Source organism: Gymnoscopelus braueri (assembly GCF_963280865.1).
Source record: "Gymnoscopelus braueri genome assembly, chromosome: 21".
Taxonomy (NCBI): Eukaryota; Metazoa; Chordata; class Actinopteri; order Myctophiformes; family Myctophidae; genus Gymnoscopelus; species Gymnoscopelus braueri.
In genome coordinates this window covers 37,299,502-37,371,590 of record NC_137623.1, presented here as the reverse complement: position 1 = coordinate 37,371,590, position 72,089 = coordinate 37,299,502, and the positions used below count along the sequence as shown (strand labels likewise).

At 41.4% G+C, this 72,089-nt stretch overlaps 2 protein-coding genes across 4 annotated transcripts; both read left to right on the top strand.

Annotated features, from left to right (window-relative positions):
- The first annotated feature begins 22,683 nt into the window (after positions 1 to 22,683).
- rnpc3 (RNA-binding region (RNP1, RRM) containing 3) lies at positions 22,684 to 45,782 on the top strand. 3 transcript variants are annotated; one of them, XM_080417241.1, is made up of 16 exons: positions 22,684 to 22,741; positions 28,149 to 28,348; positions 30,242 to 30,289; positions 30,717 to 30,826; positions 31,228 to 31,317; positions 34,369 to 34,480; positions 35,534 to 35,602; positions 36,141 to 36,280; positions 36,683 to 36,808; positions 37,492 to 37,640; positions 40,737 to 40,931; positions 41,542 to 41,636; positions 41,955 to 42,013; positions 43,124 to 43,256; positions 45,280 to 45,357; positions 45,710 to 45,782. In XM_080417241.1, the coding sequence occupies exons 2-15, from the start codon at positions 28,151 to 28,153 to the stop codon at positions 45,346 to 45,348; spliced, it is 1,593 nt and encodes a 530-aa protein (XP_080273367.1). In that variant the 5' UTR covers positions 22,684 to 22,741; positions 28,149 to 28,150; the 3' UTR covers positions 45,349 to 45,357; positions 45,710 to 45,782. The 3 variants fall into 3 exon arrangements, with proteins under 3 accessions (XP_080273367.1, XP_080273366.1, XP_080273365.1); XM_080417240.1 differs by lacking the exon at positions 45,710 to 45,782 and adding an exon at positions 45,496 to 45,703; XM_080417239.1 differs by lacking the exon at positions 45,710 to 45,782 and having other exon boundaries at positions 45,280 to 45,703.
- Positions 45,783 to 47,061: 1,279 nt separating this feature from the next.
- On the top strand, positions 47,062 to 58,423 carry LOC308077679 (pancreatic alpha-amylase-like). Its single transcript, XM_080418533.1, has 11 exons — positions 47,062 to 47,161; positions 49,216 to 49,395; positions 49,858 to 50,004; positions 51,635 to 51,835; positions 52,678 to 52,908; positions 53,966 to 54,099; positions 55,245 to 55,367; positions 55,974 to 56,073; positions 56,651 to 56,772; positions 57,509 to 57,634; positions 58,225 to 58,423. Exons 1-11 carry the CDS (start codon positions 47,156 to 47,158, stop codon positions 58,412 to 58,414), a joined length of 1,560 nt encoding a protein of 519 aa, XP_080274659.1. The 5' UTR covers positions 47,062 to 47,155; the 3' UTR covers positions 58,415 to 58,423.
- The last annotated feature ends 13,666 nt before the right edge of the window (positions 58,424 to 72,089 follow it).

Here is a 72,089-nt window from a genome sequence, read left to right as displayed (position 1 = left end):
TAGGAACCAAATGGACCCTTATGGGTCTGTAACTCTGAGAGTGCACATTTGTACTCAGAGTTGAATTAACATTGATTTCATAATATAAATTGGGGTCCCAGAGTTAGAGATGTCATTAAATGGGGGTCTGTAGCCTAATGCATGTCAAACTGGGGGTCCTTGAAATTAAAATGGTTGAGAATCACTGCTAGAGCCGTAAAGACTCTTCTCTTATGGGGGTCCCTGGCATATCTTTTCAAATGGGGGTCCGCGGGCTAATAAGTGTCAAGTTGGGGGTCCTTGACATGAAAAAGTTTGAGAACCACTGCTGTATAGCTTATGACAGCTGTCATTAGTAGCAGTTGACACTTTCTGAACTCACACCAGCTGCAGATGTATTCCGCTTTCACGTCCAGAGAGCGCAGCGAGGTTGTGGTATCTGCACTGTCTGTGGTGAGGAACGACCGCCACCTTCCCTGCTGTGGAAGGAGGCAGAACTAGCAAATATCAGTGAGGAGAAGTTGAGAAAAGTTCAACTTTTCCACTGCTGCTCTGTGGTGAAACAAAGCGGCAGCCAACGTGCTTTGGTCTGAAATAGGCATGAACTAGGTGTGCCGATGAAGGTGAAGTGGGTGTTTGAGACATTTTGTACACACCCATCCACCGGAAAAACACTTTATGGAACAACACTCGAGAATTCGGCGTTACTATAAGTAACTACAAGCTAGCAAACAAACACATATGCTAAGAATTCAACCAGTACAAAATAACCAACTGCATCTCAATTGGAGAGATAACCCATGCATAGAAATGTGTTAGCTTTTGAACGTGCCAGGCAGATCTACAAGCTCATAGCGCGGCACTCGGTGCCACGCTATGGTACTGTATCGTGCATCAAAAATAGCAGATCTACAAGCCCACAGTGAGTCGCAGCACAATGCTTGTAGATCTATTTTTGGCACGCAACCAAGTATAAATCAAGCATTACTGTCAGGGGTACGTTTCAAATAGGACAGGCCCTGTCCTATTTGAAACGTACGCCTGTCAAGGCATGATACCCTGTCCTATCATGCCTTCCTCCTCTGCTGGCATGGTGGTGCCCTTCTTGACCTTTGACACCCCGGGGTGACGGTGGAAACAGGGGGTGCAAGGGGTCACAGCATTGCCACAAGAAGAGTCATGTGACGCCTGCCTCCACTCGCTGTGACCCGCCTGGTTTGTGCGTTGCTCAGACCTGCTCTACCCTGTTGGGGGCTCTGGCAAGCTTTCCCTTGTAATGTACAGTATGTCAGCCCCAGGCTAACTTCCACCACAAACCCTCAGTGACTGGGGGTTTGCTGCCAAAAAGCACCTCCAGTAGGCAGGGAAAAGAGCCAGGGGCACTGGTATTTTCAGTGAAGACATGTATGCATATCTATGCATATTGATATGGATAAGTATTTCATTTTAGAATGACCATAATTTGAACCAAGAACATCCTGTACAATTCAGTACTGTAAAAATAAATAAAAAGGTTTTGATGACAGTTGATTTAACTGCCTTGCTTCCCCTTCCCTGCCCTCATAGAGCAAATACTGACGAAATATATTGTGACATCACCTCTGACGTGTAACCCATAGAAAACTATAGGCAGGCAGGCAGACAGATAGACAGACAGACAGGCAGGCAGGCAGGTATGCAGGTGGGCAGGTAGACAGCTGCTACAATGTCTGAGGAATTAGAAAAAAAATGTGAGTGTGCGTGCCTGGGCCACAAGACGTAACAATAAAAAATAACTTGAACCTTGGGTTTTTGGACATTTAAGACCTTAAAAAACTAAACTTAATTAACTAGCTTGAACATTGGACTTGCATGGACTGCAACTTTGCTTTGTTTAAATTCAATCAAACCTAAATAAAAGGAAGTTTGACAGTATGAACTTGAAGCCGCGAGGCTTGTTGATGTTGAGTGATGCCGTGTTAGAATACAGGCACTGGAAAGGTTACTGTTGGAGATTTGTAGTCAGTTGTGTCAGAGCTCACAATGGGTCAGCAGAGCAATTTCAGAAACAGCTGTTGACAATAGCCAGTAGCTGCTGCTGAAAAGAATAGACAGGCTGAGTGTGAAGTATAGAAAGTATTTCCTAATTTTAGTTAGTAACCTTATATCATGACATTATTATGTGTATGTATGGACTGTCCACACTTTTCACTGTGGCTCATGTACATAAAGTCTGGGGTTGTGTGTGAGTTCTGAATTGTTTTCTAAGTAGTACTGCCATCTATTCAAAAAATGACAAAATGGCCAATCTACTAGCTGACAGTGACAATGCATTGGGACACGTTGTAGATCGGCTATTTTAGAACACTTTATAACATTTGAAAATGTTACGTGAGAAGGTGCCATTTAGCGGCTGAAGTTAGTACAGAGGCCTTGATAGGGTGCAACGTATTTTTTTTGCACCTACAATACAAAAAGGCATGAACACAGGAAGCTCTCCACACAGGTGACATGGTGGTGTCTACCACCAACTCAATCTGTTTGTTACTGGTAGCGTTTTATACTCAGCTGGAGCAATTAGTTTGGACTCCACCATGTCAAGGGGTAGATTAACAAATAATACAATTACATAAATACATATAACATTAACCCTCACACAATATATTAAAACTCCATGAACTACACCACTCATGATTATACTACAACATTACACTACAACAATATCCTTAGCAACTATTACAACCCCCCCTCTGCCATCCTGACTTGGTCCAGCCCAATTCCATCCACTGGAAGACAGCAGCAACTTGAACAGGCACATTATATGTTAGGTTTTCAATCCTCCCTTAACAATACAAATTGCACTTCTCTATATATTGCACATACTGTATGTAAAGTGCCAATGTGCTGTGCAAAAATATAAAGTGTCAATGCTGTGCAAATAATCTATATTTCGATCAGATTATAATGTGCAAAAACATGGGTAAAAGAGGACCTCTCCGTTAAATTTTTAAAAAATGTTCACCTTAACTTATAAACCCAAAATAGGGACGCCAGGGTTAAAGTGGTTAATTCCCCCTCCTCCTGTGACATACTTGTGATTTCTGAAGTACCTTTGTGGGATTCATTCTATACAGCATCTGGACTGCAGCCTGTCATTGTTGATACAGTCTCTGAGCTCCTGTCTGAGCTGTTTCAAACTCTGAGGGTGGAAAGTGATCCCATTGAGTCGAAAACGGACAATGATCGTTCCGAGAATTTTCTCTCAAAGTATCACTGGTCTAGGGCATTGGTTCTCAAAGTGGGGTCCAGGGACCCCCAGGGGTCCTTGGAGGGGTACCATGGGTCCCCAGCAAAACTTAGTTAATATGGCGTCACAATCATTTGAACCACTTTAACCATAGTTTATACTTTGGCTATTCAAAAATAGCAGATCGACAAGCTCATAGCGCGTCACTTGGTGCCGCGCTATGAGCTTGTAGATCTGCTATTTTTTTAATTGTTAACATTTTTGAATTTTTTTTTAGCACAAATCTTCTCTTATGGGGGTCCCTGGCACAAAACAATTTCATATGCGGCCAAATATATATCAATTTGGGGGTCCTTGACACAAAAAAGTTTGAGAACCACTGGTCTAGGGGGTAGGCAGAGATTTGAAAAGTAAAAGTAGTGCATGTCTGTGATGAGAGTCACAGCTAAATCTTAGGTGTTAATTTAGCTCCGAGAGGGTGTAAATTAAAACAGGTCCCTCAGTGTTGAATTAACACTGAGGATTTTGCTGTGTACACACAGTGGCCATACAAGTGGAATTTACAACCCAGTCTCCCAGAGGTGTCGTTGTCTTGGTACACAACAAAGCACCAGTTTGACCAGAGGTGGTGATCACTGATCTTGACACACTGCTTGTCAACCTCTTTCCTGTAATATTCCAAACTCCAAGTCCAAGATCTCCATTGGAGCTTTGCCATATTCCCATTTGGATCGCAATATCTACATGATTGGATTTTTATATAAGACACTGGTTCTCAATTTAGGGGTCCAAATGGACGCTTACAACTCGTGTGTACACTGTAAGAGTAATATTAACACTGAGAACTTCACAATGTACATTGGGGTCCCAAAGGGTTTTTTTTTTTTTTAAAGGTCTGTAACTTACAGACCATTAAGGGTTAAGAGTCCCGGACTAGACGTTTATAAACAGTGACATAAAGCATTTACCATGGCCCAGGAAATAGTTCCTCATTATAGCAGAGTGGGTGTTCTGAAATGACCAGCGCCTGTCTGTCCATCACAGATTCACAGCCATAACCACTTATCCGTGTACGCTGTGAGCTTGTAGATTGGCTATTTTCTCGAAATTGGACACCATGGTGAACATGGTTAATTTGTTCAAATCGGTTCGTTCAAATCGGTCAAAGGTCAAGGCCACAGCCAGTGGTTGGCACCTATGCTTACACATACTGTACAGTAGCATGCGGCACGGGTGTAGCATCTCTGAACCCAAATATCCAGTTACTGTACATGGCTTGGACAAGTGGTCAAAGAAGAAAATGCTTATGTCTTTGGGCACAAGACTGAAAGAAATGAACACTTTAATTACCCCCCAAAAAAGAGATACATTTAACACACATCCCCCTATTTGGTGCTGAAGGAACTGCAATAAAAATGGAGTGAAATGGACCCAGATACATTGAAACAATTTGTGATCCAGATTAGCTTCGGTTCAACAGATGAAACCTTTTTTTCTGGACTCACTTAATACTGTGGATGGCCTCCGTATGTGGACTACTTAGTTACCTACAGTATTTACTGTACCATCTCGGTACAGTCGGTCAACGGTTTGTCCTTTTCAGATGATGCCAGAGGAATTTACTTTTTTATTGCATCCACAAAGTTCGTTCAATGTCTGATGAAAGATCAAGGCAGTTTGGATTCTCTGCAGTTCCAATAGGATCTACAGTCTGCTTTGAAGAAATGGGATGTAATAATGCAATATGCCATGGACAACAGATGTTCTTTGCTCTTGTCAGCTTTGAAGCGTGCAGGTTTTACGGAAGGAGGTATTCAGAACAGAAGTTGCGCTTTACTATTCAATGACATGGAAATTGGTCTCGCATCAAGTGCAAAAACACTCGGAACCACACGACCGAAAAAGGGGGCACTGTGAAGCACGAATCTCAGCCAGGAGGCACACTTCTTCCTCCCTCCATCATTGTGTGTGTGTGTGTGTGTGTGTGTGTGTGTGTGTGTGTGTGTGTGTGTGTGTGTGTGTGTGTGTGTGTGTGTGTGTGTGTGTGTGTGTGTGTGTGTGTGTGTGTGTGTGTGTGTGTGTGTGTGTGTGTGTGTGGTGTATGTCATTGGTTCTCAAAGTGGGGTCCGGGGTCCTTGAGGGAGTTCCAGGGGGTCCCCAGCTCAATGATAGATAGTTAGGAACTAAATGGACCCTTATGGGTCTGTAACTCTGAGAGTGTACAAATGGAACCAAATGGAACCTATATAAATTGGGGTCCCAGAGATAGAAATGCCTTTACATGGGGGTCCGTAGCCTAATGCATGTCAAACTGGGGGTCCTTGAAATTAAAATGGTTGAGAATCAAATCTAGAGCCGTAAAGATCTTCTCTTATGGGGGGTTCCTGCCATATCTTTTCAAATGGGGGTCCGCGGGATAATAGGTGTCAATTTGGGGGTCCTTGACATGAAAATGTTTGAGAACTACTGGTGTATATGATGACAATGTTTTGCGCATAAAAGCACAAGGCAATGGGGGAAAGGCTATAATAAATGATGCTGATTGTTAATGCCATGTGTCTACATTATGTTTTACAGGGACATACTGGGAACACAAATCACGGTAGGAATGTAAATGACAGCGACCTCTATCTGTCCAAACACAACTGACTTCCTTGGCTGGCAGCGAGTGCACAAGAAATCTGGCACTGATCGCTCAAGTAGTTTGTAAAATTAGCAGCGGACACACACACTGACACACACTGACACAGAGAGGCGTAAACCTACTGTAATCTCCAGTCCTGCCTTCAGCTTGGCTGAGATAAAAAAACAATGAATGAGCACACATGAAAGTCAACAATTCTCAGCTGACTGACAGTGTTTGAGTCGAGCAGATGTTTTTTGTTTAAGAAGATATGGCAGTTATTTCAAAGCAGACAACGCCATTCATTTATTTGAAACGGTTTGATTTATTTTTCAGTTTAGAGCAAATATCATTAACAAATCAGCAGGCTAATGCATTTGTCAGAAAGTATAATATGGTATACTGTAGGCCTACGCGGTTGTCCTAATAGATTTATTGATTTTAAATGCTCAAAAAACATTCCTATGACTCTGTTGCACTTAATGTTAATGTGGTCTAAATCAGCACTGAAACGTACTGTATGCCAGTGTACTGTTTTGCCAGAAAGTCCTGCAGACCTTTATTTAACCCATTAAGACCGGGAACGCGTCTGTGTCATTTAAAATGTCTTTGGCTATTCAAAAATAGCAGATATACAAGCTCATAGCTCGGCACAGAGTGCCGCGCTATGAGCTTGTAGATCTGCTATTTTTCAAAAAAGAAAAGATTTAAAAAAAAAATAATGTTTTTAGTTTCCAATCCAATCCAAAGTAGGAACATTCTGAGAAGGGAACAGATATAAAACCCAACATTATGTCTCTGTAAAGCCAACGATAAAAAAAAAAATCACACCCTGTGTGAAGTGGGCGGTGTCTTGCTAGCTAATCACAATACTGAATGGAGTCAACCAATCATGTACAAAAGATAAATACATTTATTGAAACACTCTTTATGATGGACGAAACCATAAATTGAAAAAAACAAATAAATGGTTTCTTATATAGGGCTATGCACATGTGTCATGTGACACTGGCCAATCACAGTCCTGAATAGATTGTGATTGGCCAATCACGGTGCAGGATAATTGTACAAATTTCCAAACCTCACTTATAGGGGCGGTTTCACAGCGCAGGATATTTGTAGATTTTTCCAAACCTCACTTATAGGGGCGGTTTCACCGCCCAAAAACAGATAAAAGCTCAAACTGTGACATTGTTCACACTACAGTACATCGTTGCTATCAAGACGTGCCCTTGTTCAGCTAATCGGTGCTGTGGTGCAGATGTGGTCCCCCAGCCACCATGTGGCCCATTCAAACCACAGGGAGGTGCCTTCACATCGGGCAGCTAGGGCAGCTCAGCTGAATTGTGATTAAGAGATCTTTGAGGTGAAATAGAATGTGCGTCTTTTGTGGTTTCTGTGAAGAAAGGTCAGTGTGTGCTATCACTGTAAGAGGGCATTGGGTTCATTTGAAAGCACATTGTCATGACTTTTTGATACTGTGATGGTGAATATAGGCCAAGTTGACATATGAAGAAAAATTGAAAACACTTGAATGTCTGACAATCCACAGACCCAGACAGGCCATTATGTCTATTTGTCTGGTGAAAAAAAGTAAATAAAAAAGTAACCCATTATTTTTTATGTTTTTATGCAGAGAGTATTCAATGTATTTGTAAACACTGAGTCAATGGGTTCCAATCTACATCACTTTAGGGGTAATGAGTCGCACCTGTGATTATGTGGGGGTGGCACACAGTGGGGGTGACAGACGGGGTACTTCATTATAAGGAATCAAGAAGTACCTTTTACCTGCTGTGGTGTGCGGGCTCTACCTTTTTGACCTGAAGCCTCTTTAGCCCAGCGCCCACCAGTCGATGTGCGTTAGCTAAGTTCCCTTTGAAGCTCATTTGAATGCTCTCACAGTTTTTGAGAATGGGTGTGACTGGTTGAGCTCTCATTTTCGCGGAGAGGAAGTCCAAATATACTGGGATACCAGCTGACGCGCTGAACGTGAGCAGAGCACCAAACAGTCGGGCCCTTCTTATGTGTGGAAATTCCTCCCCCACTCAAATGATTCATACTGTAGAAGTCATTTACAACTTTGTTGAAAGTTTCATGTGGATCTTGAGGTTGACCACAAAAAGACATTACACAATCTAGCCTTCATTGAGATTTTCAAGGTGGAAAGAAAAAGACAGGGAACCTCCCAGCCTCCAGGATACACATGAATTAAGTGAGTGTTGGAGTTCATTAGCTTACTCTCATCAGATTTTAATATTGAAGGAGATACACACAGTGAAATCCATTGTGTTCCGGGTCCATTTGGTTCCACTTGTACACTCTTGGAATTGAATGAACACTGAGGATTTTCTAGTGTATGTACATAAATGCAGGGTACTTAGTATGGTATTTACCCTTCATGACTTGATGTTTGTACTAGGTCAGAAAATAATTCTGCTCCATTGTGAGTCGATCTGGATAAATGACAGCTAAATGTCGAATATCTATTATACTAATAAAATACTAAAAAATAAATAAATAAATAAGCAAAAGAAAAAGCTCTAAATCCGATTAAGTTATTATTTGAAGGCTGCGAGTGAATATCAATAGAAAAAAAGAAGACATGAGTTCTCAAATTCCTAAAACAGAACCTTTGTCCAAGTGACTACGATTAGCACATGGTATCATAAAACCACAGGCCATAACTTTCCAGACCACTGTGGTTCTCCACAAACCATAGAATAAGGACATGTAATAGTCTATGGAATGTAAACATTGTTTCAAAAACATTTGGCTTGCGAGCGCTGACATTTTTTCCCCCTCAGGCTATCAGAGCTTTGAACAATGATCTAACTACCATCAACTGTCTTTGAAGGAGTAGTTCACCCAAAAAATTACTTATTTTCTAAGTTTTCTTGCACAACCTCCTTGCACAAATTGTATGTTTTTAGATTGTACCTATAGGTCAGAATGAGCAGCCCACTGACCTCCACTCATGGTACTCCCACGTACCTATAGGTACCTATAGGTCAGAATGAGCAGCCCACTGACCTCCACTCATGGTACTCCCACGTAGCTAAACTTGTAAAAGAAAGAAACAAGCTAAGAAACAAGGTTAATGGCATGCTCGAATTAGCAGAAAAAAGCTTCCTCGATGACAAAATTGAGGAAAATAAAAGCAAACCACGAGAGCTTTGGAAGCTATTCAACAACCTACTAGGCTGCAGCAAGAAATTGAAAACCAGGTTTACAAACATAAGCCTCAAGGTGAATGACACTCTCATCACATCCAAACATGAAGTGAGTAAAATCCTCAACATATTCTTCACGACCATAACCTCAGATTTGGTTGAAAAACTTCCCCCTCACTCTGGGTGCTATGGTGAAGAGCATGTTGACTCATTTTACAAAAAACAGGGTGTACGGAAAGATGATTTTAAACTCTCCCCTGTGAAAACAGAAGAGGTGTTTAAAAAATTTAGTGCTCTTCATCAACACAAAGCCACAGGCCTCGACAATATCCCCGCCAAATTTCTAAAAGACTCGGCCGCCTCCATTGCTCCAATCATTACCCACATAATAAACCTCTCCATCATACAGGGACGGGTCCCTAACGATTTCAAAAAAGCAAGGGTGACCCCTCTGTACAAAAAAGGAAACAAATTAGACCCTGGCAACTACCGCCCTATTTCTATTCTTAGCTCCATCTCGAAAGTCATGGAAAAAATAGTCTATGAACAGGTCGATAAGTATCTTGCCGAAAAAAATCTAATTTACAAATTCCAATCTGGTTTCAGAACAAACCACTCCACTGACACATGCCTTCTCTATTTGAACGACTCTATCAAACAAGATGTCGACAAGGGCAAATATTGCGGCATGGTCATGCTGGACCTCCAGAAGGCCTTTACACCGTCAATCACCCAATTATGATCAATAAGCTCAAAGCAATAGGTTTTGATGATACGTCAGTGAACTGGATGAGATCCTAAACGGCACCCAGTCCCCCCCCCTCCCTGTGACTTGTGGTGTCCCACAAGGAAGTATACTAGGACCTTTACTGTTCCTGATATATGTGAATGACATGTCATCGGCCTGCGACTGCAAGCTGTTCCTGTTCGCAGATGACTCGGCCCTGCTAGTCTCGGACAGGGACAGGCTGCAGGTTGAGAAAACTCTCAGCTCCGAACTCAACAAGATCTGCATCTGGCTCTCTGACAACAAACTTTCATTACACCTGGGTAAAACTGAATCCATCCTCTTTGGGTCCAGTCCTAACCTTAGCAAGGCAGAGAGTTTCACGATCAAAGTGGGTGATGATGTCATCAAAAGAAAGGATGAAATTACCTACCTGGGCTCCATCTTGGAGGCAAACCTCTCTGGTAACAAAAACGCCGAAAAAGTGATCAAAAATGTCAACCGAACAACACGCTATTTGTGGAGGATTGATCGCCTAGTCAGTAAGAATACTCTGAAGATTCTTGCAGGGGCCCTCATTCAAGGTCATTATGATTATGCATGCACTTCATGGTATCACAACACCTCCAAGGCCTTAAAAACAAGGCTCCAAACATCCCAAAACAAACTTGTAAGGCTACTTCTTGGCCTCAATCACAGAACCCATCTAACCCCTGCTCATTTTGCTAGGATTGGATGGCTTAGGGTTGAGGACAGAGTACAGCAACTTGCTATGGGCCTGGTCTTCAAGATACACCACAACATTGGGATCCCCCTGTATTTGTCAAAATACTTCAAAAATGTTAATGAAGTCCATGATCATAACACCAGAGGCAGCTCCACTGATCATGTTCAACCCATATTTGGCTCAACTAAGGGCATGAACTCGTTCTCATGCTATTCATCAAAAATGTGGAATGCCCTACCAAAAGGAGTAAAGGAGTGTAAAACCCTACTCACTTTCAAAACTGCCCTAAAGATACACCTTCAGGAGGCTGCAATTCGAAAATGGCCCCTGTCTAAGTCTTAACCTACCCCTCCCTACCCCCCCCCCCCCTCCTTCATTTTCCTCTTTTGTATATATATATATATATATATATATATATATATATATATATATATATATATATATATATATATATATATATATATATATATATATATTTTTTTTTTTTTTTTTTTTCTCTCGTCATACCAGTAACCTGAAAGCTGATTGTATGACATTCTGTATAGTAGTGTGTATATCTGCCTGCCTCTTATATTTCATCATGATTTGTGTGCATGGGGTTCTCATCTTAAACAAGCGTAATGCTTAATGAGGGTTTCCAGTTTAGTAGACCTTGTATTGTGAATTTGTACTTCCATGTACTGTTATGTACTGTCATGTACTATTCTCATGTCTTTCTAAATAAACTACATCAATCAATCAATCAATCAAGTATCCGGCCTTCGCCTGTCCGGCCTGGCGGAGATAATAATACTGTACATACATTAGCTGAATAGTATGACATATGGCGGTATAGTCGTTTTGAGTCGTTTACGTTGACCACTAATGGAAAGAATTTCTCATGGATATTCTTATCACTACACATGGCTCAGAGACCCTGCTTCAGTTTTACATACATAAACAATAAACAATATATATTAAAAGATTTGCACACATTTTCAAGATTTTTCAAAAAATAGCAGATCTGCTCATCCTCAGTGCAGCTTGTATATCTGCTATTTTTGAATAGCCAAAGTGTAATGCATTTGAGCTCAAATACAGTACAGTACAGTGGTGGAAAGTAACTAAGTAACATGTACTCAAGTATTGTACTTAAGTACAATTTTGAGGTACAGTACTTTTACCAATTTCCAATTTTCTATACTTTTACTTCTACTCCACTACACCTCAGAGACAAATATTGTACTTTTCCTCCACAACAGTTATTTGAAAACTGCGACGTGTTGTGAGCTTGTAGACCTGCTATTTTCAAAAGATTTGAATACATTTTAGACATAATGACACATTCTGCATAATGGGTACTTTTACTTTTGGTACTTTAATTATATTTTGATGTCAATACTTTTGTACTTTTACTCAAGTACATTTTGATCACTGGACTTTTACTTGTAACAGTGTGAGAGTGTTTCTACATTGCAGTATTGACACTTTTACCTGTAAAACAATGTCGTACTCTTACCACCACTGCATACATAGGTCTACATTTGTATTGTACACTTGGTCCATCCTGTAACATTGAACCTGACTGATTCCTCCGTGAATCCATCAGACAGCATCTCGCCTCGGCCGCTGTTCAGTTCAGTTCAGTTCTGCAGGCTGAACATTCCTAGCATTCTGCCCCAACACTGGATTCTTGACCTGCGCTCACTCCTGTCTGTGTGTGTCAGCCCCCGGAGTATAGGTGACCCTCCCCACATCCGATCTCCTACACCTCCACTGAGTCCTCTGCTACATGGTCAGGAAGAGCAAAGTGAATAAATAAACACATCAAATGGTCCAAGTCTGTCTGTCCATAGGGAGAGCTATAGGCTACGATAACAGAGCACCCTCATGATCATCAATCATGGAGAGTCAAAGCCACCAGCCCTGACATGTTGTAAACTGTCTGGGGTCCTGCATGGAAGTTGATTTACTTGCACTTGAATATGGAGGAGTCTCTTCAGGACTTTAAGTATCTATACTTAATAAGTTTCATTTTTAGAATGGACTGAAATATGTTTTTTAATTTGGTCGTTCTCAAGGTTCCTTGCGTTGTTTTTCTCAGACAGACTCATACAGTGAACAGACGTGACTGACGGCAGGCCATAAAATAATGACCAAGCAGTGGCCAGCAGCACTGACTATACGGAGGTAACAAAAAAATAACAATTCATAGCATTTAGGCCGGACCATGGGCCTACATTTTGTTCTGCTGTACAGAGTCAGACCCTTGATAATTAGTGGCTATTTCTCCACCATGTGTTATGATTATGTACCCTTGTCCTGGCTGTGCACCATTAAGCATAAGTGGGCATGGACATCACCTCCCTCACAGAAACAATGTTTAGATTTAACCACTTAAACCGATCCCCCCGGGGTCTATACTAGCTCCGCTCCTTTCCTCCCCTCTACCCCAAATCTATTCAGATCTGCAAGCTTTCTAAGTGCAGTGAGCTTGTAGAATGTAGATCTTCAATTTGCAATTCATGTTTGCCTATTATGACATGTCCAGAATAGGGATGGAAGGTTTCAAGTGGTTAATAATTAAACATATTTATTTTATTGCATTGATTAAGTATTTTTTATTTACTGATACTGTAAGTGGGCGAGTGCAAATGGTAGCCAGCCTACTGTTCCATTCTCACGCACACAACAAATGACAATAAATAAACAAATAAATACGTGTTGTTTCTCCTGAATCCACATTCAGCATGTGGCACATCTGTATGCCACATTGCTTTGGAACGCCCCAAACGACTCACATGCTACAGTATACGCGATGCGTTTCCCATTCACTATGGGATTAATCAGATACATAACACATGTGAGCCTCTAATAGCCTATCTCTGTGTACTGTAGGCCTAAACTGTATGCTATGATGTCAAGTTAATAGCCTACAGTACAGTACATCCATTAATATGATGAGTGAACATGAGCGTAATTTATGCTCCTTCGTATGATGGAGTATACATCGGGCTTAACAAAATGGGCTCCATTTTTGCCATATGAGATGTTTGTTATGTGGCTGTGTAGCTAACTCTGTGTAGAGTGTGCCACTACTGCTGGCAAGGATAGATGTTTGCGCCCTCCTGGAGCTTGACATACTAAGGATTTATGTACTCCAATGTACCATAATGCGTGCATACAACACAAGAGATCCAGCACCATCTTGAATGAATAATATAATTAGAAAGTAGCGCTCTGCGGAGCACATATCTCAAACAGGGCTGTGTAGGTCGTGGGTTGCAGCCACCAGGACCCGAGGAAGCGGCAGGGGGAAATAGTGTTTCTACAACCTACAGTTCCACTTTTCACATTTGTAGCATCCCTAGAAGTGAAAGTGCTTTTAGAGGCATGTGTATAAAGGCCCCATGTGACTCCAATTTGGTTGATTGTACATTGCGTTCATGATGTATGCTGTTTTTTTCTTCTTCCTGAGATTAGCTGTGTACAGACGGACAGTCAGGCGCACGCACACGCGTGCACAATCTCCGACTTCCGGCGTAATAGGGGATACAGATGTCAGATGCAACAATACAGATGTCACAACCAAATATGAACCCCCATAGCCATTTAAGGCCTACAGACTTTTGGCAAATAGCAGGGAAAAAAAGGCTAAATCTGAGCTTATAATGAAACTAGAGTCGCATCTAGAGTTCGGGGGGCGCTACGCAGCCCTCACACCTACGTCGCACCACAGATCCGACTGATATATATGGAGATTTCTGTCCTTGTCCCTTTTATGCCCATTTATGGAGATCCCTGATGTCATATATGTCCATATATGGGCATGCCCCCTTTTGTGCGCATATATGGAGATCCCTGATATCATCAGTATGTGCCCATATATGGGCACGCCCGCTTTTGTGCCGTTATATATGGAGCTGACTGATTTGTTAGACAACACACTCCATATTTGGGCGTAGCTGCATTGGCAACTCCTTACTGTACATGGTTATGGTATATGGCTGAGTCATGGTGACATGAATGTGACGTCAGAGGCCCCCCCCCCCCGCCAGCCGGCAGGCCAGCAAGCCCATCTTAAGCCAATTTTAATATAGAATGGCCAAAATAGGGATGCCAGGTTTAAAGTGGTTAACACCTGGGTGTTCCGAATGACTGAATCACATGACACAGACCTGGCAAATACTGTGTAGAATTAATCTAATGTCTGTTGAGAAACCTTTCAATTTGTGAAAAACACAGATCACAGCATTTTTTTTTTGTGTGTCAACATTATCAATACCGTGGTCAGTTAACTAAGGCTTGAACTGATATTGCATGTTACAATATAGCAGTTCAAGTCCAGGGTATTGATGCTGTGTGTTGGCAGTAACTATATGAAGAGCAGTGCTGAAGAATGCCCGATTCTGGGAGCAGAGTGAAGATTTGAAACCCAAGTCAATGAGTGTGCACTGGCATTCCACACCAATCTGAGAGAAGGGCTATATCAAACATACACTCCCTCTCTCTCTCTCTCTCTCTCTCTCTCTCCCCCCACCCTCTCTCTCTGTGACTCTCGCTCGCACGCAGACACACAGAGTACACACACACAGAGTACACACACACACACACACACACACACACACACACACACACACACACACACACACACACACACACACACACACACACACACACACACACACACACACACACACACACACACACACACAGTGGTGTAAAGTAACTAAGTACATTTACTCAAGTACTGTACTTAAGTAAAATGTTTAGGTACTTTTAGTTTACTGGAGTATTTCCAATTGTCTATACTTTTACTTCTACTACAATTATTTGAAAACTTTAGTTACTAGTTACTTTGCAGATATAATTGATTACATTATAAAACATACGTTAACCACTTTAGCCCTATTTTATACCTTGGCTATTTGAAAATAGCCAATCTACAAGCTGCAACGCTTTGTGAAGTAATTTTACTTTTGGTACTTCTTTGAGTACATTTTGATTTCTGGACTTTTACTTGTAACAGAGTACTTCTACATTGCAGTATTGATACTTTTACTTAAGTACTTTTTCCACCACTGCACACACATTAGATTGGGTTGATTCTCTCTAATAGAAATGGATATCGCTATAGGACTGCCTCTCTCTTAATAGAAACATGTGGATATCCCAAATTAACCCATGCTCTCTACCCTGCCGCAACTGCACAAAACTATCAAAACAAACACAAACAACAAAGTCTTGTGTTCGACTCATTCTCAGATTCATGATACGTTGGGGTGGAGGTCTGAGACTGTGCTTTCCATGCGGGATGCTAGAAATACACATTTTATCCCCACCGCTGAGGCCACGCTGCCCCCATTCAGAGCCCCTAGTCATGAAAGGGTCCATTTAAAGCACAGGAGGGTCGGACATGACCTGAGTTTACTGTCTACGGTGGGTGTTAGCCTCCCTCTGTGCCCTGCCAGCGGACTATATAGGCCATGGGGAGCTTGTTAGGACAGTAGGAACCTGTTGAGGCCACGTGGAGCCTTTTCCAGGAGGTTTGTAAAAACCTCTGTTTAGGCTGAGGCATCCATGTATCAATGGTCCTATAGAACATTGGTTCTCAAAGTGGGGTCCGGGGACCCCCAGGGGTCTTTGAGGGAGTTCCAGGGGGTCCCCAGCTAAATGATGGATAGTTAGGAACCAAAAGGACCCGTATGGGTCTGTAACTCTGAGAGTGTGCAAATGGAACCTAGCGGCTCCATTTGGTTCCATTTGTACACTCTCAGAGTTAAATGAACATTGATTTTGCAATATAAATTGGGGTCCCAGAGATGCCATTAAATGGGGGTCCGTAGCCTAATGCATGTCAAACTGGGAGTCCTTGAAATTAAAATGGTTGGGAATCACCGCCAGAGCCCTAAAAATCTTCTCTTATGGGGGTCCCTGCCATATCTTTTTAAATGGGGGTCTGCGGGCTAATAAGTGTCAATTTGGGGGTCCTTGACATGAAAAGGTTTGAGAACCACTGCTATAGAAATACTAGACGTGTTGCTTCTTAAAGTCAGACAACTGCAACTTGAGAACTGATGTGGGATTATACAGTATGATGATATATTATGCTCGTTGCTTATAACATGAAAGTCATTATCACTGAAATACCTCTGACAGTATAATGTTGGTGCTTTGTCACCCGTCACCATTACTTGAATTGAACTTAAAGTTTATTTTGTTGTTGCAGATATGTGCATAAGCACGATTAAAGGGACAGTTCACCCCAAAAAATACTTTTTTTCCTATCAATTAGTCACCCCACGGAGACTTGAATTCATGGGTATTTTTTTGTTTTTGTTGCATTCCTAAGTCAATAATTTGATGACCAGCGGACCGGTAGGCAGCGGTTCCGGTAGGAGACACTACCCGGAACCGCTGCTGGTCATCACATTATTGGCTTAGGAATTCAAGTCTCCATGGGGTGACTAATTGATAGAAATAAAGTCATTTTGGGGGTGAACTATCCCTTTAAGCACAAACAGATGTTTTCCATTCTGATATACAATATCAGACTGAAAACATGATACAGACATCATAGCAAATATTTGATACTTGTTCAAATGTATGGGATAACTAGTCGTGTTGAACCGAAATATTTGCCATGTGACGCCTCTCTCCGAGAAGCAGAACACTCCTGAGCTTGGCAATGAATTGCCTGAATTGCCAACAGGGTTGGAGGTGTGACCTCCAACCCTGTTGTCTATCTAGACCTAGGCCTGACACAATTATTACATAATCGTCTAATCACAATTATTTTATATAATCGCAATTATTTTTTGCATAATCGTCATAATCGTCATAATTAATTCCATATTAAAAAAATTCAAAAATAGTGGAAATAGCTGATCTATAAGCTCAAGCTTACTGATTGGCTATCTCCACTATTAATGTTTATTTTTAAGTATAAAGTAATTAAATATGTGTTATTTGTCATATCTGCCCTGTGCAACTTTTGTTTATGAAAGCTAAAAGCCAAACAGAAATGTAATTTGTATTCATAATTTTCCATACATTTTCAACGACAGAAACACAATTAAATCGTTCATCGCAATTATTTGAGTGATAATTAATCGTCAACTTAAATTTGTAATTGTGACAGCCCTATCTAGACCTAGTCACACACTTTTACTGCTAGTGCTTGGATAACAGTATTTCTAGTCCTCACACATGATGGGAATTGGTGTTTGCAGTCGCCAAACATCTCCATCTGGTGAAATTTGAACTGGGTCGAGCTCAATGAACAGACAAAGGTGTGAGTTGTAGTCAAAGTGCTGAGACTGTTCTCAAGACCAGAGCCTTGTCTACTGTAGCAACAGCAACAGGCAGTGGTGGAAAGTAACTAAGTACATTTACACAAGTACTGTATATTAGTACAACTAGTATAATTTAGAGGCACATTTACTTTACTAGAGTACTTCCATTTTGCGATACTTCTACTTCTACTACATCTCAGAGTCACATTTTTAGATTATTAATACAAAACATGCATTAACCACTTAAGCCCTATTTTAGACTTCGGCTATTTGAACGTATTGGGTTCAAACGTAAAGGTAAAGTTACAGAGGGTATCTTTAAGACATTTTAGCACTAACTCCCCAGAGGCAGATCAGCATTTATCAAGTGCGTCCATATAGATGGGTTTCCTGTTTGTAAACATGAGAGGATGATGCGCGCGCAGTGGCGGGATGAGCCTGTAGAGGGCGCTATTACCCGCAGCAGCTCTGGCCATTGTACACTCATAAAATAAATGGTCTTCACCAGGTTTAATGAAAGTAGATTAAATGATGCAGTTTGTAATATCTTCTTTACTCAATAAAAATGATTTGTCGGAAGTTGGATCTGTTTGTATATAATAGCAGCATTATGCCTATTATGCCTATAATAGCAGCATTATGCCTATCTAAATCCCGAAAATAACAATAGAGTGAATGGCACTTCCGGTTCGTTCTCCCCCGCGCATGCGCAGATTGCGCACTCTGCTCTGTGATGACGTCGCGCGGAAACCCATCTATATGTCATTACATCTGCTGCTATTTTTACTGCCTCATCCCACTGCTATTTTTTACCATTCACCTTATGAATATATTTAGCACTGCCTTGATGATATCTGCTATGTTTCTTGGTTTGTTTCGTCCTTGGGTTCCTCGTCCCCAATTTGCATTCATCTCATTTCGTTTCATCTCATTTCGTTTTAAATCAATAATTCACACCTAAGTAGAGGCACATAATCAGTCTCCTTCTCGACCTTAGCAATTTCACTGTGGGCTTGGTCTAAATCAGGGGTGGGTAACTTTGATGATGGAGAGGGCCACTATATTTCCACACTCACTCCATAGGGCCACATTGCATATAATGTCGGGTCATTCTATGTCACACAAAAAGTAGCAAAAATAGCAGATCGACAAGCTCAAAATGCGTCGCAAAGCGGTGCGTTTTGAGCTTGTATTCTTTTATTGGAATATTTTTGAATTGGAATCCTGATATTTTTTTTGCTATTTTTTAATTGGAATCCTGAAAAGTATAATGTTTATTTAATTTCAAGTAATTAAAGGGGGACATGTTTGCAATTGTAACAGCTGAAATCAATAATATATCAATATTCCGATATTAACCTGCGAGCCGCATTAAATGAAGATGGGGGCCACATGTGGCCCCCGGGCCGCCAGTTGCCCATGTATGGTCTAAATGCTCATAACGGTGATGTATATGTAGCTTATATAACATCCTGCTGACAGGGGTCACGTGTGCCTTTGGGTTTTTGTTTTCTTTGTATTCGATCGCCTCGACTTGCAAACAGAGGTGGCATCCACCCTCCAAATTGCCCCATCCCCCCTCCATCCCCCAAAACACTCAATGTCTTCCATTTTCACTCTGGCCTCTCCTTTCTTTGCCCTCTGCTCTGAGGCCCAACCCCTCTCTCTCTCTCTCTCTCTCTCTCTCTCCCGTCTCCTCAAGTCTCCCTCACCCCACCCACCTACGACACACACACACCACCATCTGCTTCTCACCACTGGACAGCATCTCACAGGCTCACTTTCTTCCCCTGTACACTCTCTCTTTCTGTCTGTCTGTCTGTGTGTCTGTCTGTCTTCTCCAGTGGTGTAAAGTAACTAAGTACATTTACTCAAGTACTGTACTTACTTGCAATTTTGAGGTACTTTTACATTATACTGGAGTATTTCCAATTTTCAGAACTTTTACTTTTACTCCACTACATCTCAGAGGCAAATATTGTACTATTATTATTTAAAAAAGAACTTTGGTTAAATACTTTGCAGATATAAATTATTACATTATAAAACATACATTAACCACTTTAGCCCTTTCTTATACCTAGGCTATTTGAAAATAGCCGATCTACAAGCTCACAGATGCGACGTGTTGTGAGCTTGTAGATCTGCTATTTTCAAACCTTTTTCTACTTTTACTTTTGGTTCTTTAAGTATAACTGCTCAAAGAAATGTAGGGAACACTTTGATCCCTTAATTATTTTTGAGCAGTGTATATTTTAATGCCAATACTTTTGTACAGTTACTCAAGTAACATTTTGAACACAGGCCTTTTACTTGTAACAGAGTATTTTTATATTGTGGTATTGCTACTTTTACTTATGTGGTATTGCTACTTTCTACTTTTAACATATCTGAGTAGCCTACTTCTTCGACCACTGGTCTTCTCTCCCTCTCTCTCTCTCTCTCTCTCTCTCTCTCTCTCTCTCTCTCTCTCTCTCTCTCTCTCTCTCTCTCTCTCTCTCTCTCTCTCTCTCTCTCTCTCTCTCTCTCTCTCTCTCTCTGGCTGTCCCTCCGTCAGGCCGGTGCTCATGCTGGTGATGGGGTGGGATCGAATGTCTGCCGTTCCTCCCCTCACCTGTGAAATTTCAGAGCCGGCCCTGCATGCTGAAAGGGGGCATTGTGTCCCCCGGTGAGGAATGCCCCTGCGTCCTCCTCAAAGAAAGGGCTTCATTTGCGCAGGAATTCGGAGGCATCCCGAGAAGTGTAGGGGAGCTTTTCTCTTAGGGATGGAGGGGTGAGACCCTTTGTAGACCCGGACAGGGACCACCAAGATATGTGTAGCTATACACACTGGGCCCCTAAAACTCCTAAAAAGTGCTAAATGTAACCCTGGGAGTGTACAAATTGGTTTCATTTGTACACTCTGAGTTTGGTTAACACTGTTATTTACAGTGGTGTAAAGTAACTAAGTACATTTAATCAAGTACTGTACTTAAGTACAATTTTGGATACTACAAATATTGTACTTTTACTCCACTACAATTATTTGAAAACTTTAGTTACTAGTTACTTTGTATATTCAGATTATTATTACTAAACATGCATTATCCACTTGAGCTCTACATATATTTCGGCTATTTGAAAATACAAGCTCACAACGCTTGTAGATCTGCTATTTTCAAAAGATTTGTAAACATTTTGAAAACTTGAAATGGGACATTCTGCATACTTTTACTTTTGATACTTATATATTTTGATGTCAATACTTTTGTACTTAAGTAAATTCTGAATACTGGACTTTTACTTGTAACAGAGTATTTCTACATTGTGGTGTTGATACTTAGTAAACACACAGTAAACTTCTCAAAGTGATTTCAGTGTATCAGAAATGTAAGCTCACACATAATTTTAAGTGCAATAATTCCTGGACACTGGGCATTAGACTATAAATGCCATATTTCTAGTCATTGCATCATTCTTTTTCGCTTGTTTACCCTGTAGTAATTATTCATTAAGCCTATTACACAACTTATGCAAATGAATCTAATATGACACACGTTTCACTGTTATAACTTTAACCTGACATTCACACACACACACACACACACACACACACGCACACGCACACGCACACGCACACGCACACGCACACACGCACACGCACACGCACACGCACACGCACACGCACACACACACACACTCACACACACACACACACACACACACACACACACACACAAAATAAACTCTAAACAAACAGACAGACAGACAGACAGACAGACAGACAGACAGACAGACAGACAGACAGACAGACAGACAGACAGACAGACAGACAGACAGACAGACAGACAGACAGACAGACAGACACACAGACACACACACAGACACACACACACACAGAGAAAGAGAGGACCTGAGCCAAAAGGTCAAATCTTTTGAAAATAGCAAATATACAAGCTTGACATGTTGTGAGCTTGTAGATCGGCTATTTTCAAATAGCCGAAGTATAAGGCTAAAGAGGTTGATGCATGTTTTGTAATAATGAAAAAAATCTACAAAGTAACTTGCAGTAACTAAAGTTTTCAAATAATTGTAGTGGAGTAAAAGTACACTATTTGCCTCTGAGATGTAGTGGAGTAGAAGTAAAAGTACTCAAAATTGGAAATACTCCAGTAATGTAAAAATACCTCAAAATTTTACTCAAGTACTGTAACTTGAGTACATGTACTTTACATCACTGCTATATCAGAAACGTTTTGTGAAGCAACTCTAAGGGAATAACATGAATAAGCCTGTTTTCATCTTCGTGCTGAGGGTGACATCTGCTGGTGAAAAGATAAAACTACAACATTGGTGACGTGGGGGAAAAAAGAACAAGAACAAACGCGGGGAATATTCAACCAATGACTGTAAAGCTTGTAGGCGGGGCACTGTCAAATAACCAATGACTGTAAAGCTTGTAGGCGGGAACTGTGTCGAACAACCAATGGTCGTTTGTTTTGTGCGGAAGTAAATATCATCCGTGGTGCTGCCAGTGTTGCCATGTCTGCTTATTATAAGCGACTTTGGGCTTATTTGCGGTCTTGGGCTTGTTTCTAAAGTGTAGTGTAGTTGTTTATTTGGACTTGGTTTCTAATGTTGTTTAAACCAGTGGTTCTCAAACTTTTCTATGTAAAGGACCCCCAAATTAATATGTATTTGTCTGCGGACCTCCATTATGCCAGGGAGTCAGGGACCCCCATACAAGATTTATGTTAAAATGTTTTTTTTTTTTTAATATTCAAAAGCTTTCACTTTTCCCCCAAGATTTTTTTTTTTAAATAGCCGATCTAAAAGCTCACAACGCGTCACAATGTGACTGCATATATAGCCACTGCATATTATAATTTAAAGTTTAAAGTGCTGATGCGGCCCAGTTGCTTCTTTTAGGCTTGTTTTCATAGACCCGGCTGCTTATTTCTTTCACAAAACCTGGCAACATCTTCTACCAGGCTAATTAATTTAGCTCAGGTAGCATGCGGCTGCACAGACCGGTAGGATGCTTACTTCATTATTGGTTTATTTTTGTATGAATTTAACGTTACGATAACGTAGTTTAACATGCTTTACTGTATAACGGTGTCCACTGGCTAGTAGCTTTCTCTACGTGCATTTGAGATACCAGGTGTCTCATAGTCATAAAGTAGAGCTAGCTTAGCCTCCCGGCGGGCTAACAACATAACACACAAAGCTTTAAACCCTACCGTTAGATCTCGCTTGGCAAACCTTCGTTAGCTTGTACTTGTAGATCTGTTCTTTTTTGGCAAGCGACACCGACCGCACTTGTATGCTTATATTATCACTATTAGGTTATGGGGTCTGACTTTTACTTTCGTATCTACGAGCGTCTTAGAGACAACCCCCCCAGTTTAACCTGGAATGTCACCAGTAAAGCCCGTATTTCTCCGAACATGTGCAAATGCAAACTATAAGGTACTTACCCGGTTCCCCCAAATGTTAACTAGGTATCCGGACTATTTGTGCAATGTAATAGTCCATATTATTCAATAAAGAAGTGGTTTAATTCCGTCTGTGACCGATTCTATCGGAAGTTCCCAATGGGTGGTGGTGACGGGGCGCATCCGGTGAAAGCCGGAATTACACTCAATGTAAACAGGAAGTAAACAAGGGGGGGGAAATGGCGTTCAGCCACAGACGGGATTAAAACACTTCTTTATTGAAAAATATGGATTAATACATTGCACAAATACTCCAGACCGCTAGTTTACATTTGGTGGAACCGGGTAAGCACCTTATATTTTGCATTTGTATATGTTTGGAGAAATACGGGCTTTACTGGTGACATTCCTGGGCAAACTGGGGGGGGGTGCTTGCTAAGACGCTCGTAGAGTTCGAGTTTTTGCAATTTTCAATACTTTTACTTCTACTCCATTACATCTCAGAGGCAAATAGTGTACTTTTACTCCATTACAATTATTTGACAACTTTAGTTACTTTGTAGATATTAATAATTATCACAAAACATACAGTACATTACCCAATATCCACTTCATTCCTATATACATTTGGGCCATTTGAAAATAGACTATCTACAAGCTAAGCAACAATATTATATATTATAATATAGAGGAATATCGCGAAGCGTTGTGCAATTGTAGATGTGAGTAAATCTACAAGCTCAAAGCGCGTCTCTTCGCGCCTCGTTTCGAGCTTGTAGATTTGCTACTTTTGATGCTTTGGTGTAGTAGAGGCCCTAGGAGGGGTCCACGCGCGACTGCTTATTTTTTTTTCTAGTTTTGATTTTTGGCATCCATAGGACCTCTAATATTGGGATTTTGATGATCCCAAGAAAAAAAGTGGTCCCAAGTGTGTTTTTTTCAATGTTTTATTACCCCTATGAGACCTGGGAGATGGCTGGCTGGAACGCCGGCGAGAGTGTCTTTCGGAGACTGTGGAACGCTCAAATTTAGACGTAGCCCAAAGATAGAGATACCCTTTGATTCCAGACAACCTCAGGTTATCAATGAGACCAACCTTTTCATGCTACGTTGTCGGGAAGGGGGCTAAATACCTAATGATTCAAAGTTAAGACAACATTTTGGCGAGGGAAAAACGACCATCACCATATTCCAAATGGTCCCTTGAGCTGTCACCTCAATATATGTGAATGGAAATGGGTTAAATGGATACCTACAAGCCTCCCCTGTACAGACATGTCAAATTTATGCCAATCTCATGCAGTTTTGGGCAAGAACCATGCAGTGTTTTGCATGCAGTACAAATATGTAATTTCCGCCTATTGTAAAAAGGAGACCACTTTACTGCATCTATAGCTGTATGAGACCACTTTACTGTATCTATAGCTGTATGAGACCACTGTACTGTATCTATAGCTGTATGAGACCACTGTACTGTATCTATAGCTGCATGAGACCACTGTACTGTATCTATAGCTGCATGAGACCACTCTACTGTATCAATAGCTGTATGAGACCACTGTACTGTATCTATAGCTGTATGAGACCACTGTACTGTATCTATAGCTGCATGAGACCACTCTACTGTATCAATAGCTGTATGAGACCACTGTACTGTATCTATAGCTGCATGAGACCACTGTACTGTATCTATAGCTGCATGAGACCACTGTACTGCATCTATAGCTGCATGAGACCACTGTACTGCATCTATCGCTACATGAGACCACTGTACTGTATCTATAGCTGTATGAGACCACTGTACTGCATCTATAGCTGCATGAGACCACTGTACTGCATCTATCGCTACATGAGACCACTAATGTATCTATAGCTGTATGAGACCACTGTACTGTATCTATAGCTGCATGAGACCACTGTACTGTATCTATAGCTGCATGAGACCACTGTACTGTATCTAGACCACTGTGCTGAATCTATAAACCACTGTACTGCATATATAGACCATTGTGCTGCATTTATAGACCACATACATTGACCACTGTACTGTATCTAATATAGACCACTATAGTGCAACTCAACACAACTTAAAACATTTATTTATAAAGCACATTTAACATGAACAGGTCACCCAAAGTGCTGCACAGGTCGCCACGAAGGCTCGGTAGATGCAGTACAGTGGTCCATAGATGCACTAGAGTAGTCTACAGATGCACTCGAGTGGTCTACAGATGCATTATAGGTGTCCACAGTGGTCTACAGATCACGACAGTGGTCTACAGATGCACTAAATGGGTCTACAGATCACAACAGTGGTCTACAGATGCACTAGAGGGGTCTACAGATCACAACAGTGGTCGACAGATGCAGTATAGGGGTCTAAAGATGCACTAGAGTGGTCTACAGATGCACTAGAGTGGTCTACAGACACACTAGACTGGTCTACAGATGCACTAGAGTGGTCTACAGACACACTAGAGTGGTCTACAGATGCACTAGAGTGGTCTACAGATGCACTAGAGTGGTCTAGAGTTGCACTAGAGTGGTCTACAGATGCAGTACATGGTCTATATATGCACTACAATGTGTCTGTAGACCACTCTAGTGTGTCTGTAGACCACTATCGTGCATCTGTAGACCACTTTAGTGTGTCTGTAGACCACTCTAGTGCGTCTGTAGATCACTCTAGTTCGTCTGTAGACCACTCTAGTGTGTCTGTAGACCACTGTTGTGCATCTGTAGACCACTGTAGTGCATCGTTAGACCACTGTAGTGCATCTGTAGACCACTCTAGTGCATCTGTAGACCACTCTAGTGCATCTGTAGACCACTCTAGTGCATCTGTAGACCAATCTAGTGCATCTGTACACCACTGTCGTGCATCTATAGACCACTCTAGTGCATCTATAGACCACTCTAGTGCATCTGTAGACCACTCTAGTGCATCTTTAGACCCCTGTACTGCATCTGTAGACCACTGTTGTGATCTGTAGACCCATTTAGTGCATCTGTAGACCACTGTCGTGATCTGTAGACCACTGTGGACACCTATAATGCATCTGTAGACCACTCGAGTGCATCTATAGACTACTCTAGTGCATCTATGGACCACTGTACTGCATCTACCGAGCCTTCGTGGCGACCTGTGCAGCGCTTTGGGTGACCTGGTCATGTTAAATGTGCTTTATAAATAAATGTTTTAAGTTGTGTTGAGTTGCAGTATAGTGGTCTATATTAGATACAGTACAGTGGTCAATGTATGTGGTCTATAAATGCAGCACAATGTTCTATATATGTAGTACAGTGGTTTATAGATTCAGCAGAGTGGTCTAGATACAGTACAGTGGTCTCATGCAGCTATACAGTACAGTGGTCTCATGCAGCTATAGATACAGTACAGTGGTCTCATGCAGCTATAGATGCAGTACAGTGGTCTCATGCAGCTATACAGTACAGTGGTCTCATGCAGCTATAGATACAGTACAGTGGTCTCATGCAGCTATAGATACAGTACAGTGGTCTCATGCAGCTATAGATACAGTACAGTGGTCTCATGCAGCTATAGATACAGTACAGTGGTCTCATGCAGCTATAGATACAGTACAGTGGTCTCATACAGCTATAGATACAGTACAGTGGTCTCATACAGCTATAGATACAGTACAGTGGTCTCATGCAGCTATAGATACAGTACAGTGGTCTCATTCAGCTATAGATACAGTACAGTGGTCTCATGCAGCTATAGATACAGTACAGTGGTCTCATACAGCTATAGATACAGTACAGTGGTCTCATACAGCTATAGATACAGTAAAGTGGTCTCATGCAGCTATAGATACAGTACAGTGGTCTCATGCAGCTATAGATACAGTACAGTGGTCTCATACAGCTATAGGTACAGTACAGTGGTCTCATGCAGCTATAGATACAGTACAGTGGTCTCATGCAGCTATAGATACAGTACAGTGGTCTCATGCAGCTATAGATACAGTACAGTGGTCTCATGCAGCTATAGATACAGTACAGTGGTCTCATGCAGCTATAGATACAGTACAGTGGTCTCATGCAGCTATAGATACAGTACAGTGGTCTCATGCAGCTATAGATACAGTACAGTGGTCTCATGCAGCTATAGATACAGTACAGTGGTCTCATGCAGCTATAGATACAGTACAGTGGTCTCATACAGCTATAGATACAGTACAGTGGTCTCATACAGCTATAGATACAGTAAAGTGGTCTCATACAGCTATAGATGCAGTAAAGTGGTCTCCTTTTTACAATAGGCGGAAATTACATATTTGTACTGCATGCAAAACACTGCATGGTTCTTGCCCAAAACTGCATGAGATTGGCATAAATTTGACATGTCTGTACAGGGGAGGCTTGTAGGTATCCATTTAACCCATTTCCATTCACATATATTGAGGTGACAGCTCAAGGGACCATTTGGAATATGGTGATGGTCGTTTTTCCCTCGCCAAAATGTTGTCTTAACTTTGAATCATTAGGTATTTAGCCCCCTTCCCGACAACGTAGCATGAAAAGGTTGGTCTCATTGGAAACCTGAGGTTGTCTGGAATCAAATGGTATCTCTATCTTTGGGTTACGTCTACATTTGAGCGTTCCACAGTCTCCGAAAGACACTCTCGCCGGCGTTCCAGCCAGCCATCTCCCAGGTCTCATAGGGGTAATAAAACATTGAAAAAAACACACTTGGGACCACTTTTTTTCTTGGGATCATCAAAATCCCAATATTAGAGGTCCTATGGATGCCAAAAATCTAAACTAGAAAAAAAAATAAGCAGTCGCGCGTGGACCCCTCCTAGGGCCTCTACTAGTGTGACGCTGTAGTATGATCAAGTTAAAAAATGTGGAGATAGACGGTTTCTGCCCGACAGCAACAATATAAAAAACACTGTTTACAACTAAAAGGCCTGTATTCTGATGACTTCTTCCACTCGCTGGCAATCAGTGACCACGTTGTTTTGTCCTCCTGCAGAAATGGAGCAGTATGAGCCAGCGTTCCGCTCTGGACCAGGATCCAGAGACGGTCAGAGCGAGCCAGCGGTCGGGTCCAGAGAGGCTAAGACTCTGCTGATCCGCCACCTGCCGGCCGAGCTCAACCGCAGCGAGAAGGAGGACCTGCTGAAGTACTTTGGAGCCGTGTCTGTCCGGCACCTCTCACACAAAGGACCTCTGGTACGCTCATTCTACAGTAAATGTCCCAGAAACCAGCTCAGTGGCCTTGTGGTTAGAGTGTCCACCCTGAGCTTGGGAGGTCGGGGTTCAAACCCCCGGCCGGGTCATACCAAAAGACTTAATAGAAATGGGAATCAATGCCAATAGACCAGTGGTTTTCAACCTTTTTCATGCCAAGGACCCCTAAATTGATATACATTTGGCCACGGACCACCATCTGAAAATATTTTGTGCCAGGGACCCCCATAAGCAAACATTTGAGTTAAAAATGTTCGCTTTAAAAAAATATACATTCAAAGATATGCACATATTTTCAAGATTTTTCAAAAATAGCAGATCTACAAGCTCATAGCGCGGCACTCGGTGCCGCGCTATGAGCTTGTAGATCTGCTATTTTTGAATAGCCAAAGCTAAGTGGTTAAAATTATTGTGCCGCTATGCTAACTAATTTCGCTGGGGACCCCCTGGTACCCCCCCAAAGGACCACTTGTGGTCCCCGGACCACTGGTTGAGAACCACTGCCATAGACATAAAGGTAGACGCCTCCTCAGACTCTGGGGGCGTCTGTATTGCGGCCGTCATATTAGAGAGGGAGCACGCTTCCTGACTAACTGGCCAATCACAGCGCGTCTTTTCAGAGACTTGGCAGAATCTAGTTGTATAAAAAATACAACAGGATATTTTTTTATACAACTAGATTCTGACAAGTCCCGGAAAAGACGCGCTGTGATTGGCCAGTAGCATCTGTGTCACTTTTTGATTTGAGCTAAAAAAGCATTATTTTACACTTTGGCTATTCAAAAATAGCAGATCTACAAGCTCATAGCGCGGCACCGAGTGCCGCGCTACGAGCTTGTAGATCTGCTATTTTTGAAAAATCATGAAAATGTGTGCAAATCTTTGAAAATATATTGTTTAAAGCGAACATTTTTAACTCTATTCTTTGCTTCTGGGGGGTCCCTGGAACAAAACATTTGGAGATGTGGGTCGGCGGCCAAATACATATCATTTTGGGGGTCCTTGACATGAAAACGTTTGAGAACCACTGATATAGAAACATAATTTTTTTCAGAATATATTGGGATTTAGAAGACATTTTGTAGAATCGGCCTCAGGTCTTTAACATGTAACGTAAAAAAAGCAGTGTCAGTGGGTTTCCTGGTGGGTTTCATGTGTCAGCATCAAGGGTTGGACTGTGGGTAAGTCCCTGTGACATACTAGAGTCATGTCCAGGGGGTGTACTTGTACATCAAGTCACCTTACACTAGGGGTGGGACGATATATCGATATTGCGATATATCGCGATACTTTCTCCCGCGATAACTAATCGATATACTGCCGAAAAATATCGATATTATTATTTTTTTCTTTTTTTTGTGATACGTTGTTTTTCCTACTCTGTATTTGTGTAATGATGATTTTGAACTGTTTGGTGCTATTTTATGTGTTTATGAATTGAATACAAGGACTATCGTGATATATCGTTGGTGAAATTTCATGCAATATATCGTGATATCGCAATATATCGATATTTTCAGATATCGTGATATATCGTTGGTGAAATTTCTTGCAATATATATTGAATATCGTGATATCGCAATATATCGAATATCGTGATATATATTGTTATCGTGAGCCTAATATCGTGATATATATCGTATCGTGAGGTACCCATATCGTCCCACCCCTACCTTACACTACAGAAACAGTAGATAGGTTCCTGCCCCGATGGGCTACATGGCTTGTGAGGCTACCTATTTCTCACTTACTTATTCAGTTTAGATCAGCTCACATGTAGTTAATAAAAAGTCCAGTGCAAATGTACAAGACAACTGTCTGCTACTACTAATAATATACATTTAATACATATAATATACTTATTTTTCTCCACAGAAACATGCAGCATTCGCAGCCTTCAGCAGTGAGAAGTCAGCGGCAAAGGTAACAAATGTGGTTTTCAAAGTGTGATTATTCATTAAATTTATAAGAAAATAATCGATAGTTGCAACTCTAGTCCCAGGGGTCCCTAGCCAAATGAGTCAATATTCGCTTGAAATTATTACAGTAGAAAAATAATGCATGAGTGACTATTCTGATATATTTTTCAATATCACCACTATTATTTATCATCTATTTTAAGCCAAAACACATCAACATAAGGTATTTCATAATTCATATCAGGGTGCCTAGGACAGAATAATTTAAAATGGGGGTCGATGGCCTAATCAATTTGGGTTTCTGTGATATGAAAACGCTTTAAAACCGCTAACCGCTGTAGTGATTATACCGTAGGTGTTGGAGTGTAAAGCTAGCATAAACCTATAGACAACATAGTAATGTGGACGGTGGCTGAACACGTCTCTTCCAGGCTCTCGGCAGACTCCATCAGTTGGAGATTCTCAACCACGTACTCGTCGTGGAGTTCGCCAAAGGTCAAGATCACATCATTGCATTGAAGGACCCGCCCGTGTCAAACAGGTGCTTTTTATATGCAGCATTTAACATGATTCTGAATAAATTAACCACGGTTAATTAACCACTGGTTATTTTACAGCCTCTCAAAAACTTTGCTCTTGCTAACCACTTATTTTCCTACTTCAAATGAATTGGTCGAAAACCGAATTATGGAGACAAGGTTAAAAAGTACAGGAATTCATAGAATCACTTGCAAATACTACTAGTACTACTACTACTTTTCATTGCTAACTACTGTAGCAGGTCTCGTCTACGTCTATCATTTTAAGTGTTGAAGGTAATTACTAATCCATTCTCACTTACTCCCATGGAAACTGTCATGGCTGTCAAATGTGAGCGTTTGTGTACCTGCTGCAGAACAGCGCTGCTATGTGTGAAACAGCTGTTCTCTCCTTTTCTCTCAGTGCTAACGCAGGTAAAGACAAGCTGAAGAAACGGGAGAAGAAACAGCCCAGCATACCTGTCATAGAGACGGGCATTGCACCTAATCTTGGGTAAGTTTGTACTTGGACCAAAGAATGCATGGACATTGGACAGGTGCATGGAAATCATGGGAGAGGAGAGAGTAAACGAATAAATATGTTGTTAGATTAGTAGCATGTCGGTTCCTCTGAAGCGTCATGTGAAAACAGAAGTCCATTTCTGATTTACAACGACACAGCTGAACCCCAAGCCCCACCCTCATGGCTGTTTAGACGTATAAGAAAACCTGCCCATTAATGGCAATGAAAGAACAGTCTTTAGTTATGCCGTAGTTTAATCGGCATCCACCCACAACATTGACTTGCTTGCGCGCATGTCCACGTAACATGTTTGCGAACGCGGAAGGAGGCCCAAGTGGAGCCTACTATGAAACCGTGCTCGGGTTGTGTGTGTCTCCGTCTGTCTGTGGCGCTGCCTGTGTGCAGCCGCGCCCCCATGTCACTCAGGCTCTCATTGGCTGCTGACAGATCTCAGAGTGGAGCTTACTATGAAACCAACCCGATCGCCCCCCAAACACGGTGAAATAGCACGGATTGACAAACGGCAATTCCGTGCATAGATGACTAGGAACTCCGAAACTCCGTGCATAGGAGAACCATATCCCCCCCCCATTAACTTCAATACGAGGCGGAGGCAGTCACGTGACTTTCTCTCTACGCTCTCCCCATCACGGTGAAATAACACGGATTACAAGTCCGTAAATACACAACATAACAATTTTAAAAAGACCAAAAAAAAAATAGGGCTGCGTTCGCTTCCCGCGTTCACACGTCTTACTTGTACGTAACACTTGATTAGGCATGAGCCTAATTTGTATTAGGCATGAGCTGTAGCATCATGCCGCTAGCTTGTAATGTCTTCCAGGAAGGACGCGCTTGTGTATCCTTGCTTATGGCTGCGTTCACACTTGAAGCTACAAAATACACAAAACTGGCCCCGGAGGACGCTGGGGTAGGCTCCTTATGCGGCCTGACAGCGCGTCGCGGGTTTGAGTCCCGTTCCCGATGAAACTTTGCTGTATGTCACTCCCCCCGTCTCTCTCTCTCCCCTTTTCCTGTCGGGCAAAAAAAAAAGCCCCAAAAATATATAATAAAAAAAAACGTAAAAATAAAAACTACAAAGCAACACATCATTATCTGTCGCTGTTGAAGTGTCGTCATCAACCGCGCGTCCGACGAGCGAGAATGAATTACGAGCAGTAATTATGTAGAGAATGGGTGACCTTCCCATTCTCTACCCATCAGCTACTGCCGCCCATAAAACCCACAACCCAGCTGATGTACGTGTGTGTGCAACACACGTGCACTTAACCCAGTGAAGGGTGCTGCTGTCAGGTTGGGTGCAAAGTGGAGTCTTCTTGGAGCGCCTTGCCTGCTCAGACCTGTAAGGTTGGGAAGGGCTATAGCTGACTGAGTGAGTGAGTGAGCCTAGACAATAATCTGAGAGCCCCAGTCAGGAGCTGTCACCGGCGTCACGTCCAATTAGAGGGCCGTGGTGGGCCACCTGCCTCCCGAGCACCTGACACGCCATCTGGCCTGCCTGAGGAGGAGGTGGTGGTTGGCACCAGGTGGTCTTTGATACCACTTGATCTGAGGCCCGAGAATCTGTGACATCCCATCTCAAGTATAATCAAATCTCCTTGCTCTTATTATTTAACCCGTTAAGACCGGGAACGCATCTGTGTCATTTTAAGATTTCTTTTGGCTATTAAAAAATAGCAGATCTACAAGCTCATAGCGCGGCACTACGAGCTTGTAGATCTGCTAATTTTGCTAAATTGTGAACATTTGTGCAAATCTTTGAATATATATATATATATATATATATATATATATATATATATATATATATATATATATATATATATATATTTATTTAAAGCGAACATTTGTAACTCAAATCTTTGCTTCTGGGGGGGTCCCTGCAACTACATATTTTAAGATGGGGGTCCGCGGGGGTACATATCATTTTGGGGGTCCGTGACATGAAAAAGTTTGAGAACAACCGATATTATAGCAACACAAGTGTTTCTTAAAACTGTTAGGATTTAGAAGACATTTGTAGAATCGGTCTCGGGTCTTAATGGGTTAAGAGAAGCGCGATCTTATGTAAATATCACATAAGATAGTTTTTTATTTTGTTTGTGGGGGGGGGAGGGCAATGCTTTGGTATTTCTTAATGAGTTTTATTTTTATGACATTTATTTATCTGCAGTCAATTAAATCCGGAGCGATGACTGCTGTGATTGGATATTCATCCCCATCATCCCCAATGGGATCAGCACATAATGAAAAAGCCTTTTTCTTGGCACAACAAGCAAAAAAAACACTAACACCTGCATAAACAAAAAAAACACCTGTTGTGCCGCCGCTTTCCCACTTTAGGTTTAATTAGATTCAGTCCCATAGGTGATTACATGTAAGATAGGTGCTGACATGGCAACGCTTGGTCCCAGCGTCCCAATGGTTTTGACTACAGACTGCCTGTCATCTGAAAGAATGTAAGAATGTACTAGCGAGAAGCTCTCTCTAGTCTGCTTACATATTCATGTGTCCCCATTGTTTTGACATATTTTTGCGAGTCACATTTGTTTGTTTTTTGTTTTTTTCACGTAGAGGATATTGTTTTTAACCCATTAAGACCGGGAATGCTTCTGTGTCATTTTAAGATTACTTTGGCTATTCAAAAATAGCAGATATACAAGCTCATGGTGCCGCGCTATGAGCTTGTAGATCTGCTATTTTTTTAAAACCTTGAAAATATGTGCAAATCTTTGAATATATATATTTTTTAAAGCGAACGTTTGTAACTCAAATCCCTGGAACACACATTGTCCCTGGAACAACATATATTGAGATGGGGGTCCGCTGCCAAATACATAATTTTGAGGGTTCTTGACATGAAAAAGTTTGAGCACCACTGATATAGCAACATACGTTTTTCAGCAAAGAAATCTGAAAAATGACACAGATACGTTCCCGGTCTTTAATGGGTTAAGGTACTGAGATGCAGCTCGTGCCTAATACCTTTTCTGTCTCTCTCTCTCTCCCTTGTTTTTATAGGTTGAAATTTCAAACAAATCCCAGTTTCAAATATTTATATCCACCGCCTTCAAATGGGATCCTGACAAATATATCACATGCCCTCCTCAGCATACCAAAGTTTTATGTTCAAGTGAGTACATTTCTGCATCCTCCATACATTTCTATTCCTGAACCAGTGTCTGGAATGTCTTTATGCACATATGAATATGTGTTAGTCATCGCTATGCTTCTAGAGGTCTTATTTTTTGCCATTTTCCCTGCATTCATAATTTACTATTTTTAACCCAAGGCAGAAAATGGGGACATTACCACAAACAATACAAAATATCACAGCATTTTGGAGGCTTCGGGTTTTGACTTGTGAAATAGGGCTGTCAAACGAATATTCGATATTCGAATATTATTCCAATATTGGGAAAATATTTTTTTTCATGTTTATTTGACAGGAACAATACAAAAAACTCATGTCTCAAGTTATAAAAACAAACAAAATATATGTTTTATTGGATCCGAGCACTCGATACATTGTTTTTTGTACTGTTTCTGTCAAAAAGAAAATGTTTTCTTTTCTTTTTTTTAAATATAATAATAATCGAATATATTTGAATATCTGCCAATTTTTAAGACCAATATTCGAATATCATTTCTGAGGAAAGTTGACAGCCCTTTTGTGAAATGGAAATCCGATGCCCAAATAAGTTTCCCTGTGGTTTTTCTGAACAGCAATCCAGCCTCGTAAAAAGATCAAACTGCAAACATTTGCCTTGTAAATTTAAATTTGTGGAGCAGGTGTTAATATTAAACCATAAGTGGGAGGCATGAGTTATTATGGGTTTAACATCTCCCTTTGGAGATGGGGCCGCTGGGTTTTTTCCACTGCAGTCATTTCCAGGTTGGGTATGTTGGTGGTGCTAGTGTGTCGCAGTGGAGCCGCACACACACACACCCACACCACCTCACTTACTGCCTAGTTTGATCCTCGCATTTTAAATGAGCGTGGAAAATGCTAAGAAATACGGTTCACACGTTGAACCCAAGATACAATTACCGCTGCCTGTTTTCCGAGAGCAGCTGTGTGCAGTTTGCAGTCCTCTGTGTGACTGAATTTAAAGCTATAGTTAAGCCTGTGAATGAAGTCACTGTGAGGACATCTGTCGTCCTGTGTGTGTGTGTGTGTACACAGGTTCTTCACCTGATGAACCGGATGAATCTGCCGTCTCCCTTTGGCCAGATCACAGTCAGACCGCCCATGGTAAGCTCACATTAACTCTGTCACAATTATTAAATAATCGCCTATTCACAATTATTTGAAATAATCAACTCTTTCAAACATTTGTGGAAATAGCAGATCTACAAGCTCAGTACGCGTCACATCGCGACACTTTGTGTGAGCTTGTAGATCGGGTATTTCCACCATTTATATATTTTTGGAAAGTTATTAAGTGTGTCATTACTTTGTATAGTTAAGTTATTTGTCATATCTGCCCTGTGCAACTTTTGTTAACGAAGCCTAAATAGCCAAACAGAAATCTAATTTGTATTAATATTTTCCAATGTTCAATGCCAAAAAAGACAATTAAATCGTTGATCACAATTGTGCAACAATTAATCAAAGTGCAATTTCACCGTGACAGCCCTAATGAACTCAACTGCTTGGATATTCAAAACACTAGCGTGTGGACCCTTTGGCCACTTTGTGGTCGAACCCCCCTGCAGAAGTCACTTGTCAGTCACTTGTCACAGTCCAGAGCCTGTCTCAAGCCGGGTCATGCCACTCTTTTCACCTGTAGTTTGAGCTGCCCCCTGCACCGCCCATCCCCATGCCCCCTCCCATGCCTCCCGACTACCCCCCCTTACCAGAGGAGGAGATGGACATGTCCAGTGAAGAGGAGTCTGAGTACGAGAGCGAAGATGACGAGGACAAGGAGAGGTGACCCCAGACATGTTACTTTAACCACTCAAGCCCTATTTTATACTTGGCTGTACAACAGTGTAAAAAATAGCAGATCTCCAAGCTCACAATATGTCGCGATGCAACCTGTTGTGAGCTTACAGATCTGCTATTTTTTGACATTTTGGGAAATTTTAAACATTTTTTAAATTGTTTTCAAAATGTTTGCCTATGATGTAATTACCCAAATAGGAGTATCAGGTTGAAAGTGGTACATTGTATTTTTCTTGATACAATAACCAGCTCACACATAACGTAATATTATGGTTAAGTGTATGAAGCCTAAGTGATAAATGCATATGCTCAATATCAGCCTCGCACCATCCGGAATATCAGAATTGTCTTTAAACCCTTATTCCTTTGGGGGGTGTTTCCTCTCAGGATCGCTCGTCTGATGGGTCTGGTCAACCAAGCGTGCAAGAGACCCCTGAGAACAAAAGTGGCTTCCAAGAGAAAGAAACCAAAGATCAAGGACCTACTCTACGCTCCCAAGTCTGACTCTCTGAGGTACCGAGGCACTCGAGCTTGTCTCAACCCTAACACATAGTGCATGCTTTAACCCCCCCCTATTCTGGGGGGGAATGTTTGCCAACAATAGCTGATCTACTGTAAGCTCACAACGTTTCGTGTTGCGACGCATTGTGAGCTTGTAGATCGACTATTTTTTGGCAGAAAGATTTGGTGTAGAGTGTACCAACATCCAAGTACACTCAGGTACATTTTTTACTAAGGATAGAGGGTCTATGTTGCTCTACCGCCTGAGCTGCTAAAATTGATCTTTTTCATTAATGATTAAATGGATTAGTTCGATTAACTGTTGCACCCCTATTTAGAGGCTTGGAAGGGGAAACAGAATTAGGTGTGTGTGTGTGTGTGTGTGTGTGTGTGTGTGTGTAGTCTGAACAATTCCTCATAAAGAAACCCCTGTGTGACCATAGTATTGTTATTACACCTCACATAGCCTCCCTTAATGACAGAGACTGATAAACTGGTTTGTAACACCATAGCTGCACACTCACACAGTCCCTGTGTCTCACGGCTGCACAGTATGTTGCAGACATGGGAAATATCTCTTTGTTTTGACCAACAAAACAAAATAATGCCCACAGAGTTTATCGTGGCCCCCCCTTTTGGAAGGTTTTGTCAGCGTTTTGTCAGCGAAGTGGTGATTGTTTCTTTCTGGAAATCAGTGCTCCAGGGCCAACGCTGCAGCCCTCTGACATCTTCGAGCAGCCGCAGGCCACCGGGACAAAGAAAATAGAATTCCACATCACCGTTCCAGACGTAGCCGCCATATTGGAAGGAGGTGGCCAAAATCAACAGGCAGATGAAAGCGGAGGTAAGATAGCCCTTGTGTGGTGACCTTAGCAATATTGTCATGGTCAAATGTATGTTTTCCTCTAATGACACCCAAGTCTCAGGCGCTGAGCCAGTGGTGAAAGTCCAAATGATCACGTCCGAGTCATGGATATATTGTAAGCACTTAAGCTCTGTGTACTTCGTTATATGATGAATAGCGAAAATAGCCGATGTACAAGCTCACAATGCATCGCATCATTGTGAGCTTGTAGATTTATTATATTCACCATTTCTGAAAATGTTTTTCTTTTTTTGGGACATTTCTGCCCCAAAATAGGGATGCCAGGATTAAAGTGGTTAAAAAAGATTGACATTTAGACACAAGCCAATATTTACTTGCCACTTTGTATTCACAATTTTGTCACTGTTGTATGCTCAATTAAATTGTGATGGTACACTGACTACTATAAATATAAATTGACCGCACAAATGGCTCCCTCAATAAGCTGCTTTAGGCGGCGGATTTTCGCAAAGGTGTCCCTTGTATCAACTTGCCTGGCGGTGACGGCCGTTATATTGCGCTGACAATGTGTTACCTTGCGACTAATCTCAAGAACAGATTCTGCTCTCCGCTTGAATCTGTCGGGGGGGTTCGTCATAACGTGTACGCACTGGCCTACAAGTGGGCGTGCCTTCAGATCAGGAAGCAGGCCGCGCTTTACCCAATCAAATGTATTGGGCGGGATTTACTGTCTGCTCTCGCTTCCCACTGAAAACAAACCGAAACTCATTTAACAATAGCGTCATCGGAGCAGACAAAACCAGAAAGATATTCACATTTTAACTTGCTCTTTCATCATAGAAACAAGTGGGCTTATAACCAAAACGATCCATGTTCTCTGGGAGAAGTGGTGTTAGTGTTCCGTGTAGAAATATTGTTAGTGGGAATGAAAACATAAGTGCACCACTGGAGGTGGAGCGCTGAGGGCAGACCAAAACCCTGGTTTCCTTGCGCACGGGTGCTCCATTTAGCTCCCCCCAGAGCCAAGTGAAAGAGTAAAAAACAGCAGAGGGCGCTGTTTTTCCTTTTTATTTGGCGATGGGTTCCCAGATTGCCTTGCGACAAATCGACCACCCCCCCTGATTGAGCTCTGGTCTGACGTCACACAACAGAAAATGCTGCCTAACAATACCGATTTGTGCTGATGTCGGGGATCTCCCTATCGGCCATATATGGGCTGTGCATCAGGCTTGTCCGTACCCGTATATACAGTCATTTGGCATATTATGTCCATTGTCCACTGTCCAGACACACTCACTCGCAGTAGAGACAACTTGGAACTTTTCGAGAATAGAAAGATAGTTTCTAGCGTGTTGCTAACTTTCTAAACCAGCAGAGGAGAAAACCCCCAATTCGCATTGGAAAGCAGATAAAATAGGATGGGGGGATATACTGTGTGGCAGTGGTTGTCTTTTTAGTTGTAAAGAAGAATTGGACGGGATTATACATCAAGACAGGGCCCCTTAAACCATCACCCCATAGTGTATCACACTTACACCGCTACAGAAGAAACCTATATCACAAAATGCTGTGCCCCGCTATCTGTAAGAGAGGGAATGTCATCTCTCTGAGGCCACCTCTGAGCCACCCATTCCATTCCCTGCTCTCCTCCTCCTTATCTCTCTTCTCTCTCCCGTTAAAACATCTTTCTGAGACTTCACTCCCTTCGCCAGAAAACCCCCCTGAGAAGTAAAATAGATCTCAAACTCAAACGCGAGAGATTTCATATAAAAGGCACGGGAAAGATCAACTATATGGCAAGGTGGCTTTTTGGATTAGTCTTGTTTCTGGGGGGGGGGGAAGCGGCGGTGGCTGGGTGCGGGGGAGGTGGGGGGGGGTTTCGATAAACACGCCATTTAACCCATTAAAGACCTGTTCTACAAATGTCTTCTAAAATCCCAACACTTTTCTGAAAAACCTCTTTTTCTATATCAGTGGTGCTCAAACTTATTTCATGTCAAGGGACCCCCAAAAGGATATGTATTTGGCCCGCGGACCCCCATCTCAAAATATTTTGTTCCAGGGTACCCCCAGAAGCAAATATTTGAGTAAAAAAAGAATATAGAGCTTTAAAAGAATATATATTTTCAAAGATTTGCACACATTTTCACGATTGTGAAAGATCTACAAGCTTGTAGCGCGACGCACTCGGTGCCGCGCTATGAGCTTGTAGATCTGCTATTTTTGAATAGCCAAGGTGTAAAATAATGTTTGTTTTTAGCTCAAATCAAAAAATGACACAGATACGTTCCCGGTCTTAAGGGGTTAAATGAAAAAGCGAGGTGGTGGAGGTTTGAGATAAGGCGGAGGATAACTTGAGTGATATGGTTGGTGTATATCGGAGCGACTCGCGGCCCTTCTTGCTCCAGCGCATACGCACACGTGCTACATGTTGGCTGATAAGTTGTTCCCTAGGATTTTTTTTGCAGGTTGACTGCTTCTGGTAATTCCACCTTATACACGTACACGTGTGTATCTGCCTTTCTCCCACTGCCTCTACAGTGCACGTTTACAAAACAGCATTCAATTGTTCATTTGGTGTAGACTTGGTTCTCAACCTTTAAAAAAAGAAAAATCCAATATCCAGGTTCCTTACCAAATGATTTTATAGTAAACTGGACTGTTAACAACATGATTATTACTAGCCTTTCACAGGGAGAAAAAAAAGAGAAAAGTTTAGAAGTACAATTGTATATCCTTAACCCGATAAGACCTGAGGCTGATTTCTACAAATGCCTTCTAAATCAGTAGTTCTCACACTTTCGAGATTTTTCAAAAATGTTCAAAAATAGCAGATGTACAAGTCGCAGCGCGGCACGAAGTGACTTGCTGTGAGCTTGTATATCTGCTGTTTTTGAATAGCCAACGCAAAAATCTAAAATGACACAGATGCTATCCCAGTTTTAATGGGTTAAAATATGTCAGGGATTTTTTTTTTTTTTTGACTTTTACTGCAAAGTTTTGGACATTTTCATACATTCAACCCGACAGGGACGATTATCCTCGGTTTGACCAGATCCTGTATGTTTTTTAAGTGCTTTGATCCATCCAAAGTCTTGTTTGTTCCCCCATCAGAGGAGGACGAGAGGGGTCCAGCCGCCGCCGGCGGCCATGCCCTGGAGGAGGAGCTGGAAGGAGAAGGCTTCGGGAAGCTCTACCCGAGCGCCCAGGCCTCCCAGGAGCAAGAGGAGGACAGTGACGACAGCGACGGTCTCCCCTCCGACGTCATCTCCAGGAAGGAGCTGGACAAAGGACGGCTTTCCAGAGACGGTAAACATTGCCCCACGGACGTTCCGGTCATCCATTAACATCTCTTAATAGTTTTGACAATTAATAATAATAAGCTATAACAAGCCAAATAAATATTTGTATTGTATACTGAGTACAGGTAAAACAGTCCTACTCAATGAACAAAATAAATTATGTGGGCAAAAGCAACCTCTGAATCGACAGAGTCTAAGGCCACTACAGTGCCTTCAAGAGAAACCTTAACTGCGTGTGTGTGTGTGTGTGTGTGTGTGTGTGTGTGTGTGTGTGTGTGTGTGTGTGTGTGTGTGTGTGTGTGTGTGTGTGTGTGTGTGTGTGTGTGTGTGTGTGTGTGTGTGTGTGTGTGTGTGTGTGTGTGTGTGTGTGTGTGTGTGCAGTATAGTATCAGTATAGAATATATATATTCACATACTGTGTATATATTTTAGAAAGCTGCAGTTAATAAGCTCTGGCTTAGAGAAAGATTGCTTCATTGTTTGGCGTTGAGTTAAAATGACTTTGAATTTGCAATTATATGCGTATAGCCAGCTCTGTGATCCTTTTGTTCCTTCGATCTTTGAAACGCAACTTGGGTCTACTGAGTTTTTTTTTACCCTTCTCTTTTTCAAAACAGAGATAAAAAGGATGTCTGTGTTTAAAAAGTATGAGCCTGGCGAGCCGACATGCAGACTATACGTGAAGAATATCGCTAAGCAAGTGGAAGAGAAAGTAAGTATTTCTTTAACAGTGGTTGCTCCAGTTGAAATCGGTGTTTGTGCGTACTTGCATGTTTACATTTGTAATGGCTTGCTTTTTGCTCAAGTCCCTTATACATCATTCATCTGTTTTTATGTCATGTTAGCCATGATATGTTTATATGTTTTTATATGTCATGTTAGCCATGATATGTTTATATGTTTTTATATGTCATGTTAGCCATGATATGTTTATCTAAAGCCTGAGGAAACGATAGATCTTACGATAGAGATGTATTCTGTAACAACCTTTCATTTATTGACTTCATTTATTGTTCACGTTGTCTCTCAGGATCTTAAATACATCTACGGGAGATACATTGACCCTTCATCAGAAGCAGAGCGAAACATGTATGTAATCCCGTCTAATGTGCAGATGAGTCATTTAACATACAATATAACGAGTGTTTAATTAGAAGCAACAGTTTTGCTATGCATCAGTGCTGTGTTTGATTTAGAAGGACTGACCAATGCAAAACTATATTATAGGTAGACTCTGTCAACTTAACCCACAACTTGCCTCTCCACTGTGCCTTGGCGCTGTTTTTTATGAGAGACAAAAGCTAATTATGCAAACAGAATCAGAATCAGAAAGACTTTATTGTCACACCTTAAAATAATAATTTGCCAGGGCTCCCCAGACTTGCAGTTCATTCATAAAAAAACAGAATACAACTATATATAAAAACATCGGCACATAATAAAAAGCTAAAGTGTTAAAATAAAAGGTACTTTCATTTAAAAAGAAAAAGCCTATCTTCATATTATTCACTAAAACATCACCTTTGTGTATGTCAGAATATCAGAACAGGAGTGCCATACTTAACCCATTTAGACCTGAGGCCGATTCTAAAAACGCCTTCTAAATCTGACAGTTTTCTGAAAAACGTATGTTGCTATATTTATATATAGCTAAAATCTAAAATGACACAGATGCTTTCCCGTATAGATATTTTTTTTAATGACGTCTTAGACGTCACGTGGCGCTCAGGGCGCTCAGGGCGCTCAGGCCATGACGTCTTAGACGTCATGTGGCACTGAATGAGTTAAAACAAGCTTACTAACACTTCATATGTGTGGGATTTCTGTGGGATATAATGGCTAAACAAGCATTTCACAGAGAGGTGTGGCAGCCAATGTGTTGTCAGCAATGCCTTTAGTCTGAAACCATTTGAATATGTACTTTCAGGTGAATCAGCTAATATTAATTAATATGAATATGCAGCCTATGAAATGTCACTAAAATAACAAAATCGTGATGTCATCTAAACGCTTCTGGATTCCCATGGTCTCTATACTAGGCCACCCCTACACTAAATACCTTTGCTGAAAATAGCCAATAACATGCTGTATATATTTTTGGTTCTCAGTAGGATGAAGACATTCCTTCTGTCTTTTTGCGTAGCAGTGCTCCCCTAGTGATTGATAACGGCACGTGTGGCCTTGTCTCTTCTGCCTCAGGTTTGACATTGTGTTAATGAAGGAAGGCCGGATGAAAGGACAAGCGTTCGTCGGGCTCCCCAGTGAGCGCAGTGCCGAGAAAGCCCTGCGGGACACCAACGGCTATGTTCTCTACGACAAGCCCCTCGTGGTGGTATCCTTTTCATTTGCCTGGCCCAAACAAGACGAGAATTATCGTTACATGAGCACTACCACATCAAAAATACTGGAATGTGGCCTTTTCACTTTTGTATGTTCACTTATCCTATTTCACACCTTATTTTTTTTAATCAGTCCTATATATTAATATTAGTAGTTCTGCTTAGTTTATGCAATATCGGTACTTGCATTCTCTCAGAAGAATAATACCCATATTTATATGGGCATTTTCTTGAGAAAGAAGCAATACCACAATTGTCAGTAATTTGCTAAAAAGTACAGTAAAGATGGACGGTACCATGTCCTTGTCACACATGTAAAATGTGAGTTATCTACAGATGTTATTATGACCGACCACCTACCTACCTACATACTTTATTATAGAAATTCAGTTGTCATGGCTGTACCGCAGTTATGAAACACTGGACAGAAACAGAAAAAAAGACATACAGCTAGGAGTAAAATAATGATGATGATAATAATAATAAAGAGTAAACGGGTAGTAATGCACAGGGATCAGGAATAACGTACCGGAACCAAAGGACATTTAGTTGTACTACTATAGTATTCTTGCTTGGCCTTCTGCACTTGGATGGTATACATTGGAATAAATATAAAACTGGTATAAATATAAATCAAAGTGCATTAAAATAGATAAACAGATTAACAGTGGTATTAACAAGTATAAATATAGTAAAAGTGTACATAAACAATCTATCCCCAGTACTGTGGCTAAATATCAAATCACATTAGTTGTCGAATCAGATCATTTGTTTATTTTCTGTGATTTGTCACACTAAGATCAGGCATAATCTAATGATGCATGGTAGGTTTCTAAGATTTTCACAAAACATTGACACTGTGGATGTGTGGGACAGTGTAACATACCATGTCACCGCCTTTGAATAGAGGATAGATAAACCTCCAGACCTTTTGAAGTTTCATGTGCCTGGAGGGACACATCAAACTCAATTTGAACAGGCTCGACAAGAACAGTAGCAGCAATTCTTTTTAAAGATGGGGATCTAGATTTTTAAGGATCAAAAGCTTTTGGAGTAACCAAAAATTAAAGTTAAACATAATGACCTATATTTGGAGCTGGAGACGACGTGTTCACAGAATTATTATATTGTCACTGTCGGGTAGAAACCTTGTATGTACAAAACCATTACTTTTCAGGAAATAGAAAAAATTATGTGTTCCAATGGTTCCAATATAGTTATTTTGTGACAAGCTCTATTTAATACTTTTCATTGTTTAAATATTTGAATTAACCACAAACAGACCTAACAACTTTCACTTTCAAAAGTTTTCCAAAATTCTTGAAATAGCAGATCTACAAGCTCACAAGTTTCACATCGTTGTTACCACAAAAAAAAAGAACATAGAAATTGCAATATGGAGATGCAAGGGTTCTGCCCGGCAGCAACAATATGTTCTGTAGTCTTGACTCTAAAAGAAATCCTGAACATTTAAAATGCTGACGTAGAGGAAAAAAAACTCTACCCCTTTTGAGATTCACCAGGATTATGTTTAGTACGGAGGATTTGGATGAACATCGGGAAGGTGTAAGGTCTCGGTACATCTATTTTTCAAGCAGACAGAGGACAGCCAGGCCCATTTTAGATCCTCCATAATGACTCTTTTTACTGCCGAAAACTACAGTAGTCCACTATTGTCAGAGAACCATCTTTAAATGCTGGGGGGGATTGGTTCAGTGACGTATTCTATTTCACAGCCATGGCTGCTCAAAGTCATTTTGAAACTTGCAACATCTGAACATAATTTTACCTGAACATTTAGACCTGAGGCCAAAACATTTCTTCTAAATCCTAACAGTTTTCAAAGTTGCTATATGCTTTCCTGTACTGAATGGGTTAAATTAATATCAATCAAAGCAAGGGTCGGGAATTGTTGAGCGTCTGATAGAGGTAAAACATTCCTTATGCAGGGATGAGTGTTCAATTTCCCAGCAGAGGTGCCTTCGATTTTTAAGTTCCTTAACTCTGAGCCCACAGCAATTTGCCAGGTCAGCCAGGCCCAAACCAGAGACAGCGGATACCAAGAAGGGACCAAAACGCCGCTGAAATTAACAGGTGGGAGAGAGAGAACCCTTTTCTAAATGACATGAAGTGTTTAGAGGCCAAAGTCATTATAATAATACTAAACTAAACGTGCACATGCTTTACTGTCATTGTAATGGTGTTGTCTGTTTGCACTTTATTTATTTAAAGACGTCAACCCTTGACATTGTGGCTCTGCAGGACCATTTTGTATCCTTGTCCTGGCATATCCTTTGATGAAAAAACACTTTGAGGAGATTGTATTTGAAGTTGCACTAAATTAAATGTAACCTTAAACTGGAACAAGTGTAAAAACAAGGTATTTTGGAATCTGTAAAACGTAATTTTACAATACCCTCTTTCTCTGTCTGATTCTGAATTGCAGGTTTACAAATGCAGAGGTGATGGCTATCGGAAGGCTATCATTTTTGTGTGTTCTTTTTGTTTTGTTTTTGTTTAAATAAAAACTTTTATTCAAACGTCGGTGTGACATTCTGCTCTTTTTTTTTCTCCCCACCCCATCAAATTATCACAATTGGAAAGAATGTCAACATGTTCACAGGGCGGATAAGTAGAATCCATCATCACCACCTATCCTCTGGATTCACACAGACGAGTAAATAGAGAGATGGGGGGGGGGGGGGGAAAGGTATTTGAGCTCTAGATTGGCTGAGCAGCAGATGGCCGGGTGTCAACACAGTCCAACAAAACAACACACAGGAAGATGGCAGGCAAACAGACCCAAACACACCAACACTGCTCTGTGGGAAATAGCTTGGAGCTGGGTTGGTTTTTTAGCTGTCCTCAGAAATCCCTCAGATATCTGTGATTATGGTGGGGTGAGGTGCAGAGTGAACCCAACTGAGGCAAACTGATAATCAAAACTCTAGTCATATCTGAAGTTCTGGAAAGTTTTTAAAGGACAACTTTGTTTTTTTACAACCAAGGTTTATGTTTTAGATTGTAATTAAAGTAAATAAAAGATGAGTGTTAATATTTTTAAATGTACTGCTTTCTATAGTTTTAGCAATTTTCGAGATATTTTTTACAGTGGGTGGGGGCATTCTGTCCGGTGGCTAAATATGTATTTTTTTACACAATAACCCGGCGTTTTCTTTATTATTATTTACAGTAGCTCTTCTAGCCCCCAATAACTCACATCTGGCCATCAAAGACCATAGGACCTTTTTTATGGTGTAAAAAAAGACATATTTAGCCACCGGACAGAATGCCCCCGCCCACTGTAAAAAATATCGCGAAAATTGCTAAAACTATAGAAAGCAGTAAATGAATTTTTTTTTATAACACTCATCTTTTATTTACTTTAATTACAAGCTAAAATATAAACCTTGGTTATAAAAACACAAAGTTGTCCTTTAAGCAGGCCTGTAAAAGTGCTGCCATTTATAGAATAAATCAATGCTTGAATATATGAAAGGTTTTGCACATGTATTGAATGTCTCGTCACTATTTTTATTTTTGATGTTCTATAATCAGTGTTTCTCAAATTTTAATTCCAGGGACCCCATAACTCTTGAGTGTACAAATGGACCCATAATAATGGTCACTCACAGACCTGGTCCATTTGTAACACCCTCGAGGAACCCTGAGGGTTCATGGATCCCCACTTTGAAAACCACTGATCTATTATTCAATCAGTTCAGAGCAAGCCTACATTTCCCACAATGCATCAGATTCATAACACTGTTAGCATACTGTTAGCTTAGCATAGTTTGAACACAGGGTTCAGCAGTGCTCCCAAACTTTCTCTTCATAGAAGAGTTCTGGCAATGTGTTGCTTGAGGAACTTGCAAGAGTGTAAGTTGCAAGAATGAAGGTGAGTAAATTGGTGTATTTACTGCTAGTCAGTTGTATATAGATACAAGTGATGTGTATGTTTTGTTTGGAGACAGGATCAGTGGTGTAAAGTAACTAAGTACATTTACTCAAGTACTGTACTGGCTGCTTGCTCTGCACAGTGCACACACGCACATATTAACCACCTGCAGTGGTGTAAAAAGTACTATATTTTTTACTTAAGTAAAAGTATCAAAGTCCTGTATTCAAAATGTACTTGAGTAAAAGTACAAAAGTATTGGTATCAAAATATACTTAAGGTACCAAAAGTAAAAGCACTCATTGTGCAGAATGTCCCATTTCACAAGTTCACAATCTAGAAAGATCTTGTGAGCTTGTAGCTCTGCCATTTTCAAATAGCCGAAATAGACCCTAAGTGAAAATCTAAATCAACAAAGTAACTAGTGACTAAAGTTTTCAAATAATTGTAGAGTAAAAGTACAATATTGGCCTCTAAGTGAAGTAGAAGCAAAAGTATTGAAAATTGGAAATACTCCACTGAAGTAAAAATACCTCAAAATTGTACTTAAGTATAGTACTTGAGAGTAAATGTACTTAGTCACTTTTCACCACTGTTAACCACCTCTATAAGGTAGATTATAAAACGTTCTAAATGAGTCCAAGTTTATTTCATGTTGAAGTGTTGTTGTGGTGGTCAACAGCAGACAGGAAATAAATGTGGAAGCAATTGCTGTTCCCTAGTAGCAACACAATTCCACTAATGACTAAAGGTCTATCTGTGTCTGGTCCATATACCACTTTGAGATATTTTTCTCATTTTAGACCAGTAATTCTCAAACTTCTTCGTACCAAGGACCCCCAAATTGATATATATTTGGCCTCGGACCCCTATCTGAACATTTTGGTGCCAGGGATCCCCAGAAGCGAAGATTTGTGATAAAAAAATAATCAAAATGATTCTACATTTTCCAAACATTTTCCAAAACATCTCAAAAAATAGGCCGCGCTGTGAGCTTGTAGATCTGCTATTTTTGAATAGCCAACGTATACATGGATAATGTGGTTAAAATGATAGTAATGGTATATTAACACATTTTTACTAGGGACCCCCAGGGGTCCTTGGGGTGGACCCCAATGCTTTAGACCAATTAACCATGTACTCAATTATGCCACAATAGGCCTAGTCCTTTTGTTACAGAAGACCACAAATGCACACTGCTGCCTTTATAAAACAGCTGGCTGGGGAGAACCATATTCAATTTATATACAGCAGAGCAGCTAAACACAACCAAATTAAAAGCACCATCAGGCAGCACTACAAAACATGCAAGATGGGTAAAACTGATTAAAAACAAGGCCGCTAATGGCTAAACACAAGCAAGCTGTTATGCCAAGCTGAATATAGTATCGTAACAAAATTTTTCATACTGTATAAAGTGTTGGTGCTGCATGCATACCACTGTATTTATTGTAGCATTACTACCAGTGTGGTAACTAGGCCTGCTGTTAATCACAACTACCATCTGCACCCCCCCCTCTCTGTCCTGTTGGTACATGATATTGCATGAAGAATAACTAAGCTACAGTAGGATTCATATAATTAACCACTTGAGCTAATCAACATTGTTTTGATGCAAGTCGTGAATTGTTGATTCTGATGGAGCATTATGTTCTATGTTGTAGGAAGAAATCAAACCCAGAATAAAGACAAATGCACATAAAGAGAAATGGGTTTTGGGACTTTGGATGCATATTGTTGTAGGGGGAACCTTAGAACCTTTTGGTGCATACATTGATGTTAGGAAAACTCATAAGCTCTCCTTTTCAAGGGATTGCGGAACCCCGGGGTCTGCATGGGACCCCAAATACATACTGAGAACAGGTGTTTTGAAAACATTAAACATCTGGGCATTAGTTTCTTGACCATGAACCATGGGCTTCTTTGTCACAATTATTAGTATTTACAAGAGCGTGTGTCTAGATAATTACATCCATTGGAAGTTTGGAACACAGGTTATTTTTTCCATTTTGTGAAAAGTAACAGTTTGGTTGTTGTTTTTTTGTGTGGACCAGGTGAAGACAAAGATGTGCTTTTTTGCTTTTGGTCTTGGATTGAGTCTTGCTCAGTTTCACATCCAGACAAAGCGGGGGGTCAGCGGGTCAACCATAGTTCACCTCTTTGAGTGGCGGTGGAACGACATAGCGGAGGAATGTGAGAGATACTTGGGGCCCAACGGATTTGACGGAGTGCAGGTACTGCATGATGCAATAAGTCTAAAATACATCAAATCCTTTTTGAATGAGACATGAAACTGTGTGTGTGTGTGTGTGTGTGTGTGTGTGTGTGTGTGTGTGTGTGTGTGTGTGTGTGTGTGTGTGTGTGTGTGTGTGTGTGTGTGTGTGTGTGCGCGTGTGCGTGCGTGCGTGCGGCGTGTGTGTGTCATAGGTGATCTGGCTATAATGGATATTTTTCAGTGTGTGACAACCCCTAAACCTAACGTCTAAATGCCTAACCCCAACCTGAATATTTTCCTAATTGTTAGCCTAACTCCCCAAATCTGTTTTAACCATTAAAAAAAAAAACATTTATCCACCAGGAAAATTCTCCTCAAAGTTTGGAAATCGTGCACAAAAAGAAAGGAAAAAAAGTCTCACCAGGATGTATACAGTACAGCCATGGATAATAGACAGTAATAGGCCTGTTTCTTTTGGCAGATTTCCCCTCCCAGTGAGAACGTGGTGGTAACAGAGCCATGGAGGCCGTGGTGGGAGAGGTACCAGCCCGTCAGCTACAAGCTGTGCTCCCGCTCCGGAACGGAACAGGAGCTCAGGGACATGATCTGCAGGTGCAACAAAGTCGGGGTAAATAATGGGATGTGATTTAGCTTCTATCACCTCTGGAGGGGAACTTTAATATGATTGAACAATTTGGTTCATTAAAGCTTCTGAATGAGATCGACGCTGTCGGGTGGAAAGCTTGTATGTCCAAAACAAAATAGAAAAAAACGAAAGAAAGAAAAGAAAAACAGCCTGTGTTCCAAATGGATCCAATGTAGTTATTATTAGTCACAAGTCTCTTGTTGATCTTATAGAAAAAAGAAGGGGGCGGATCAAATAAGAGATAAAAAATAATACAAAAAAATCTACATATTTACACATGGTACCTGAGATAAGATATAAAGGTGCGTGAGCTTAGCAGCGGATGTTTACTGTGCATGATATACTTATGGACGTTAGTTAAGGTCAGCGCGCTGTACGTGGGATTAAGGTGCAACATGTCAGTGTGTGTCGAGTCGACCGCATAATCCACATACGGTAGACTGACACTGGTATACTCCGCTAGTAGGTCCAAATCAGAATCAGAAAGGTCCTCGGTTTGCCATCCAGTCTGCCCAGTCTATGTATGCAAGTGTATGTATGTGTATTTACACTTAACCACTTAACCCCTCCCAGGGCTCTGTATTAATAACGCCCACAGTTCCTAAGAGTCAGGATGTTTTAATGCAGAGGACAAATTTCACATTATGTCCAAAATGTACAGTAACAAAATACAGCCCAAAGGAGTGGGGGGACATAAGTTATTAATGACCATGATTAGTAATGGATCACAGACGCAATTGTCTTCATTAACCCATTAAGACCTGAGCCCCGATTCTACAAACGTCTTCTAAAATCCTAACAGTTTACTGAAAACCGTAAGTTGCTATCATCAGTGGTGCTCAAACCTTTTCATATCAAGGACCCTAAGGCATTGGTTCTCAAAGTGGGGTCCGGGGACCCCCAGGGGTACTTGAGGGTGTTCCAGGGGGTACCCAGAAAAATGTGTAAATATGGCATCAGAATAATTATGACCTTTTATACTTTGGCTATTCAAAAATAGCAGATATACAAGCTCATAGCGCGGCACCGAGTGCCGCGCTATGAGCTTGTAGATCTGCTATTTTTGAAAAATCTTGAAAATGTGTGCAAATCTTTGAATATATATAATTTTTAAAGCGAACATTTGTAACTCAAATCTTTGCTTCTGGGGGTCCCTGGAACAAAACATTTTTAGATGGGGGTCCGCGGCCAAATACATATCATTTTGGGGGTCCTTGGCATGAAATAGTTTGAGAACCACTGCCCTAAGGGCCCTATTTTCGCCGGTGCCTTACCCATTATCCCTAAACTTCTTTTACTATTTTTAAAAACATTTTCAAATAGTTCAAATAGCCCGATCCACAAGCTCACAACTTTGAATATAAGTATTCAAAGATTGAAAGATTTCTTTCAAAAATAGCAGATCTCCAAGCTCTATGAGCTTGTATCTGCTATTTTTTTAATAGCCAAATAAATCTTTAAAATGACACGGAATGCGTTCCCGGTCGTAATGGCTTAATTAAACAAACGTAAACCCCCGCCGCATGTAAAACCTCACGTGCAAATCCGTGTGACTCCTTGCAACCTTTCCATACGAAGCTCTCTCTCTCCCCGTCTCGGCCCACACATACAGGTGAAGATCTACGCCGACGTGGTCATCAATCACATGTGCTCATCTGGCGCGGGGGCGGGCAGCCGCCGCTCGACCTGCGGCTCATACTTCAACGCCAGCGCCGGGGAGTTCCCATCTGTGCCCTACGCCGCTCGCCACTTCAATGATGACAAATGCACCTCCCGCAGTGGAGATATTGAGACTTACCAGGACATTCATCAGGTATTTATTCGGGAACGATATGAAAGATAACCTTTTCCGCGAGTAGACACAGATAAAGATGTATGTTTCTCTCTTCCCCCTCTCTCTGCGAATACCCCCCCCCCTCCCCCCCATCTCCCCCAAACCCTGTTTAACCCATTGAGACCTGAAGCCGATTCTACACGTCTCCTAAATCTCAACAGTATTCTGAAAAACTTATGTTTCTATATCAGTGGTGCTCAAACTTTTTCATGTCAAGGACCCCCAAAATTACCGTAATTTTCGCACTATAAGCCGCACCTGAATATAAGCCGCAGCAGCTAAATTGAATGATTTGTGCATATATAAGCCGCACTGGACTATAAGCCGCGGGTGTAAAATCCATAGATTTAGGAGGTCCCCTAGTGGCCATTAGCTGTAAAAATCCATAGATAAGCCGCACCGTTATATAAGCCGCAGGGTCGAAAAATGGGAAAAAAGTCGCGGCTTATAGTCCGAAATTTACGGTATATGTATTTGGCCGCGGACCCCCATCAAAATATTTTGTTCCAGGGACCCCCCAGAAGCAACGATTTGAGTTAAAATGTTCGCTTTAAAAATATATATATTCAAAGATTTGCACACATTTTCACGATTTTTTCAAAAATAGCAGATCTACAAGCTCGTAGCGCGGCACTCGGTGCCGCGCTATGAGCTTGTAGATCTGCTATTTTTGAATAGCCCAAAGTGTAAAATAATGCTTTTTAGCTCAAATCTAAAAATGACACAGTTCCAGGTCTTAATGGGTTAATGTAGCGGTCCAGAAATAGCACTGTACCAGAGACAACATCTGCGTGTTTTTCCGTTTTTTTTTCTCCGACCAGGTGCGCAACTGCCGTCTGGTGGGTCTGCTGGACCTGGCCCAGGATAAGGAGCACGTCAGACGCAGCATCGCTCGCTACATGAACGCGTTGTTGGACATGGGCGTGGCCGGCTTCAGGGTGGACGCCTGCAAACACGTCTGGCCCGCGGACCTGAAGGTCATATACGGCAGGCTGCGTGACCTCAACACCACTTGGTTTCCCGAAGGTTCGCGTCCTCTTATTTACCAAGAGGTACAGTTCTTTTGAAACTCTCAGTACTGAGCAGTTGTTTTTGTCTTAAAGGGATATTTCACTTTAAAAAATATTTTTGGTTATTCATTTTATCAGACACGCCCCCTTCCCATTGTAACTTCAAACTCCATTTTAACCATGTGAGATTCATCGGAAACACCCGTACTTGGTGACTGATATTGTCCTTCTAATACGTGAGAAGACCGCATTTTTTCAATTAATTTTTTCAATTACTTTTTTCAATTACTTTTTTCATTTACTTTTTTCAATTACTTTTTTCAATTACTTTTTTCAATTACTTTTTTCATTTCTTTTTTGAAAATGAAAAGAATGAAATACAAAAGAAAACTTAAATAAAATAAATGAAAAAAGTAATCGAAAAAACACGGCCCCCTCACGTATTAGGAGGGCAGTATGAGTCACCAGAACCAAGGATGGGTGTTTTTGATGGTTAAAATGGAGTTTTAAGTTACAATGGGTTTGTATAGGAAGGGGGCACGTGTCATGATATCAAATATCTAAATGATGAATCAAGCAACTTAAAAACTGTCTGGGGGTTTCAGAAAAGCCTGAGTAGACGATAAAATGACCCTTATTCTTTTAAGTGAAATATCCCTTTCAGTACATGAACCCTAGCTTTTAGGACAGAACTGATATTTCCGCTGTATGTCTGCTTATTATGAGCTCAGAGATTGTAAACGTGGAGCTTATAGCTTGTATCGGCTATTTTTCGATTTGATGAAGAGAGGGAAAAAAGGAGCGGACCAAGTATAGACCCCTGGGTTGTGGTTATAAATTGTCTTATGATGAATAGCGAACATTTGAGATTTCAAAAAAATATTTTCTGACATTGTTTGAAACTCTTCGTCTACAATGACATGGCCAAAATAGGGACGCCTGGTTTACAGTCAGTGACATATCATTCATCAAGCATGTTTCTTATAATTTAAGTGCTAGCATACCGTTTGTTACTGCCGCATATTTGCAGAGTAAGGGTGGAGCGCTTACTTGATAATCTTGTTAAACCTTTCCCTCCCTGCCGCTTGCTTCCCTATAGGTTATAGATCTTGGTGGCGAGCCAGTAAAAGCCAATCAGTACTTCGGGCTTGGTCTTGTTACGGAGTTCAAGTACGGTGCTAAGCTGGGCTCTATAATCCGCAGGTGGAACGGGGAAACGCTGTCTGATCTCAGGTAAGACAGAGCATGATGGAAAGATGTGCACTTAAAGCTGCAATTCAGAATGTTTGTGTGTGAATAATACAATATAACTAACAAAACTGCATTGGTTGGAGGTGGTCCCCCCCCCCCCATTTAGATCAGTGGTTCTCAAACCTTTTCATGTGAAGGACCCCCAACATGATGTTTTTTTGGCTGCGGACCCCCTGTCTCAAAAAAAGTTTGTGCCAGGATTTAAAAAAAATAGCTGATCTACAATCTCGTAGCGCGGCACGAGCTTGTAGATCTGCTATTTTTGAATAGCCAAAGTATAAAATATGGTTAAAATGTTTGTGACGCTATATTAACTAGTTTCGCTTGGGACCCCCTGGTACCCCCCCAAGGACCCCTGGCTGTCCCCAGACCCCACTTTGAGAACCAATGATTTAGATCATTATTGTTGGGTAGGACTGATACGTGGTATTTTGCATGAAGCTCAAAATGCAATTGATCCTCTGCCCCCAATGTGCTTTATGCGTTAGCTCAGCATCAGTAGAAATTTCGGCACTTGCGCGAATGCCTCGGTTTCGAATCCCTGGTGTAAAATTGACTAACTCGGATTGTGGGGTAATAATACTCAGGCATCAGGATACCCTTCAAAGTATGACCAGTGGACCAGATGGATATATAAAAATACTTAAGTATTTATTTAGCATAACAGTACAAGCAATATGGCATTGATGGAGCATGGACGTGGTAAATCAGTTGGTGATGATAATGATGATGATGATTTTAAACTATAATAGAAACAAAAGGAAACCAATCAAACAATGTACACAGTATACTATCAAGGAGAACATAACAAAATAAGACAAACTAACCAAGGAATACTTACTTAAATAATGCATCAAAAGAACTCAGGATAACAGGGAACTGAAGGAAACCAAACTACATGCCTCTCTAACAACTGCACCAAATGAGGCCTTTTGCAATCAGTTCAGGTGTGTACAAATCATTAAGTGCAGGTGTGTTACCAATTTAGGCAAGTGCCCGGTCTGGCTCCTCCCACCTAGGGCTGAGCAGGAGGGGATTTTCTACACCTGGTATAGGACATTAATGTTGGATTGCAGCTTTACTGTTTTGTGCAGAGGAAATAATATTGACTTCATCTATAATGTCAGGTCATGGGGTGAACCTCGTGGACTAATGCCCTCTGAAAAGGCTCTGGTGTTTGTGGATAACCACGATAACCAGAGGGGCCACGGAGCCGGGGGAGACTCCATACTCACCTTCTGGGAGCCAAGGTCAGTGATCGTTTACTGCAGTGTGTGTCTGCCTTGTAAGAGGCTCTATGCACAGCAGCCATATTGGAAAGACATTGGGCCTCTTCCTTAACTTCCTTCACATGTGTTACCAATGATGCTAATTAAGGTTGCGTACCATTCTGGTCAAACAGGGTGCTGATATCGTGCATGTTGGCTCACTGGAAACGCTCTGCTGCACCAGTGGGTATCAAAGTGTGGTCCAGGTACCCTTGTGGTTCCTTGAGGGGGATTCTAAATGGCCCCTTACGGATGTGTAACTTTGAGAGTGTACAAACGGGTCCATTTGGTTCCATTTGTACACTCTCAGAGTTATGGGGCGCTTGAAATTGAAATGTTTGAGAACCACTGTGCTACTCTGCTGTAAATGGAACAGAGCCTTAATTAGTATGATTGGTAACACCTGTGAAGGAAGTAAGGAAGCGGCCCAATTTCTTTCCAATATGGCTGCTGACTGTGCATAGAGCCTATTGTACACAATCGCAAATCTGTTGTTTTGCCACCCGGGCCGTCGTTTTGACCTGAGGTCTGTTCGATTCATGAATCGCATCGTCTCAAATCGCTTGTCTTCACCTTTTTCCTGATAAGGATGTACAAAATGGCCACGGCGTTCATGCTTGCCCACCCTTATGGACAGTCCAGGGTGATGTCCAGCTACCGATGGGATCGACACCTTGTGGATGGAAAGGTTGGTCTATCATCCTTTAACCAGACGACGACATTAGTCGACATTATCTCATTGGTTCTCAAAGTGCGGTCCGGGGACCCCCAGGGGTCCCGGGAGTGGTACCAGGGGGTCCCCAGCAAAATTAGTTAATATAGTGTCACAATCATTTTAACCACTTTAACTGTATTTTGTAGTTTGGCTATTCAAAAATAGCAAGCTCATAGCGTGGCACCGAGTGCCGCGCTATGAGCTGCTATTTTTGAAAAATCTTGAAAACTTGTGCAAATCTTTGAATATATATATTTTAAAGCAAACACTTGTAATCTTTGCTTCTGGGGGTCTCTGGAACAAAATATTTTGAGATGGGGGTCCGCAGCCAAATACATATAATTTTGGGGGTCCTTGACACAAAAAAGTTTGAGAACCACTGCTCTATCTACACGGTTTATCTATATTTTTAGGCCCCATAGTCATTTTGTGTTCATTGCCTGTCAATACGCTACTCTTGTATGATTACCAATGTACAGTAACTAATCACTTTGTTATTATTATTTGAAAGTCAAAGCTCACACTCTCCATACATCTGTCTCCCCGTTAGGATGTAAATGACTGGATGGGACCTCCCAGCTTCCCTGATGGTTCCACCAAGCCTGTGGCCATCCAATCAGACGGCAGCTGTGGAGACGGCTGGGTGTGTGAGCACAGATGGCCGCCCATCAGGTGATGGTTCATATCTGTCACTTAACCGCGTCAGTCCTATTTTTATACGCAGTCGTTTAATGGTGTTGCGTGAAGACGGCTACAAGCTGTGAGCTTGTAGGTCTATTTTTTTAAGTTTAGAAAATGTAGGCCTATAGGACCTAATGACATGCCCCAAAAAGAGACACCATGTTGAAAGTGGTTAAAGGTCCCTTTTCTGTGAATAATTTCCAGCAATTCCAATGCACATTTCAACTGCCCAACAAGGGGTTCTTATTTGTCTCTCCAGTTAAGAATGTCCCCTACTCCCGACCCCCACCCTACATGATGCCCACAGGTTGAACAAGCATAGACAGGACAAATCAATTAGCGTATAAAATAAATACAGCAAAAATACAAAACAAATACAATACATTTATTAAATATAGTATATAATACAATGAAATATTCAAATATTTTTCCACACAGAATCAAATGTTTAATGGTCATGCTTCACCAGGAGCCTGGATGGCTTGGTTCCAGGCTTAAAATAATTTATATATTATATTATGTTATATAAATAGGGAAATCTCTATGGGGAAAAATGAATGTGTTTTATATCTGTGGCACCACAAAATGGCCGCCACTGGAGGTAAAACTGGAGTGATGGAGTGAGTCCACACTGTTGAGGAAAGCTTGGTGTGAAGGAATTTGACTGCCTGCAGTGTTGCTTTATTATGTGCATTTATTCCTTTCTGATGGCATTTCTGGTACACAGAAACATGGTCAACTTCCGCAAAGTTGTGGGTGAGGAGCCGCTGTGCCATTGGTGGGACAACGGGAAGAACCAGATCGCTTTTGGGCGAGGCAAGCGTGGCTTCATAGCTATCAACAACGATGACTGGTAAGTTTATAGTAATTATATTTGATGTTATTGATATATGCATGTATGTATTAGTTAACCCATTCAATCCGGGAAAGCATCTGTGTCATGTTTAGATTTCTTTGGCGGCACCGAGTGCCACGCTATGAGCTTGTAGATCTGCTATTTTTGAAAAATCGTGAAAACTTGTGCAAATCTTTGAATATATATATATTTTTAAAGCAAACATTTGTAACTCAAATCTTTGCTTCTGGGGGGTCCCTGGTACAAAATATTTTGAGATGGGGGTCCGTGGCCAAATACATATAATTTTGGGGGTCCTTGACATGGAAAAGTTTAAGCACCACTGATATAGAAACATATGTTTTTTCAGAAAACTGTTAGGATTTAGAAGATCATTTTGTAGAATCAATCAATTTTTCAAAAAATAGCAGATATACAAGATCTTGTAGATCTGCTATTTTTTGAATAGCCAAAGAAATCTTAAAATGACACGGATGCGTTCCCTGTCTTAATGGATTTTAAACATACATTGTGTATTATATTGAAAACACATTAATTAGCAAGTTCTCACTTGATCTCATTATGAGAAATACTGATCTTTTTTCCAGTGACTTGAACCTGATTCTGCAGACGGGCCTACCGAAGGGCACCTACTGTGACGTGATCTCAGGTCAGAAGGAGGGGACTAGATGCTCTGGGAAAAGGGTCACGGTGGATAACGAGGGCAGGGCTCACATCACCGTTAGTCACACTGACAAAGACCCCGTCATAGCCATACATACGGACGCCAAACTGTAGCCTGACTCTGGGATATAACTGCAATATGCATGTCGTCACCTTCCTAAACCAATGGCCTTAAGTCATTTTTTTGAGGAAAATGATATTCAGCTCCTCATGACCACTGGCACACCTCTGGTAAAATCGTCTATCTCCTAATTGAAAAGGATCATGCTGTTCCCTCCCCCTTTTAGTATAATGGCCTATCTCCCTACAGTTCAAGGTTCTGCTTCTGACCTTTAAATCATTAAGTGGTCTCGCCCCCCCATACCTCTCTGAGCTCCTCCACCCCTACTCTCCTGCCCGCTCCCTCAGGTCAGCTGACCAGATGCTGCTGGAGGTTCCGAGGGCGAAGCGGAAGCTTAGAGGGGACAGAGCTTTTTCGGTCGCGGCCCCCAAGCTCTGGAACGACCTTCCCCTGCAGATTAGGCAAGCCCCTTCTCTGGCCATTTTTAAATCCTCTCTTAAAACGCACTTTTATTCTTTGGCTTTTAACATAGCATGAGACCTCTGACCCTGTGCTGCCCCCCCCCCCCTCAGTTTTTCTTGTTTTGTGTGTTGTCATTGTATACTGTGTTTTTAGCTACTGTTTTACTTATTACCTATGCACTGTACAGCACTTTGTGGCAGCTGTGGTTGTTTGAAATGTGCTTTATAAATAAAGTTGAGTTGAGTTGAGTTGAGTAGTGTGACTTAGGCAAAAATAGGCCATTTATTTGGCCTAAGTCACATGGTTTTGTGACCTTACAGCAAGTCTGGAAAAAAATCGGTAAACCATTTTGGCCTAAGTCAGGTTTAATCCTATTTGAACCTATTTAAATCTCTTATGTTACATAACTGACAGTGTTATTTGTTTCATGTAGTCATAATTAATAGTCATAATTTGTTATAAACGTTTTGGGTGAAATGATTAAGAAATATATAGTTTTGTTTTGGATCAGTTTTTTATTTTTCTGAAAAACTTAAAAAAATTACTTAGGCCATTAGTTTAGGAAAGTGACGATGTGTATTATAATAGATGTGAGATACAGTTTGTGCGCAAACATCTGTGTTTTGCAAAATCGTCAGCCCTCACAATCTTGTGTCTCAGTTATTTCTCAATATTTGGCAACAGTTCTAAGATTATTTGGGATATGCTGAAACGTTAGTTAACTGCAACCGATGTAGAATTAATAAATGATGAACAGATCGTGCGACCGTGCAAACGAAGCATTGTTGAGGTTTTTCTTTGTTTGTTTCTTAATTGATATTAAAAACAGAGAAGGACTCTAGTGTACCGCCAAATAAGTTAAATAAATGATGAGAGATTATTGAAAGGACAGTTTGGACACCCCTTGTATGGTATACAGTAGGCAGCAGCAATTCCAGTGATGGTTTATGTCCACTCAAGCCCTAAGGGAAACATGTGAACGATGATAAAGGATGCAGTATGCCACAGGGGGTCCCTGAATGCTTTAATGTCCATATAAAAGATGTAATGCCTCATTCACAAATGTAAAAAAAACACCTAAACATCAACAACATATCGAATAATACTGACAGAAAGAAACATTCTCAAACGGTTGACATCTACTTAAAGTACAAGCCGGCACTTTTCAACTGCAACATATTTTATGTCACCATAATATGATGATTAACACCATGGTACATCAAAGCAAGTCTCAAGTAACTAAAGCATTGTGTATCACTACACTAGTTGTCTTTTTGTATTTAACTGCAGTGGTGGAAAGTAACTAAGTACATTTACTCAAGTACTGTACTTGAGTAAATTTTTTAGGTATTTTTTACTTTACTGGAGTATTTCCAATTTTCAGTACTTTTACTTCTACTCCACTACATCTCGGAGGCAAATTTTGCACTTTTACTCACTACAATTATTTGAAAACTTAAGTTACTAGTTACTTTGCAGATGTTGATTTTTATTGCAAAACATACATTAACCACTTCAGCCCTATATACATTTCAGCCATTTGAAAATAGCCGATCTACAAGCTCACAATGCATCACATCGAGCTTGTGGATCTGCTATTTTCAAACGATTTTTTATACATTTTATACATTCGAAAACTTGTGAAACGAGACATTCTGCATAATGACTATACTTTCTACTTTTGGTACCTTAAGTAAGTCCATTTTGATACTTTTGTACTTTGACTCAAGTAAATTTTGAATTCCGGACTTTTACTTGTAACCGAGTATTTCTACATTGCAGTATTGATACTTTTACATAAGAGAAAAAACATATGAGTACTTTTTCCACCACTGTTTAACTGGTATAACCACTTAATACACTTTACTCGTGAAATGTATTTTCTGGGTGACCAACTTAGCTCTTAGCCTTTCCTGACTTTGAACCGGTAAAACGAGTGGACAGACGGTGCCAACTCGACTCCAGAGATTGCGTGTTGGGCATCAGCTTCACAAGTCTTTCCAAGAGTGAATATGTCAATTCTAAGGTATGCTTATACATTATGAAGCAAATGATGGCTCGGCCCATGCATATTTCATGCTCTAAAACCTTGCAAGTTTCATGAAGTTGTCCAAATGAGTAGAGCATTTAAAACTGAAGAGAGGTAATGTGCTTAAATAATGTATGTATGATGCCTTTGATAAGAATTACTACCAAGGTCATCAGTTTTACTCAAGTCATAATTTAATCATTATAATTTCAATATTTTTTATCTCAATATATTTACTAACCACTTAAACTCTATATATACTTGCCCGTTTCCCCCAGGGCTCTATAGTAGGCCTCCCTGTTTTCCCTGTACAATAAATATCTTAGCCGATCTACAAGCTCACAACGCATCACAAGCCTAGATCTGCTATTTTAGCTGAATGTTCGCCTCCAGAATAGGGACAAGTGAAGAGTGCTGTAGGAGGAATGGCTTGTGGTTTGTACTTTAGCTCTGTACTTGGCTCTGTACTTAGACCGCTTTTTTTCTCCCGTCTACGCCAAATCATCTCTTCACCAACAATAGCTGATCTACAACGCAGCGTGTTTTGAGATTGTAGATCTGCAATTTTCGGCTAATGTTTGCTCAAGAATATGGATCGGAAGTTTGTCCTCCTGAAGTTATTCATCTGTAGGAAAGGACAGGCTCTTCTCACATGTGGCTCATCCTTACAGGAATTGGCTCTATGCACAGCAACCATATTGGAAAGAAATTGGGCCTCTTCCTTACTTCCTTCACAGGTTTTACCAATGATACTAATTACGGCTCTGTTCCATTTCATGTAGCACAGTGGTTCTCAAACCTTTTAATTTCAAGGACCCCCATAACTCTGAGAGTGTACAAATGGAACCAAATGGACCCTTACGGGTCCATTTGGTTCCATTTGTACACTCTCAGAGTTACACACCTTTTTTAAGGGGACATTTAGAACCCTGTCAATTAGACCAAATCAACACTATGAGCTTTTCCTTATCTTGAAATAACAACCTGTATACAGTAGATGTTTGATGTTTATACAGTATCTCGTGGTTGTCATACTAGTTTGTGACTGCAGCACTACCCTACAGCGGTGGTTCTCAACGTGGGGCTTGGGGACCCCCAGGGGTCCCTGAGGGGGTTCCAGGGGATCCACAGCTAAATGATTTGATAGTTCATTTTCACCATTATTACAACACTCCCTGCTGACAGGTGCCACCCCAGCCCATAGGAGTACGTGCATTGACATATCATCCTCCTTACCCGGCTTCCCTCCCCCAACACAGGCCAATTGTGTCCATATATAGAAGCTCGACAAAGTCGGATGCACCACGGTGGATTCGAACCCACAACCTCCGCAGTGGGTGTTTAGAGACTTTATCACTGTGCGACCGAGTGCCTATCTGGGGTCATTTGATCATGATGTATCGCTCAGATTAGATTCCATTCTAATTGGCTACGACTCTGCCTTCCAAAGTTTGCACGCCCTTGGTAGGCAACCCGGCCTGGCTGAGACTTGCGCTCCGAGGAGCACTCTTTTCTAGTGTATCTTTTCCATTTATTTTTGACAGACCCAAGGGGTCGGGCTTACATGAGGCTTTGTACCTGTTTCGTCCATACATGGGCATGGTCCATTTGTCCTCCGGCCCCAGCCAAAAAAAAGTTTGTGACGAAACCCTTTCGTCACAAACTATTCATGACATTATTATGTCACAAGTATGTAATTAAGTAAAGCTCATCAGCTCATCAGCTTCATTCTGGGTCTGGCAGAACCAGGTCTCCTGGTCTTGTTAGAACTTAATTTCATACTGGAAGACAATTGAGGTTTGACTGGGCTGAAACTTTATCTCAGTAAATGACATGGAACTCCATATTTGGGCATGGCTGACATCATAGTGTCAACATAATGATGACGTGAGCTTTGAATCAGCTCAGCTTAAAACCAGACTGCACAGTGTGAATGACACACCTGGAGAGAGACATCGAGGAAGACTTCATCACCTACAAGAGGAACTATTCCAGCAGAGATCCATACATTTGATTTTAATCTGGTAATTGCCCTGTAACCAATCCTGGATCGTAAGGTCAAACATCATTAGTTACATTCTTGGACCATTACAGCTCATGCATAGCAGCAGCTTTGACGATGAACCCACTGTTCCCGACAACGAGCCAGCAGCAAGGAAACTCAGAAGAATCAAGTCCTTACAGTAGTCAACAGTCTACCAAGACTTTAACTCAATCGGAAGTAAAGAGACATCGTCTGACTGACACAGGAAAGAAAACTCACATCTGTAAACAATGTGACAAGAGTCTCCGTAGCAATTCTCACTTGAAGATACACCAGCGTGTCCACACGGGAGAGAAACCTTTCCACTGTAAACAGTGTGGCAAGAGTTTCAGTCGCAATTCTCACTTGAGGTCACACCAGAGTGTCCACACTGGAGAAAAACCTTTCCACTGTAAACAGTGTGGCAAGTGTTTCAGTAACCTGACGACACACCAGCGTGTCCACACTGGAGAAAAACCTTTCCACTGTAAACAGTGTGGCAAGAGTTTCAGTATTTTATCTAACCTGAAAGGTCACCAGCGTATCCACACGGGGGAAAAACCTTTCCATTGTAAACAGTGTGGCAAGAGTTTCAGTTGTTTAAATGACACGAAAAGACATCAGCGTGTCCACACTGGAGAAAAACCTTTCCTCTGTAAACAGTGTGGCAAGAGTTTCAGTCTGATAAGCCACCTAAAAAGTCACCAGCGTGTCCACACGGGAGAAAAACCATTCTGTTGTAAACAGTGTGACAAGAGTTTCAGTCATTTAGGTAGCCTGAAAAGTCACTTAAAAAAACTTAAAAAATGTCAAAAACCTCTTAGTAGGGGTGTAAAGTACCAAACCACACCGGCGTACCGAATGGCCCATACTGAATGAACCGATTTTTTTATTCGTCCTACTCCCCCCTGACAGGTGCCGCCCCAACCCGTAGGATTACATGCTGTGACCAATCATCACCCTCCCTGCCCGGCTTCCCTCCCCCGAACACGGGCTAATTGTGTTCGCATAGACGCTCGACAAAGCCGGTTGCACCACTGTGGATTCGAACCCACAACCTCTGTGGTGGTGGGCAGGGACTTTGCCACTGTGCCAACCCGAGCGCATCAGGGTGCAGTCAACTCAGTGTTGATTTAACTCTTGAGAGTGTAGAGATGGAACCAAATGGATCCGTATAAGGTTTGGTTCCATTTAAATTTGTACACTCTGAGTTACATAGACCCTGTAAGAGTCCATCTGGACCCCTGGTGGTCCCCAGGCCGACCTTGAGAACCAGGGGATTAAAACAAAATATGGAGCATCAGCAATTATGTAAAATTAATCCTTCAAGTCTTGTCATGAAGATTCCATATAATCTCTGTCGGTACAATCTCATATATCCACAACTGTTAATTTTACAGGATTCAAATAAAAAAATATGAAAAGTAGCAGATCTATGCGGCTCGCTTCGTGACGCATTTCACAAAAAAAACACTAAGTTAAAATATGGAGATGGAGATAAGAGGTTTCTTTTTTTATCAATTTTTTTTCATCCCACAATTTTCTAAGTGATCCTGGCCGCTACACTTCCCCCACCAGCCTAGGGAGCCCAGGGCTGAGCTCATGCCTCCTCCAATGCATGAGAGCCAACTGACCTTCTTGTCACCTGACAGCGGGGAGTTTCCCTGGTTAGACGTAGCGCGTGGAAGGAACACGTTATTCCAACCAGTTCCCTTCCCCTCCATCAGGCGCCCCGGCTGTCATGGGCGAGGCGGTATAGCCACCAGGATTACTACATGTTTTTGTGATGGTATTAACTACCCTAGGAGACACGGGGAGAACATGCAAACTCCACTCAGAGTAGGCCCTTTCGCCAATCCCACCTAGGGTATGGGCGCTGATGACGCGGAGGAGAAGACACACCCCCCAGGACCTTCTAGCTGTGAGGCGACAGCGCTACCGACTGCGCCACCGTGCCCCTCAGATAAGATATAAGAGATAACTGCCCGACAGATATAATGGCACAGCTCTGTCACACGAGTCTCCCTAATACGCTTCCTTTCCTCAGATAAAATTCTTCTTCATATCAATGAAGGAGGCAAGGAGCTGCTCCTTTTAGTAAGTAGGTCAGAGAGGCCTATGGTCGATATCACCCGAGAACGCTGGAGTCTATCCCTGTTAAAATATGCTAATCCCCTGGGAGATGGAATGCTGAGGTGGAGCACAACACCTACCATCAGCTCCCAGTTCTTACCACACGACTTGCCGCACCCAAGTCATGCTTACACCGGAACGCTCCTGGTCGAACCAATCAGCGGCAGCTAAGGGCGGGATCTTGGCGAGACCGGATGTGACGGCATCGAGAAGCGCCTATTGCATTGTAGTTCTTTCACGATTCATAATGGTTGAATAGTATACAAAATAACTACTACTGGCGCAGCTATACGTCATGTAGACGCGTCAATATGATTGGTTGGAGTTAGCAAGCCCAGACGGTGATAGACAGACGGTCCAATCCAATCACCTGCCAAGTAGCTTGAAAAAACAGACCGCCGTCTTGCAGCGGTTCGGCTACCAAGGTCCCAGATGGAAGTAGGATGCGAAACAAATGTGTGAAGCAAGCTTCTTCCAGCTGACGGACCGGAGTCAGGTTAAGGAAGTCCCAGTGAGATAAAAAATCTCTTTAGGTGATTAAAGGCAATGTGCCAACCATGGCCATTCATCCAGCAATGTCTACTGTTGGTTACAAAGAGAGAGGCCTGACCAAGAAGGTAGCAGCCATATGAAACCAACGTTATGCAACATAGCCTACATACAAAATAAAACCCACAATAAAACATTAAAGAAGGCTATCCAAACGTAGTGGCCTCTCAGGAAAAACAATTACTGTACCTGCCGCCTTCACCACATCCTCTAATGTTAGATTATTCCATGCCCAAGGTGCATAGTAGGAAAATGATTTTTTCCCACTAGATCTGTCCAAACTTGGGGTACATTAAAAAGCAGCCACGTGGAGGAGCGGAGACTATAACCTCCAGAGCAATTCTGGAACCTTGTTTGGATGTCTAGCTATACCAGCTGTAGGAGAAGGTAGGGGCAGTTGCACACTTCCCATAGTAGCCTTTCTTTCTGGGGTATTATCAGGGTTATTTCAGCTTTGTATTTGCCAGACCCAGGGGGTCGGGCCTACATGAGGCTTTGTCGGTCCCCCTCTCCAAACGTTTTCGTCCATACATGGGCATAAAAGAGGTCTGTCTTCTGTCCTCTTTTTGATTGGCCAAGCTTAGCGTGACGTAGTGCTCTGATCTTTCAACCACTAGGGGTCTGTTAGTACCAGGTCTCCTGGTTCCCTTGTTCCATAGCGTGAGGCAGCTTGTTGTACAAGTACACCCCTTGGACCCCTAGTATGTCGCAGGGTCTTACCCCCAATCCAACCCTTGATGCTGAGTGCCAAGCAGGGAGGCATTGTGTACCACTTTTATGGTCTTTGGTACGACTCGGCCGGGGATTGAACCCCGACCTCCCAGTCTCAGGGTGGACACTCTAACCACAAGGCCACTCCGCTAGTAGATACTTACAGTACATGGATAGTAAAGGAATTCCGGACCAAATTAATGACGGACCAAATCATATCTAACATTAACAATGTTCTCAGATTGGGGTCCCAGAGATTTAAAAAAATAAAGAAAAAAGGATCAAATGGAGCGCCGTAGCCTAATGCATATCAAATTGGGGTCCTTGAAATGAAATGAACCAATTAAAGGAGTAGTTCACCCAAAAAATGACGTATTTTCTAACAATTGCACACCCCATGAAGCATTGAACTCATTCTTTAGTTCTTTGACGCATTCCTGAGCCAATAATTTGATGACCGGTGGCGGCTCCGGTAGGAGACTCAAAGAGTCTCTTTTGAGTCTCCTACCGGAGACATTAGCATCTATCCGCCGGTGATCAAATTATTGGCTCAGGAATGCGTTAAAAACTAAAGAATCTCCATGAATTCAAGGCTCCATGGGGTGTGTAATTGATAGAAAGTAAGTAATTTTTTGGGTGAACTACTTCTTTGTCCAGGGTCCCCCAGGGGTCCGTACATTGCCCCCTCCTTTTCCAACCTCTACACTAAATCTCTTCACCGAAAATAGCCGATCTACAAGATCACAACATTGTGAACATTTAGATCTGCTATTTTTCCCTGAATGTTTGCCTATTATGATGACATGACCAGAATGGGGCCGCTATAGGGTTCATGTGGTTAAAAAAGGTCGAGAATCAATTCTCACTCAAAGCACAGCCTTGTCGTCTGCCTTCCCGTTTACGAACCTTACTTCCCCGCCCCGCCACACACACACACACACACACACACACACACACACACACACACACACACACACACACACACACACACACACACACACACACACACACACACCGCCGCCACCGCTCTCACTGCCCTCCCCCGCGCTGTCCGAGTTGCCAACTAAATCCTGGCCTCATCTTATCCGTCGTAACCTTGTTTATTCCCAACAGTAGCATTAGCGCCGCCGTAAAAGTATTTATGGGGGTACAAATGCGGGGGAGCCAATCTAAGGTAAATCTATAAATCCCAGCTGCTGATTTCTCAGGGCCAGGAGGTGCAGGCCGCGGTGATCAGTAGGGCTCCAAAGTATTCCCCGGGTGACGCCGTTGTGACTAACGCAGGGAGGCCGAACAGCATGCCAAACAGCGACCGGCCGTGGCGACGCCATTGTGCTTTTTAATATGGCCGAGCTGGCCTTCAGCCTCTGAAGTGAGAGCCAGCCTGGCTATCCATCTACCATGAGCTGGTATCATTAGCCGGCAACCAACAGGGACCTGACTCAGCTCTGTGTGTGTGTGTGTGTGTATGTGTGTATGTGTGTATGTGTGTATGTGTGTGTGTGTGTGTGTGTGTGTGTGTGTGTGTGTGTAACATATTGTGCTCTATCCTTGTCAGCATAAGTACAGCCCAATTGCTAAATATCCACACTCTTAAGTCCAGAGTGCTCATTTCGCTCCGGGAGCAGTACAGACGGACCGGGACTTTTTACAGTGCACTTCTGAAGGTCTCACGAAAGGGAAGTGTTTATTTTTGGGATTTGGGGCAAAGTAATTCAACCCGCGTGCACGCCACGTGCCTGTGTGCGCTCCGCCACGTTTTATGGTATCGTTGATTCATGGTGCTCAGTTGCGCGTGTTCTGTAAAGTTGTTCTCTGCATTAGTTATAGTTAAATGTTAAAGGGACTACACCATGAATTTGAACTTTTTCTTCTTTTTTGTGTGTTTTTGGTCTCCCCTACCTCTCTTCTATCCCCAAAAATACCCCAGTTTGAACACTCAGGCTTTCACAGCAAATCTGGGGTTTTCTGTAAATTGGTCTCAAAACAGGCCAAACTGATTTGCACCCTGACGTGACGTCACGTCAGGGTACAATCCCTCCCGTTTTTCAGTTCAAAAAAACAAAAACCTTTTTTTTTTTTTTTTTCATTTTTTTTTTTTACTTTTTCCACACAGAACCAGGAGATAACATGCATACAAACTGGCTCAATAGCACCCGTGCCAAACAGGACAATGTGGTATTGCAGGTGAAAGTGCTTTATAAGCCAGAGCGAAGTTAGTTGGAATGAGTATATCTGAGGCTTGATTTAGGCTCAAACCTTTTGAAAAACGTTTGAGGGACATAAACAATATGATATTAAATATATATATATTTTTTTTTAATTCATGGTGTAGATCCTTTAAATGAGACTTTTACGATCAGATTTAGTAATGTTTAGAGTGTGTAGATAGAACATGAACCTCTTTCACTGTGACGTCCCCATTTTTGGCATGTCACTATAGATGGGTTTCCGCGCGACGTCATCACAGAGCAGAGTGCGTCATCTGCGCATGCGGGAGGTAGAACGAACCGGAAGCGCCATTGACTCTGTTGTTATTTTCGGGATTTAGATAGGCATAATGCTGCTATTTTAGGCATAATAGGCATAATGCTGCTATTATATACAAACAGATCCAACTTCCAACAAATAATTTTTATTGAGTAAAGAAGATATTACAAACTGCATCATTTAATCTACTTTCATTAAACCCGGTGAAGACCATTCATTTTATGAATGTACAATGGCCAGAGCTGCTGCGGGTAATAGCGCCCTCTACAGGCTCTTCCCTCCACTGCGCGCGCATCATCCTCTCATGTTTACAAACAGGAAACCCATCTATAGGTGAAAATGTCAAATTCAAACAAATTAAAAAATCTTGGTGAAAATTTAAAATGCAACTTAAAAAATCTTTTGAAAATAGCCAGTATACAATCTCACGACGCACTGTGAGCTTGCAGATCAGCTAGAATGTTGGTGGTTAAGTCAAACATGGCCTCTTAAGACGGGTTTTAAAATCTTTTCATGACACAGACTCCCAAACTTTCATTAGGCCATGGACACCCATTTAAAATGATTGCATGCCTGGGACCCTTTTATGAAGACATGTTTCGATTTAAATGGTCCCTGGAGATCCCTAGCGCTATATACACATATATATATATATATATATATATATATATATATATATATATTAGGGGTGGGATATCGGTGGGATATCGATATATCGCGATACTTTCTCCCGCGATAAATAATCGATATCCTCCCGAAAAATATCGATATTTAAAAAAAAAAAAAAAAAAAAAAGTTTTTATTTTTTTTATTTTTTAAGTTTGTGATACGTTGTTTTTCCTACTCTGTATTTGTGTAATGATGATTTTGAACTGTTTGGTGCTATTTTATGTGTTTATGAATTGAATACAAGGACTATCGTGATATATCGTTGGTGAATTTTCATGCAATATATCGTGATATCGCAATATATCGATATTTTCAGATATCGTGATATATCGTTGGTGAAATTTCATGCAATATATCGTGATATCGCAATATATCGGCATTTTCAGATATTGTGATATATATTGTTATCGTGGGCCTAATATCGTGATACATATCGTATCGTGAGGTACCCATATCGTCCCACCCCTAATATATATATATATATATATATATATATATATACTTTCTGTCAATAAATTCCATGCAGGCGATTATTCTTCTAAAGTGTCAGAGTTTGGAAGCGCTCGTTTTCAATAAGGCAACGTCCTGCTGCCTCCTGCATTATGTGACATTTAGAAACAGGTGGTACGCAGGACCGTTGAGTGATTTCCAACGAGCGCTTCCATACTCGAACCCTCCATGCTGCTCAATGTTTTGCCACTCAGTGTAGATGAGGGGGGCGTGTCTTTTCAGTGACGCATGTGCATACTCTCTATAGCAGCTTGATGAAAATTGATCTACCACTGTGCCTTTGATTGTCAATAACAAAACACTTGAGCATTAAATTGATGCAACTTGACAGTATTACACACTGGTACCAAATGCAATTGTATGCTTATTGTACAAAATATGAATTATGTTACCAATTCCTTCACCATTTTCTCTCATATCACCTTATTTGTGTTTTACAAGAAGTATCAATATAAAGAAATAAAATGGCTTTATCCGAGACAATGGTGTGAATCTTCTCTTGCTTTTTTAGAATGAGCTAGCCAATAAAGGAATAGTTCACCCAAAAAATGAGATTTTTTTTTTTTACGCATTCTTGAGCCAATAATTTGATGACCGGGTGTATTTCCGGTAGGAGACTCAAAGTGACTCCTTTGAGTCTCCCACCGGACACATTTGCATCTTTCCACTGGTAATCAAATTATTGGCTTAGGAATGCTACGAAAACAAAAAAAATCTCCTTGAATTTAATACTTCATGGGGTGTGTAATTGATAGAAAATAAACTAGTAGAGTAGCCGGTAGAGCCGCCGAATGGAAACCGTGAGGTTCCCAGTTTTATCCCGGCTCCCCCAGAGTTGGTGTCGAAGTGTCCTTGAGCAAGATGCTAAACCCAATTGCTCCCGGTGAGCAGGTTGGTGCCTTGCATAGTTGCCTCCGCCATCGGTGTATGAATGTGCGTGTGAATGGGTGAATGCAATGCACAATCTATCTACAGCGCTTTGGATAAAAGATCTATTCACTTGTTTCCTAGGCTGTGTGTTTTCCACTTCCTGTCGATTTGATCCAATGAAATCCAATGAAACTGGTCAGATGACCAATGATATCCAATGAAATCGACAGGAAGTGGAAAACACACAGCCTAGGAAACAGCTGAATACAGTTATTCTCAAATAGTTTAAGCTTGTTTGTACTGTGAGACAAACTCAAGTTGGCAAACCAACAAGCAACATCAACGTTGCTGATCGCGCTGACCACGGCGCAGAAGACTTAAAAGAAGGAAAAGGCTGCACTGCTCGTAGCCAAGATGCAAACCATATTTTAATGAAAGACGACCAACGATTTGAAGAATCCCTGAGGACGATCTTATCTGGACGTTGAAAAGAAAATTTTGAAGACATTTATGACCTCGACACAACTTTGCTGTTCTCTCTGGAACTTTGCTCTCCTCTTAACCTTGCCGTCCTCTCTGTGTCTGTGCGCAATAAGAGCAGCAGCTTCCATTTCTTATCAGATTTAGAGAGCGGATGGGGACGGAGAGAGCAGGGTGATATGCCCGGGGAGCTCTACCCTCAATATTGACTTTGTAATCAATGCAGTGGGTAAACCTAGCAGCTCCATGTGCAATCAGCATGTAGGCTCTATGTAATCACTTGGATTGAAACAATCCAAGAAGGTTTACCCTCTGCAGCAAAGTTAACCCATTGAGACGGGGAACGTGTCAAGCGTTATTTAAACATTTCTTTGTCTATTAAAAAATAGCAGATACAAGCTCATGGCGCTGCACCGAGTGCCGCGCCATGAGCTTGTAGCTTGTTGAAATCGTGAAAAGTTGTGCAAATCTTTGAATATATATATATACAGTATTTCTAAAGCGAACATCTTAACTCAAATCTTTGCTTCTGGGGATTCTACAAATGTGTTCTAAATCCTGAAAACTTATGTTGCTATAATATCAGTGGCTTTAAAAATATGTATATATGTATAAGATTTGCACACACTTTCACGATTTTTCTAAAATAGCAGATCTACATGCTCATGGCACGGCACTCGCCATGAGCTTGTATATCTGATATTTTTGAATAGCCCTAAAGTATAAAATAATGGTGAAAGTGGTTATACACAGATGCGTTTCCCCGGTTTTAATGGGTTAATAACAAAGGAGTTGTACTGGC

Coding starts and splice junctions, on each gene's coding strand:
- rnpc3 (XM_080417241.1), top strand. CDS start 28,151: ATGGAGCAGTATGAGCCAGCGTTCCGCTCTGGACCAGGATCCAGAGAC. Junction 41,637..41,954: donor CTAAGCAAGTGGAAGAGAAA/GTAAGTATTTCT, acceptor GTTGTCTCTCAG/GATCTTAAATACATCTACGG. Junction 42,014..43,123: donor TCAGAAGCAGAGCGAAACAT/GTATGTAATCCC, acceptor CTTCTGCCTCAG/GTTTGACATTGTGTTAATGA.
- LOC308077679 (XM_080418533.1), top strand. Junction 49,396..49,857: donor ACGGATTTGACGGAGTGCAG/GTACTGCATGAT, acceptor TTCTTTTGGCAG/ATTTCCCCTCCCAGTGAGAA. Junction 56,074..56,650: donor GACACCTTGTGGATGGAAAG/GTTGGTCTATCA, acceptor TCTCCCCGTTAG/GATGTAAATGACTGGATGGG.